The sequence below is a fragment of the Zonotrichia leucophrys genome, chromosome Z, assembly GCF_028769735.1.
Source record: "Zonotrichia leucophrys gambelii isolate GWCS_2022_RI chromosome Z, RI_Zleu_2.0, whole genome shotgun sequence".
NCBI classification, from domain to species: Eukaryota; Metazoa; Chordata; class Aves; order Passeriformes; family Passerellidae; genus Zonotrichia; species Zonotrichia leucophrys.
This window is the reverse complement of record NC_088200.1, coordinates 9459825-9516712: the sequence shown is the minus strand read 5'-3', so window position 1 is coordinate 9516712 and position 56888 is coordinate 9459825. Positions and strand designations below refer to the sequence as shown.

Sequence of the window (56888 nt, the reverse complement as noted above, 5' to 3'; positions counted from 1 at the left end):
GGGCAAACACACCGGGTCTCGGGGACGGCTGGCTCCCCTGGGCATCCCAGCTCTCAAGGTCCAACTCCCCAGGTACCTCCCTGCATCCCAAATCCTCGAGGACATCTCCAACCTCCTACCCTTCCCCCAGGGGAGACACCCACTGCCAAAGCACTGGGAGCCCCCACTAGGGAGGCAGCCAGACACTGGGCAGCCCCTCCTCAGATTCCTCCTTTATCCGACAGCTTAAGACCTCCCAAAAATCCTTTGTAAGGACACTCACACTCAGGATATTTCCTCCCCTTCCAGCTGACTGTATCCCAGAGCCATGCATCCCTTCACATCCTCACATCCCTCCCCAGAGTACCCCTTTCCCCCATCATGCACATGCCCCGCATCTCACTGACTTCCCCAAACCCTGGGGATCCCCAGCCTGAGACATCCCCTCCCCAGTCCGTAGTCATTGGGGTACCCTAGAACCTGGATGCTCTCTCACTGCAGCTCCCGAAGTCAGGTACCTCTTTCTCAGCCTCCCACCCAGTGGGGACACTCCAAACCCTAATGCTCCCTCCCTGATTCCCCTCACTGACCCTAGATCCCACGTACCCCCTGTTCAATCCCTGGCCACTGGGAGCCGCCGGCTTTGGGGACTTCCCTCCCTTAATCTGCCGATGGGACCCCCGAGCCCGTCCCCAACCCCTCCACCAGAAGCCGAGCATCCCAGTCCCCTGCCCTCTGCTCCGATTGCCCCTCACTGCACCTCACCAGAACCAAAGCACACCTCCCTCGCTCCTCCACCCACTGGGGACACCCCGAGCGCGGATGCCCCTCCCTACCACCCCTCTCGGACCCCCTAAAACACGGCCCCCCCCCCCCCTCAGTCTCTGCCATCCAGGGGCCGCCGGACCCAGGCACCGCGGTCTCTGACCCCCCCCGGGGATCTTCGCCAGCCTGGAAGGCAGAGACGCCGAACCCCCGTCATCCCCCCACCCCCCCGACCAGCGCCCCGCTCCCCGCTAGCCCCACCCCTGCCCCCCCCTCTCCGGGGACACCGCCCCCCGCCCCGGCGCGGTGCCGCCCATCCCCGTGCCCGGCCGGCCGGGCGGGGACCGGCGGCGCCGCCCCCCCGGGGGAGGGCGGTCGGTGGCGGTCGGCGGGGCGAGGGCGCGGTGGGGGCGCCGGAGCGGCGGGCGGCGGCCGGGGCGGAGGAGCCAGCGCGGCCCATGGCTCCGCCGCTGCCGCTGCCGCTGCTGGCGCTGCTGCTGCCGCTGCTGCCGGTACCGACCGGCGCGGGGCGGCGGGCGGCGACCCCCGACGGGGCGCCCGCCAACTTGACGGTGGCGGTGGTGCTGCCGGAGCGCAACGTGAGCTACGCGTGGGCTTGGCCGCGCGTGGGTCCGGCGCTCAGCCTGGCTCTGGAAGCGCTGGAGCGGGGCGAGCCGCCTTTGCTGCCGCGGCCCTTCTCGGTGCGCGTCGAGTTCATGAGCTCGGAGCTGGAGGGCGCCTGCTCCGAGTACGTGGCACCGCTCAACGCCGTGGACCTGAAGCTCTACCACGACCCCGACGTGCTGTTCGGGCCGGGCTGCGTGTACCCCGCCGCGTCCGTGGGGCGCTTCGCCTCTCACTGGCGGCTGCCCCTCATCACCGGCGGGGCGGTGGCCGCGGGTTTCAGCCGCAAACGGGAGCACTACAGCACGACGGTGCGCACCGGACCCTCGGCACCCAAACTGGGCGCCTTCGTCTCCCACCTCCACGCGCACTTCAACTGGAGCGCCCGCGCCGTGCTCCTCTACGTGGACCGCAAGACCGACGACCGACCCTACTACTTTACCGTCGAGGGTGTCTACCAGGAGCTGCAGGATGGCAACAACCTCACCGTCACCGTCCACATCTACTCCCCCGAGGAGGGCGGCCCCGACACCGCCGTCCACTTCATCAAAGCCAACGGGCGCGGTGCGTGGGGTGGCGCGGCGTGGGGTGCGGGGGGGACACCGTGAGCACGGGCGGGATCGGGCTGAGCGCCCGCGGAGCGGGGGCAGCGGAGTGGGAGTGGGAGGAGGAAGGGAGAGCGGAGGGGGCTCCCCTCGGGAGATCTGCGTAGGGCTTGGAGGGGGGAGGCAGAATCCTCCGCGGGGCACAGCGAGGGGCTGAGGGTGAGATGGGATCTGTGGGGGCACAGTGCGGGGCATTGGACCCGTCTGGGGCACTTCAGGGGGAAGGATGGGGTGCAGCAAGGGCACTGGGGTACTGTGGATGACATGTAGGGTACAGCAAGGGGTTAAGGGAGCAGCAGGACACATCTGGGGCACAGAGAGGGGATGGGGATACAGCAGGACCGCTGCAGAACACAGCAAAGGGCTGGGAATACAGTGGGATGCATGTGTGGCACAAAAAGGGACCGGGGTGGCAGTGGGACCTGTTTGGGACACAATAAGGGGCTGGAGGGCAATGGAGATCCACACAGGGCACAGCAGTGTCTGAGAGGGCAGTGAGACACATGTGGGGCACAGCAAGGGGATGGGAACAGAGTGTGATCGTGTGGGGGTGCAGCAACAGTGCAAGGAGGCAGTGGCACCTTTGTGGGGCACCATGAGGGTTTGAGGACACAGTGGGACTTGAGAGGGGTGGAGAGAAAAATGGCGCCCGTGTGAGGCACGGCAAGGGAACACGGATCTGGTGGGACTCACATGGGGTGCAGTAGAGAGTTGGCAGAGTGACACCTGTGGTAGGGCATGGCAAGGGGCCAGAGGAAGAGTGGGACCCCTGTGGAGCACAAGGAGGGGCTGGAGGCACAGTGGGACCCATGAGGGGCACAGGGAGGGGTGGGCAAAATGGGCTCTCTGTGGGGTGCAGTGAGGATTGAGCACATTTTGTCACAGTGGGGCTGGAGGAGCAGCAGGACCTGCACAGGAGGTGAGTTCACAGGGGACAAGAGAGAACCTCAGCCTTTCCCGGACCAAACCCTATGTGATTGGAAGGGCCAGGATTCAGCAGGAGGAGGGGGCACAGTATCTCCCTCCTAGGCCCCAGTCCAGCCAACCTTTGCCAGCAATAGCTGAGGCACACCCTCAGCTCTTGGGACACATTCTGTGAGGAGCACCCTGTGGGAGCACCCCACCCTCTGTGTCAGCAGGATCAGGGTGACCCAGGCACGTCCTTAGAGGCTGAAGGTGATGGAGGGGATGTGGCTCTCTGGAGAATGTTCTCTCTGGAGAACATACCCAGAGAACCATGGTGCCAGCATACCTAGGTCGCGGTGCTCAGGCAGAGCCCCCAGAGTGGCACCTGGGCAGCCCAGGCTGTGCCTTGTCCCTGCTGCACCCCCACGACATGGCTGTGATTGCCTCACCCTGCTGATGGAGGGATAAATCAATCTGGTGCCTTGCGAGTGCCCCAGGAGAGCAGCTATATTGGGAGCGGGAGGAAATGGAGGGGCTTACAGAGGCAGCAGGAGAGCAAGGGCAGCCTGATGCTCTTTCATTATTGATGAGCAGGGTGTATCAATCCTGGAGTCAGCCACTCTGCAGTGCTTCTTAATGGATTCTGAGATGCTGTGTCATTAGGAAGGACATCTAGCCCGGATAAGTGGAGCCAGATGGGCCAGCAGGACTTGTGTTCCAGGCTGGGCAGGACCAGGCTGCAGGGGGAGGTGCTTTGGGGTACTGGGCTGGATTCCAGTCAGCATTGAGGCCAGTGAGGCTGAGTCCATGGAGCAAGCATCCCATGGCTGCCCCACTGGGATGGGAGATCTTCCCTGTGCCATTACCAGCCATGGGGTTTGGAACTTGTTATGGGATGAGGGCAAAGGACTCTGCAGGGAGAAGGGCTGAAATCAGTGATTCCCATCAACATTTCCATCTTGGTGCTGTAAATCACTCCAGTGGGAATCAATCCCTTGGGTGCAGGCAGGGGGTTGTGGCTGCTGGGGGAGAAGGCCAGGCAGGGGCAGAGACCTGAGGGCTTTCTAAGCTGGAGTCATAGTATCACAGGACCATGGAAAGGCTTGGGTTGAAAGGGACCTTAAAGGTCATTCAGTTCTGTTCCCCTGGCCTGGGCAGGGATGTTGAGAGGGTCTGGGCCTCTCTGGCCACAGCTCAGAGGTGGTGCCAGAGTATGGGGCTGAGTGCTTGGCCCCACAGGGTTGGGTGCTCAGGGCTGCAGAGATGGGTGTTGCTCCTATCCTAGCTCAGGGGTGTGGGGCAGGGAATGGAGACTTGCCAGGATGTCCCAGGGGTTGGCACTCCTGCATGGAACGGCAGGGAGATAGAAGCAGCGTCCTCAGCTGCATCCATGTCCATGACCTGCAGTAACACCATGTACCTCTTGGCATCACCTTCCTTCTCCGAAGTCATGGGCAGGAGTTTGGTGAATGTTTCCTAGAAAAAGCTGCTTCCCTGCCCCTCTTTGTACCCCTAACACTGCTGGTCTTGACAGTCACAGGTCTAATGAACGGGCACGAGGGGGGATGGGATTGCCCCTCTCACCAGTGCCTGGAAGACGTGCAGGGCCCCACGTCTCTCCTGCCATTTGCAAAAGCACTGATATAATTAGAGCTGTGGTTGAGAGAATTACCGGTGCATCTGCCTGCAAAAAGCCCAGGTGCCCTGCCTGGGGAGATGGCTGGGTGGTGCTGCTGGAGGGGAGTGCATTTGGTCTTCACCCCCACACTCCCCCTGGGCCAGCACCATGGTCTCTGCACTGCAGTGCCCTGTGCTGGTGGAACTGCTCGAAACTGGGACTTTCTGCCTGAACCTGGGATTTGCCCTCATTTCAGGGTTATCTTACATCATGCAGGGGTCAAGCAGTGTTCTGCCACCTCATCTGCATGCTCATGGTCCTGCCCCTTCCCTGGGACCTGGCACTCTGCCGCCTATCCAAGAGACACCCCCTAAATAAATCAGTCAGGGGTCTGGATGCACTCCAGCCTTGCAGAACTTCATTCCCCTTGTCCTGGGTGATGCTGAAGCTGCCTTTGGCCATTTGCCGGCCCCTGGGGGTGCCTGAGCCCCCTAAGGCACTGCTGGCCGTGCAGGAAGCTGCCAGCTGGAGGCAGCTGCCTGCCTAGGGAGAGCCCCAAGCATTGACCCTTCCTTCTGCACAGCTCATGCAGCCTGTCCCCAGGGAGCCATCTAGGCGCCGTCCATCCCCTTGCTTGGTGGCCTTTGACCAGGCAGGCTTTTGCTGCCGCCGCAGGGGCTGGCTGCCTGCGGTGTCCCACCATCTGCCACCAGCTGCTGAGGCTCCCTTGCCCCTGTGGCTCCCTTTTCTTGGTGCCTACAGTGGGGTGGGGAGGGTCCCATCTATGTCTTTAGGGGGAACCCTCAGGCTCTGCGTGTTGGGGAGGTGCTGAGCTGCCTGCCCTGGATGAGAAATCTGGGGACATTTCTTGATGCAGGACTAGCAAAGTGGAGAAGCTAAGAGTGTTTATTTGAAGTATTGCAGCATTCAGAGGGAACCATTTCAAACCCTGAAGCAGGCTGCTGCTCACACACAGCCCACAGTGCTGCGATTTCCCCCTCCCCCGTGCCCAGGAGCAGCTCCCCACATTGCTGTGGATTCCCTGTGCCCAAGGTGGCTGTGCTGAGTCTCTTCTCCCACCTGGGGGATTCCTCACTGCCCCTGTGGGTGATGCTGCCAGCCCTGCTGCCCCCACGCCTGGGTTCCTGCGTGGCTGGGTGCCTTCCAGCAGCAGAGACCCCTTCCCGGTGTGCGGCCCTTCCTCGCTTCCATCGCCGCCTCTCCCCGGGTCCAGCCGGGGCGCTGGGCCCCATGCAGAGGAGCTGTGTGTCGGGGCCAGCGCCCAAGCGTGACATTCCTCCAGCACCCGCTGCCGCCGCCTCCTCCGTTGCTCAATCCCGGGTTCCCAGCCAGACTGGCTGGAGCGGGGGCCCTGGTTTTCCGGGGGGAGGGAGGAGGCAGTGTCAGGATCCTCAGCGAGGGCACGGAGGGCCCCTGCTCGGGGGGTTCGGACGCTTTCAGGCGCCCGTCCTCGCAGCCTGTGATGCCCTGCGCCAGCGGCGTGCCAGCCCCACACCGCCCTTGGGTGGGCATCCCATGGGGGCTGGCCGAGCCCCCAGCAGAGGGTGGGGGCAGGTGGGACGTCCTGACGGGGCCCGGGCACCCCCTTGCCGTGTGGGTCACACCGGCGAGATGCTCTGTTTCCAATTAGCGGCCGCCGAAGGTGCTGGAATCTGGGAACCTGCGCATTCCTGCCGCACAGACAGCCGGCCACGAACCCAAACATGGGTTTGTCCCATTCCACAGCCCGGGTTCCCCAGGGGCCTCCGGCGCAAGGCTGCAGTGTCTCTCCCAGCCCCCCTGATTCCGTGGCTAGGGCTGGCATGGAGCAGCACGGAAACTGGTGCAGGGGAGAGACATCCTCTGGCTGGCTTTTGCTGGATCAGGGTGTGTGGGGTCTGTGCCTGGGGCATCCACCGCATGATTTCCAGCAAGTTTTTCCCTGTTCTCCTGTCCCCCTTCAGTGTGAGGTGATTGACGGGGCAGGAGTGGGTCAGTGCCAGAAGGGGCTGTGGGTCTGGCCATGGGTCGCAGGGAGGCAGTGAGCCAAGCCCTGCCCCATTTGCTTGCTCCATCATAGCCTCCCAGTGCTCCGGGGCTGCTCTGCCCCACCTGCCCCGTCCCTGGCTGTGCGCCTGGGTGTCCCTGCCCCGCTGAAGCCCCTGCCTCTCTCTGGCAGTGGTGTATCTCTGTGGGCCGCCAGAGATGCTGCGGCAGATCATGCAGCTGGCGCAACAGGAGAACCTCACCAATGGCGACTATGTCTTCTTCTACCTGGATGTCTTTGGGGAGAGCCTGCGGGGTGACTCCGCCCGTGACCCCTTCAAGCCCTGGCAGGACAGCCCTGGTCAGGACTCAGGACTGCGTGAGGCTTTCCAGGTGAGCTGTGCCCACCTGCCTGGGGACAGAAACCTCTCCAGCCTGGCCCCAGAGTGTGAACCAGGGTGATGTGCTTGATTGCAGATGGTGCTGGTGATCACCTACTATGAGCCCCAAAACCCTGAGTACCAGCAATTCCAAACCCAGCTCATCCTGCGAGCTAAGCAGAAATTTGGGGTGCAGCTCAACTACTCCCTGGTGAGTGAGTTCCCCTGTGTGCTGGGGTGAGTGAGTTCCCCTGTGTGCTGGGGTGGTGGGGTCCCTTCACACTTCACCAGAATGCAGAGGGTGGAACACAGCCACAGACAGTGCAAGAGGGATCATCCCTGGAGGGAACAGCCACAGGCACTGTCATCCCTGCAGGGGGCATGCTGGCCCCAGAGTGGTGATGGGGTGGTGGGTGGGTGCGTGGTGCTGCTGTGAAGATTCTGGGATGCTCCTGCGTGTGTGGCTGTGGGCGTGCTCAGATTCCCCCGGCAGATGAACCTGGTGGCGGGGTGTTTCTATGATGGGATGCTGCTGTACGCCATGGTGCTGAATGAGACTCTGCGTGAGGGCGGCTCCAAGAAAAACGCCACCCACATCATCGAGAAGATGCGGGACCGCAAGTTCCAGGGTAACACTGGGATGGGAACAGCGGGGCTGGGGGTGCCGTGGGGGTGGTGGAACTCAGTCCCCATCCCACCTGCATCTTAATTTTCCTGCAGGCGTCACAGGGCTTGTGAGCATGGACAGCAACAATGACCGAGACACTGACTTCAACCTATGGGCCATGAGTGACCCCAAGACCGGGCAGTATGAGGTGGGGAGAGGTTCCCCCTGGCTGGGGTTGGGATGGTGGGGTGTGGGATGGCCTCATCTCTCTCTGCCTGTCTTAGGTGGTGGGACACTACTCGGGTGTGGAGAAGCAAATCCACTGGCTGGGACGACCCATCCCCTGGGTGAAGGGGGCTCCCCCCTTGGACAACCCTCCCTGTGTCTTTGATGTGGATGACCCCTCCTGTGATAAAAGTGGGTGTCCTGGGTCCCCTCATCCCTTGGACCCCAGCAAGCTTCCATATGCATGCATGTCAGTCTGGCTGTCAGCTGGGCCACCCTGACATATCCTCTCCTGCCTGCAGCCCCCCTCTCTATGCTGGCCATCGTGGCTTTGGGCACTGGCCTCACCTTTGTCATGTTTGGCATCTCCAGCTTCCTCATCTTCAGGTCAGCACTGGGGGAACCTCTGTCTAATGGGTGGGCAGGCAGGGCAGAGGGGATGGGGGCCTGACCCCTATGTGTCCCCCCAGGAAGCTGATGCTGGAGAAGGAGCTTGCCAGCATGCTCTGGAGGATCCGCTGGGATGAGCTGCAGTTTGGAAGTCCTGAGCGGTACCACAAGGCAGCAGGCAGCCGGCTCACCTTGTCCCTGGTGAGAGGAGCCATCCCTGAGGCACCACCGTGCCCCTGTGCTGCCCTGTCATCCTTATATAGCTCTCCATTCCCTATAGAGACTTCCATCCATCCCTGCCATGACTTTCCATTTCCTTCAGAGCCACAGTAGATCCTTCCTCTACACAGCCCTGAATCCTCTGCGTAGCACCAAACTTCATCAAGTCCCTGTGTTGCCCTCCATCCCCTACAGACATACCTTGTCCATGTCCTACATTCTGTGCAGTGCCTCATCCTGGAGACTTCTCTTTTCCCACAGAGCATGCAGAGCTTGTCCTAACCCTTAGAGCCCATCCTGCACCATCCCCTGCACACCTTGGATGTCCCTGCCCTGCTCCATTGGTGCAGGTCATCCCTCCATCCCAGGGTTCCTCTCCCTAATCCCCTCCTTCCCACAGCGTGGCTCCAGCTATGGCTCCCTGATGACCACCCATGGCAAGTACCAGATCTTCGCCAACACCGGCCACTTCAAGGTCAGTGCAGCAGGCAGGGAGCTGAGCCCTCCCCCTGAAATGCCCCAGCTCTGCTGTGCTCCCTCCTGGCTACACCTCCATCCCGCAGGGGCTTTCGTCCCCTTTGCAAATTCATCCAGTGGACATTGACCTTTTCCCCTTCCCAAACACCCCAGGGCAATGTTGTGGCCATTAAGCACATCAACAAGAAGCGCATCGAGCTGACGCGGCAGGTGCTCTTCGAGCTAAAGCATGTAGGTCTGGGGTCTGGGCTAGGGCAGGCAACCTGTCTGGGAGTACAGGGATTGATCCTGGGCATGTGGGAGGCAGCAGGAACAATAGCTCAGGACTGTCTTGGGTCCACTTCCACCTGCAGATGCGAGACATCCAGTTCAACCACCTGACCCGCTTCATCGGGGCGTGCATCGACCCCCCCAACATCTGCATCATCACTGAGTACTGCCCACGGGGCAGCTTGCAGGTAGCAGGGCTTGGGGACACTGCAGGTGACACTGAGACATTTCATTTCTAGTGACCCAGCTGGGCTGCGTGTTGTGGATGGGGCTGTGGATGCTGGTGGCCACCTGAGCCCTCCCAATAATGCTCACAGCTGAGCTGTCCAAGCAGTTGTCAGAGGCCAGTGGAGGGGAGGGGGTGGGTGCTGCAGACCCCCGAACTGGGCACTTGGTGAGGCTTCCATCACCATGACCTGGGTGCCTGGTGGGGTCCACTCAATGTGCTACCGCAGGATGTCCTGGAGAATGAGAGCATCAACTTGGACTGGATGTTCCGCTACTCCCTCATTAATGACATTGTCAAGGTATCCAGCTGAGGGGTGTGAGGGGATGGGGAGAGGTGCCTGAGGGATATGAGCTTCACTGTGTCCATCTGTCCCAGGGAATGGCCTTCCTGCACAACAGCATCATTGGCCATCACGGCAGCCTCAAGTCATCCAACTGCGTGGTGGACAGCCGCTTTGTGCTGAAGATCACTGACTACGGCCTGGCCAGCTTCCGCTCGCCCAGCGACAATGAGGACACACATGCACTCTATGCCAGTGAGTGCCTGCCTGGGAGGACCAGGAGGATGGGGTGGCCCTGTCTCACTGCTCCATTGCTTTGTCCCACCAGAGAAGCTGTGGACAGCCCCAGAGCTGCTGCAGAAGGGACACCTGCCCACCCCGGGCATGCAGAAAGCTGATGTCTACAGCTTTGGCATCATCGTGCAGGAGGTTGCTTTGCGCAACGGCCCCTTCTACATCGAGGGCATGGACCTGAGCCCTAAAGGTGAGGATGGAGAGCACGTGTGTGGAGCTCCTGCCCCACCATGGAAGCCTGGTGCTTACTGTTGGCCACGCCCTGGCAGAGATCGTGCAGAAGGTGCGTAACAGCCAGAAGCCCTTCTTCCGGCCCTCCATCGACATCGGAGTGCACAGCGAGGAGCTGGCCGTGCTGATGGAACGCTGCTGGGCGCAGGAGCCGGCCGAGCGCCCTGACTTCAGTCAGATCAAGATCTTCATCCGTAGATTCAACAAGTGGGTGGTTAGCATATGGGGGTGGTGGCCCTGGGTGGAAGTGGGGACAGCCATGGGGGTGGTGGTTGGGGGGCAACTCTTCCTGCAGTGCCAACCGACTGCACCCTGCCAGGGAGGGAAGCACCAGCATCCTGGACAACCTGCTGTCGCGCATGGAACAGTATGCCAATAACCTCGAGAAGCTGGTGGAAGAGAGGACACAGGCCTACCTGGAGGAGAAGCGCAAGGCAGAGAACCTCCTCTACCAGATTCTGCCCCAGTGAGAGGGGGACACAAGGGGGTGTGTGGGTCTGAGGGTTGGTGTGGGTTCAGCATGCACCTGCTGCTGTGCAAGTATGGAGTCCCTTGCCAGCTCTCCGTGCTGGTGTGAGGCAAGGGTTGCAGGGGGAACAGTGGGTTTGGGGTGGAGCTCACCACTATCCTTGCCAGTTCTGTGGCAGAGCAGCTGAAGCGTGGAGAGACAGTGCGGGCTGAGGCTTTCGACAGTGTCACCATCTACTTCAGTGACATCGTGGGCTTCACCGCCCTCTCAGCAGAGAGCACTCCCATGCAGGTGAGAGCAGGACTTGGGGGGCAGCACCTCTGTGGGGCTGGTGGAAGTCTCACACCCTGGCAGTGCCATCCCTGGGGCTGGGGGGACATGTCCTCTCCCAAATGCACACACACCCTTGTTCCATATAGGTCGTGATGCTGCTGAACGATCTCTATACTTGCTTTGATGCCATTATCGACAACTTTGACGTCTACAAGGTGAGTGGTGTGGTGAGCAAGCACAGCCGCCCAGAGTGAGGCAGGCAGCAAGGAGCCCAGGTTGTACCTGCCCCCCTTGCCCCCACAGGTGGAGACCATAGGGGATGCCTACATGGTGGTCTCGGGGCTGCCGGTGCGCAATGGGAAGCTGCATGCCCGTGAGATTGTCCGTATGGCCCTGGCCCTGCTCGAGGCTGTCAAAACCTTCAAGATCCGTCACCGTCCCAATGACCAGCTCCACCTGCGCATTGGCATACACACTGGTGAGCCCCCATGCCGGCCAGCTGGGGGGTGCCTGCCCACGCGCCTGCCCGCCCTGCAGCATCCCCAAGTGCCTCTGTACCTGCAGGTCCCGTCTGCGCCGGGGTGGTGGGCCTCAAGATGCCAAGGTACTGCCTCTTCGGGGACACGGTGAACACCGCATCCCGCATGGAATCCAACGGCCAGGGTAAGCTAGGGCAGCTGAATCCAGAGCCACGGGGTGTGTCCTGTTCCCATGGCACCCAGCCATGTCTCTCTTGCTCCTCTGTACTACTCAGCCCTGAAGATCCATGTCTCATCTGCCACCAAAGAAGTCCTGGATGAGTTCGGCTGCTTTGATCTGGAGCTACGTGGCGATGTAGAAATGAAGGTGAGGGCTCAGCGATGCCATTGGGGTGCCAGCCCTTCCAACCATAGGGAAATGTGATGGGGAGGTGGGTTGGGGCTGGGACCCCTTGTTGCTCTCAGTGCTGGGGATGACACCCAAGGAGCAGCTCCAGGGGCAGGCAGGATCTAACTTGCTCACCTCTGCCTCCAGGGCAAGGGAAAGATGCGGACATACTGGCTGCTGGGTGAGAGGAAAGACCCTTAAGTCATTTGAGCCCAGTGGCTGTGGCAGAGCCCCCAGCTCAATGGGGCCACCAGTGCTTTCCGGTGCCCCAGGATGCACCGGCACCCCCCCATCCACCTGACACTGCATCCACCTGACTCTGCAGCCCCCCTGCTTCAGCAGGGCCGGGGCAAGGTGGGGCAGCGGCCACAGCACCGTCTGCTCCCCTCCATCAGCACCAGCAAAGCCCACCTTCCCCACAGCCTCTGCTGGAGTGGGGTAACCAGCCCCCATCCAGCCCGAGACCTTGTATTCCCTCCCACTCTGAGGTCTGCCACCCCTGCCCTCTCCCCTGTGGCTCAGCTGGCTCTGAGCTTCTCCGGGGCCTGGCTGCCCTGCAGGGCACTTTGCCCTCTCTTTTCAGTACCTTGCCCCCAGCAGAAGTTGTGCCCATGTCAACCCCTCCCTGGGGTGGGGGGAAATGGGGATTCCTGCCAAGACTGACTCCTTGGCCAGGTCAGGCTTCAATGCCGCAGCTCCCCCCCTCCCCAGTCTCCCTTTCCCCTGTATATAACCCCACCGGGTCATGTAAATACCCATCCCTCCTCCAGGTGTAAATATAGGACTTGCTGCAACTATTTTGTTGAAATACAAACTTCCCCAGATCAATCTGTCCTGTGGCCTCTACTTCGCTCTGCCCCAGCATGCCAAGTGGGGAAGGAGGCCGGGGAAATGCCAATATGGAACTCAGCCTGGGCTGGCGACAGCTGCCTGAAACATCCCAAGAGATTGTATCCTGGGGGTCTGTCTGCGGTGCAGGGCAGGAGTGTGGGCATGGGGAGCCACTGCTGGGCGGTCGCAGAGCGGCTGTTGAGGGCTTGGGCGGTGCTGGGAAGGCAGGGCTGCCGTGGGTTTGCTTTGGCGTGAGGGCTGCAGTGCGTTCCTCTGAGCTCATGCTCTGGCCGCCCCGCTGCCGCCTCTTACTGGAACACACCTGTGCCTGGGGACTGGAACAACGGCTGCCTGTCACCCACTGCCTGCGTGCGCCGGGAGGGGACGTGTCCCAGGGGATGGGGCTGTGCCAGGGCTCTGCCTCCATGCCTAAGGAGGAAATATTGGGACCACAGGGTGTTTTTGGTCAACAGTGACTTGCAACAGGGCTGAAGGGTTTTCCATTTTGCTTCATGCTCTCAGGGGATTTGAGAATTCCAGGGACAGAGTGCTCCCCCTCCAAACATCCAGCTTGAAACAGCCTTGGAGTAGGCAAGGGTGCTGGGACTACCTGTGTCCCCTTGTTTTTTATTACTTGTGGGGCTGGAGCTGTCTGCTCGGGGGGTCATAGGGGTCATAGAGGTTGAAGGGCTCAGGATGCCCTAAGTACATGGTAATGGGAGTGGAGAAGTCTGCATTCCTCTTGAAGGGAATGTTTGTGCCGAAGAGGGCAGTGACACCCTGGAGAGGAGAGAATTGGAGAGATCTCTGTCAGCAGCTGAGAGTCCCGGGGTACTGGCAGTACAGGGTGGTGGGAGCCTTACCGGCCGTCCACGGGCTTGCTCCATCCAGAAGCTGCTTGGCTGCTCCGTTAAGTAATCGTGACGCTGCAGTGGAAGCAAAATGTGAGCCGGAGGGGATGGCATGCTCAGCAGGACAAGAGCCTTGCCGCCTCCCTGGAGGCTGCTGCAAGCTGCTGGGGGGGATATCTACTGACTGTACCTGGGTGATGGGCTGGGGTGTGGACTGGAAGCCCATGGCACGGTAGTCATCATGCGTGGTGGAGATAGATTCCATGCGCTTTGGGCGGGGCCGAATCTCCTCCTCCGTCTCCTTGCTGCAGTCAGAGCAGACCCCACACCTCTCAGCTCTGGGATCCCCACCTCCCCAGGTCCCCTACTCCGGGGCACAGCCCCAAGGGAGGGTCTTATGCGGGTGTGCAGGCTTGCCTGTATTTCTTGTAGAGCATGGATGCCAATGCGGCCTTCCGCTGCCCTGCAGAGGGGAAGGTGCCGTCAGCCTCTTAGCTAAGATTCCCCTGCCGCCTTTTCAGGGTGCACATGGCTTGTGGGGGCCAGCCTCACCTTGCCCCAGCAGCACGGCCCTGAGGGTTGGGCAGTCCTTCAGGGGGGAGCTGTCAGTGACTGAGGAGAGAAATTGGTGGATTGGTAGTCCATCGTAGCCACGCTGTAAGTCCTCACTGCCCAAATCCTTCCTTGGCCGAGAGTCCAGGGGATCCACGACTACCTAGGGATGGTCAGTGGGGGCTGTGGAAGGAGGCAGGAGCCAATGCTGCATTTCCCCATGTCTGCTCCTGGCTTTTATGCTTTTGATAGCCCTAGAGGCATAAGCTGTAAAGAGGTGTTATCTTTCTGGCTAGAAGCCTGGGAAAGCTGGAGCAGGGACACAGCTTGGGCAGGGCTGACCTGTGCTGCCTGGTGGAGGACAGCCAGCTTTGTATGGCAGTCCCAAGCACCTGGGTGCCCAGACTGTCCCTGGGCGAGCGCTCTTACGGCACTTGAACAACCCATGGAGTCCCCAGGCTATGGCACAGTTTGGTCTATCAGGTGCCCCCCAGCTTGTCTTGCCCAAGCAGGCATTCCCACATCACTGTGATGAGCCATGACACACAGCTCCTGCTTCCCAGCAGTGAGATCCCAGCTCCCCTCCTGCCTTACTGTTACTCCCCACGTGCTGCCTGTGCCTTTTGTGCTATTGAGTTTCATCCCTTTTCTATCCTGCTGGACTCAAGGTCATCCGGGTGGCTATTTAAAGAGATGTGTCTGGGCAGGAGCAGGGAGCTTCACAAGATCAGCATGTGGGACACGATGGGGCATTTTCCCTTATGGAGTTACCTCCTTCTGCCAGTCATGGGTCACACGGCTCCGCTGGGGCACCGCCTGGCTGGGCTTCTCTGCTGGCGTGGATGGGGTGGGCGGCAGCGCCGGCAGTGTGGCGGGGGACTTCTCCTCGGAGCCAGTCCCCCACTTTCCAAGCCAGGGAGGCAGCTTGATCTCAGAGGGATTCCTCCTAATCTCTCGGGATGGCACCTTGCTGGGCACGGCTGATAGGGGCACAGTGGGCAGCTCATCTGTGTCTGCTATCTCCTGGGGCGGCTCGGCTATCTCTGACATCTCCCAGGGCGGCTCGGCTATCTCTGACATCTCCCGGAGCCTCTTGGTGGTGGTTGCAAGCGTCTCCCCGCTGTACGGGAGCCTCTCTTCAGGCAGGGGCTCCTCACCCTGGACCCAGAGCGGTGGCCTCTCCTCATGGCCTCTGGAACCCACATGGCTGCTCAGAGCGCCCCTGCAGATGGGAACAGACCCTGAAGAAAGGCAGCGCGGCCCATCCGCCATTGCCAACCGCGTCCCCAGCCCCTACCAGCACAGGCCGCGTCCTGACCCCGGGTCCTCTGCAGTGTCACCCCCACACTGGAGCAATGGATTCCACTCCTTTTGGGCGACAGAAGCAGAGCCTGCTGCTGGGCATGTCATTTCGAGGGGTCTCCCCTCCGTAACTCCCTTCTGTCCCCTTGACCTCCATCAGCAACACTCTTCCCACCCCCCTGCCCGGGCTCAGACCCCTCCTGCAGCCGACCTCCCCACAGATTGGGGCCACCATCATGTCACTCCGCCCTGGCCCCCAGCGCTCCAGGCCCTGCCCCGGCTCTCCCCCGGGGTTACCCCATGGGCTCTCGCCGCCTGCAGCCGCCTCTCCCCTCCATTGCGCGTGCGCGCGGCGGGACGCGCCTCTCGCCATGGAGACGGTGCACGGCGGCCCCGCGCCCGGAGGGGGTGGAGCCGCGCGCAAGGGCGCCTCCCATTGGCGGAGAGAACAGGGAGGGGGTGTGGCCATGTCTCAAACTGGGCGGGACAAGAGGATTAGTTAAACGGATCATGGGCGTGGTCTCGAATGAGTGGGCGGGGCGGGGCGTGGTCAGCGTGAGCGGGCGGTGAGAGGGGATGGAGCTGTGTGGGCCAGGGGGCTGTGTGGTGTACGGGGGACGGGGCCGTGTGGGGAACGGGGTGCAGGGACGTGGGGGACGGGGCTGTGTGCGGCAGGGGAGCAGGGACACGGAGGGATGGGGTACAGGGCACGGAGGTGCGGAAGGATGGGAGTATCAGAGATGGGGGCGCAGGGCTGCAGAGACAGAGAGGTGTCCATGCTGCGCTATAGGATCAAGGTTGTCCCCACTTCTGGGGTCCATGTACCATCTTGTGCTGGTGCACTTGGGGCAAAGCTAGTCGCGGGGTCTCTCGGGAGTGCTCAGTACCTGGGCAGAGCCAGCCCAGCCCCACTTTAGCAGCAGGAGGGATGTGCCCAGGGCCCCTGAGGACACACTGCTCCCCACGGCTTGACCCAAGTGACCGCCACACTACTTGGGCCTGGCAGTGGAATATGCCTACTTGCCCCAGGGACTCCCAGCTGCCCTAGGGTGATGGGGCGGGATGTGCCCGGCGCCTGGCTGGGTGCAGCCCGTGCCCGCCGGCTTGGAGCAGCAGCCTCCTCTCACCACCAGCCCTCGATGGGCCCCCGGCCCCATCCCCGCAGAGGCCGAGCAGAAGAAGGGCCCTTTGATAGCGGGCGGCGAGCTCGGGAGCGAGGGCTGTTATTCTAGCGCTTTGCGGTGTGTGCCGACGGGGCACCGTGCGCTCCGCGCTGGGGCCTCTGTTTTTCCTGGCTGGGCATGTGCTCGGTCCTTCTGGCCTCGGCGGGCTGGGGGGGCCCCCGCTGGGGACCGCTCCTCCCTGCGGGCCCTCGGCCCCGTGCCAAGCAGGGGCTCCTCCAAGCCCATCTGCTGCACAGCTGCAGGGAGGAGGAAGAAATGGAAGACATGTCCCAAGCTCATCTCATGGCTTCCTCATGCTGGGGCCACATAAGCCCTGCTTCCCCTGGTGAGAGGTTGGTGCCAGGGTGCCCCCAGGGCTGGCAGCTCACTGTGAGGGTTCTGGGTTCCATGCTGCTGGTTGTGACCCCCACAGGCTCTGTGGTGGTCCCTGAGGTGCTCCCCTATGCCAGCTCACACTGAAGGGGTGGCAGCTTGGGGATCCTGTCCCAGCTTGCATCCCTTCGTGGTCTTCCTAGGAGCATCCTCAGATTCCTCACCAAACACCCCTGGGCTCACCCGTGGCTAGGCAGCACGGGTACCTGAGGGATACTGAAGGGATACCAACAGCACCAAAGTACACCGTGGGACAGGGAGCCTGGCGATGCCACCCCGGGTATGCGCGCCCACTGGGGGGCAAATCACCCTGGCATGGTCTATGGGGCATCACTGTGGGGCTGTGCTCTGGTAGCATCCGCTCGGGGCAGCAGCCCTGGAGCTGCTGTAGCACATCTGGCTGCCTCTCGCCGCCGGCTGACACATCCCTCGCAGCCCCCCCGCCCGGCTCTTTTGGGAACTTGCGTCATTTGTGATCCTCTCCGGCTGAGGAACCAAAACAGCCGTTGGGCCCCGTTCCCCCCCCCGCCTCGGCCCCATGGGGCTGTGCCCACTGTCCTGCTCTGCCGCTGCTCGGGGACTGACAAAATAAACCTGGCACAGGAAGAAACACGATGGCAGGCGACTGGCCCTGACCTCGCGTGCCAGCCCATGCCTTGTGCCCAGTACAGCACTCCCTGTGGGACTGCTCTGGGTGAGCCCTGGGGGATGATGTCCTGGGGATCCCTGGCCCCTCTTCAGCGTCCCCATCTCGCCAGGGACACCCAACCCTCTCTGGGGTACATATCCCAAAGGCTGAACTCGGGGCTGCCCTCAGTTCAGGAGCGGCCCCAGCCCGCGCTGAGCCTTAGAGGCAGGAAGCAGCAGTATCAACAATTTTAAGGCTCATTTACACCCCGAAAACATTCCCCATACTATACTGGGTGTGTATGTGTGGAAAGTGACTGGGGTCTGCCACAGCCCCACACAGCTCCCGGGGGCCCCCCGCCGCCAGCGCCACCGAGCCGGGGGATGAACAGAGCCGCCATTCTCCCCGGCGGGCTGCGGTCCCCTGCGCGCCGGCTGGCGGGGGCCCAGGCGGTCCCGACGGCGGTGCCAGGTGGGCCGTGCACCGCGCCAGCACCGGCCCCTGCCACTAAATATAGCCCCGGCAGGCGGCCACGGAGCAGCGGGCGCGGGAGGCACGCGGCAGGGAGCGGCGGCCGCATGCGCCGAGCCCCGCGTGTGCTCCCCTCACGGGGCCGGCGCCGACACGTGCGGGCCCAGCCCCGGTCAAGACCTGTAAACAGCGCTGTGCGTACTCGGAGCGGCGGGGCTTTGTGTGCAGAGGGCTCTGGGGTGTGCAGTTTCCATCGGTGATTCACGGTTGTGGGGTCTGCAGCGAAGGGTACATTGTGTTTTCCTCGGTGTGCGCTTGGGGGGGGGGTCTGGGGTGAGCAGTGCATTGAGTTTCCCTAGGAGGTGGGTAGCTGGGGAGTCTGGGGTGAGCAGTGCATTTGGGTTTTGCATGGCAGGGCACACTCAAGCAGTACAGTGGGGGAGTACACGGGTATGTGTACACAGAGGGGGCAGCTGGTCCACCCACCACACAGCTTGTCCTGCCCTGTGCTCTGCTCAGGGTTATGATACTCCTGGGAGCTCCCAGAGAGGCCCGTCTGGGGTGGACAAGAAGTACACATGCAGTCAACAAGCCTGCTCTGAGGGCATTCAGATCAATCTAGTGCAATTAACTGGTTTTGAAAAGCAGGGAAACATCAGTGTTCAGTGCAGGGGGCAACCTGCGGCAGAGCAGGGGCATTCAGGGATGCTGGGGCTGCGTGGTGGCAATGGGGCTGGCTGGGCAGCCCTGGACGTGGCGCACTACTGACACCCCTAGGATGTTCTCCACCTTGGGGACAACCTTGTGGCACGCAGCCTGCTCTCCCAGCCCAGCACCAAAATGAGTCTTTTGCCTGTGAGCAGCCTCACAAAACCCTTCTGCTTCAACTGTGGGGCTGGTACATGGGGAGCCCAGACCCTCTGCAAAAAGCAGAGTACCAGCTCTACTGCTGTAACAATGGAGGCCAGCCCTGCCCTACTCAGGCCAGCCACCTCCACCCCCAATAAAGCCACCCCAACGCAGAGCCACTGAAGTTACCATCAAGGAGATGTTTTATTGGAGAGCAAGTGGGTAGTGGGCATTAGCCAGGGGGCCAGCCCATCTGCCGCCCCCCCAACACATGGAGGTGCAGGTGGTAGACAGACTGTGCGCCATGTTTCCCATCGTTGATTACTGTCAGGAGAGGTACAAGGGTCAGGCCACCTCCTTTGTCCCCAGCCCCCCAGGAGCACCAGTGAGGGTCATGCCCCACAGCACGGTAGGGGATATTAACTCACCAAGGCGGTAGCCATCAGCCAGCCCCTCTGCCTGTGCCGTGCGTGCTGCCACCACCATCAGATGCCCCAGCAGCTGAAGGAGGGGGAGTGGCAGGGTCAGCACTGTATGATGCCCACCACCAATGTCTCAGGGCCCTCTCCAGACTCACCTCAGTGTCCTGGGGACCCACGCGGCTGATCCGGGGGATGGGACGCTTGGGGATCACCAGGAAGTGCACGGGGGCTTGTGGGGCCACATCACGGAAGACGAGGCACTACCAGGGGGAGCAGGGTAAGCCTCACACCCGTGGGTTCTGCCCCCCTGCCCCGGTGGGGACACAGCTCCTGCTGTCCCAGCTACCTTGTCATCCTCATAGAGAATGGTGGCAGGGATGGTGCGGTCGATGATCTTGCTGAAGATGGTGGGCTGCCCTCCTGCCTCCTCGCCAGCTGCTGCTGCCTGCTGTGCCTTGCCCACCTCCCCGTCCCGCCTGCTGGGTGCCGACAAGCACCGCTGGGGCTGCGGGGCACACCTAGCTTACAGCCTGTGCCCACAGAGACAAGGACAAGGACACAGCCCTGGGGGTGGGTGACGGAGGGGAGCACATGGGGGTAATAGTGGGATGCAAGTGGGGGTGGCAGGGGACATGTGGGGGGATGCACAGGAGGCTGATGTCCAGTGCACGCTGGAATAATGGCAAGGGATGCACGTGGGGGTGATCGGACTAATGCATGAGGTGATGGTGAATGTGATAGGGCATGCATGTGGAAAGTGGTGGGATTCATACAGGGGTCCTGGGGGGCTGCATACAGGGGTGATGGTGGGGTGCACACGGGAGTGATGCTTGGCTCTGACAGGGGGTATCACATGGGGCAACAGGGAGGTGCACACGGGGGTAACAGTGATAGGGGTAAGAGGGGCAGATGCCCAGGGGGCTGGTCGCGGGCTGTGCTGACGGGGTGACAGGGGACTGTCCACAGCCTGGACAGTGGGCTGTGCTCACTAGGCTAACAGGGGGCTGTCTACGGGCCTGACAGAGATCTGTGCCCTGGGGGTGCGGCTGAGCCCAAGGGGGCGCAGGCTGGGCTGGGGGTGGATACCCACGGGTGCTCCGAGGCCGCGGGCCGCGGCCTAGGGGTGCACGGACCGGCGCTCATGCCCGCCGCGGACTTTGCCCGAAGGTGTAAGCAATGGCGAGGATGGTGCGGACCCGCTCCGGTGCCCCTGTTACCCCGCACACCCCGGTGTGCCCCCCTTACCCCGGGATTCCCCCATCCCCGCGTCTCCCCGCGCCCACCTGCGCCGGGCGCAGCGCGCCCCGCACCAGTCCCCGCGCCAGCACCGCCGCCATGGCCGCCGCTCCCGCCCCCGGCACTGCACCCGCCCCCTTAAAGCGCCACCACGCCGGGCATGCGGGCAACCTTCGCGTTGGAACATCCAGGCGGGGGCCCTCCGACCGCGGAAGATGGTCACTCCCGCTCCGAGGGGAGTCGCAACCCCGGGCGTCCCGCCCCGACCTCCCCAGCCCCTAAGGGTGTGTGCCTTGATCAAACAATGGAGGACCCCGGGAGGAAGGCTGTGCCAAGCAGGTTTATTTGCACTCAGAAGCCCATTCGTGGGCGCTTGCGGCGGGGCTGCGAGGCGGAGGACACCTGGCTCTGTGAAGAAGGGAAGCACAGCTGGCTGGCCTGGCTGCCAGGGAGCTCTGGGGGCTCGGGGGGCCCCTCGGCCCACACGGACAAGTAGTCCCGCAACGTTTTCCGCCGCTCCTTGGGGATGCCGCGGCAGCGCAGGCTCTGTGAAGACAGCAGGGCTTCGTCGGGCGCTGGTGAGGGCGGGCGGCTGCGAACTGGGGGGCTGCCTGCTGGTGGTGAGCCCTCCTGGGAGAGACTGGGAGGGCGGCCGGGGGAGAGCAGCGAGGGGCCCACATCACTCAGCTCGGACAGCTCAGACTGGTAGGTGAGGGAGGAGGTGAAGCTGGCCGAAAGGCTGCGGTGGCCCTGAGCTCGCTTCTGCCGCCGCCGCCGCTCCCGCAGCGCCCGCTGTCTCTGTGCCACACTGAAGCTCGTCCTCTCCTCCCACCACTGGTCCCAGTCCCCAGCCCAAGCTGATGTCAGGCGGTTACTCAGGGGGTCCGGACCCCCTGCCAGCTCCAGGGTCTGTGGCAGGGGAGTGGGCTGGAGGGCCAAAGGCTCCCAGCGCTGGATGCGGCCCCCTTCATGCATGGTTTGGCGCAGCCGCTGGCGCATCTGCTTCTGCAGGCTGCTGGGGCCTGCTGGCCCCTCCAGATCTCTGCGGGTGAAGAGGCGCCTCTGGCTGAGGCTGGGGGGCCAGGTGTGCCGGGGAGGCTCCCTCCAGGCCCTGGAAAGGGCCCTCAGCCAGCGGCGGTACCGCAGGGCTGCAGCTGGGCTGGGCACTGCTGGTGAGGGCTGGGGGCTGGCACAGGGCTCCTGCAGTAGTTCAGCTTCCTCCAGGGGTTCTGGTGTGCCCACGTCCTCCTCCTCCTCGTGGATAATCACCTCCAGGTTAGGCAAGTAGAATGTTTGCTCTTCCTCCTCTTCTCCCTCACTGCCCAAGCCATGTGGGCTGCTGGCTGGAGCCTCGAAGAGGGGGGAAGAGCCAGGGGCTGTTGTGGCCTCATCCCTCGATGGGGGTGCAGGAGGCTGTGCTGCCTTGTGGATCAGCCTCTGGCAGAAGACATCCCCAGCCTCAGAGAGCTGGAAAATCAACATGGACTTGCGTGGTCCATCCTCCTGCAGCGTAGCAGCCAGTCCTGCAGGAACAGGAAAGGCATTGTCACCAGGGTTCTACTCCTAGGAATATTTCAGGGGCCTGGCCAGCAGTGGGGACTGCCTCCACCCTTCAGTGGTCACCCTCAATGCTGGCTCCTGCCATGTACATTCTTTTCTATGTCATTAATTGCTTCCACAGCATTGTTCAGGGCTTTGCTCTTGCTTTTTCACCCACCCTCCAGCCAGGCCAAGACAAAGGCTACACTTCCACTCCATTCCACCTTCTCCTCCATGAAGACCTGCAGGCTGGGGCACTGTGGGACACCCACCTGCTGCAGGGGCTGAGAGGCGCTGCTGGAGCAGGTGGTGGCGGTGTGGGAGCTGGGTGGGCAGGTGCTGCAGGCACTCTGCGATGCTGTGCAGCTTCTGTGGAGTCCCCGACAGCTGACAGGCCGACTGGCTGCCCCCTGTGGAAACACCCCAAAAACTGTCTGGTGAGCACAGATGCCAGAGCAGCAGCTGATCCCAGCAGCAAAGAGGCAGGGATGTGGGCACAGAAGAGCCCTGGCTCTGCAGCACCCCTGGAGCTTGATCTCTTACCCCAGTATTGCAGAAGCAGCAGCTCCTGTGTGCGGGATGCACCAAGCAGCACCTTGTGGCTCCTCCCAGGTTTCCCTGGCATCAGGTGAGCAAAGAGCGGAGGGGCCTTCATCATGTGTGCCCACTTCAGAACAGGCACCAGTGGCAACCGCTCGTCCAGCACATACATGGAGAACTAGGACAGAAGTCTTGGCTCAGACAGGACACACCTCAACACACCACGGCAGCTCCCCTCAGACGGAAGATCCTCATGCCCCGTAGGCACTGGGAGACAGCTGTGAGGCGTGTCTTCCCCAGCTCCCAGCTGTGGTGGGACTCACCTGGGTGGTGACAAGGTACTGTGAGGGGTGAGCCCTGCCCAGGTACATGGGCAGCACCACACGCTCGCCCTGCTGGCAGCCAGCTTCCTCGCCCACCTTGAACAAGTCAAAGTGGCATCTCTTGGGGGCCTGCAGCAGTGGAACAGGGCACAGTCAGCACTTTGGGCTGTGAAACCCTCTTACCTGCTTGCCCCAAGCCCCATGCCCACCCTCCCAAGCTTACCCGGGCATCCAGGCACTGCAGGCCTGTGCGGTCAGCACAGCTGAGCACCCGTGGATGGGCAGTGAAGTCACTCCAGCGCCAGGGTGAATGGTCCCGAAAAAACATGGTCTGGGGGTCATGGCGCAGCTGCTGCAGCCTGTGGGGAGACAGTAGTATTGGTATGGGGGAGGCTGCCCCAGTCACTTGGCCTCCCACTCCCTGGGACTCCACCATCTGAAGGAGTCCCTAGACAGCCCTGAGTGCCTTCTCTCACCCAGTCTCAATGCTCCAAAGGTAGACGGTCCCGCTCTGGGTGCAAACAGACAGCTCCCCGGGAAGGTGAGGGCTGCAGGACAGGGAGCACAGCATCACCCTGGGGCGACAGAACCCGCCACACAGAGCAGGGCTGCGCCAGCAGAGCTCCCTCCTTGCAATAACCCTTCCTCCAGCACCTACCTGACAGTGAGGCTGGAGGCAGGCACATCAGTGCGGATCACCTTCAGCGGGGCAGGAGCTGCTCCTGTCTTGCCTGGCACCCTCCAAACACCACAGTGGTAGTCTGAGCGAACCCCAACAAAATCTGTCGTAGGGAAGGAGGTGGCATGTGACCAGCAGCATCCCAGGGGGCCCCTGCTGCCCCTCCTCCCTCCATCCTGTCTGCCTCAAGATGTGGATCCTGGGCATGTCTCACCTTGCCCATCCACACGGGCTGCAGCCACTTGCCGGATGCGCCCGCTGAGTTCAAACTGCGCTGGGGAGCCCTGGGCGTGGGGCAGCTCCTCCAGCACCACATCCTGGAAATCTGAGGTGCTGACTAAGGGCAGTGCAACACAATCCCCACTTCCCGCCCCAGGAACACCTCATGGGGAAGGATACAGAGGTGGTTCATGGCCTGCCCTCCAGGGTGCACCAGGCGGCCCACAGGTGTCTTCCCATCTTCAGAGGGCAACCAGGCCAGTGCCCCCCCAGTGAGGCTGTCATCAAAGAGCAGGTTGGACCACTGCTGCCCCAGCTCCTCGTGCAGGCAGTCTGCCAGCAGCCCCAGCGGCACCTCGAAGAGCCAGTCACGACAGAGGTGGGAGAACCAGCGCAGGCGGGAGGCCAAGTGCTGCCGGGGGCAGCCGCTGCAGGGCATGGACAGCATCAGGTGGGGGGACAGAGCAGGAGCTCCCCAGACCTCTGCAGGGCAGGGGACAGAGGGACACTCACCGTCGGGCCTCCAGGCGGTTGATGTCCTCCACCAGGGCCGTCATCCGGATGGTGCTGTTCCGGGCTGGTCTCTACAGGAGTAGGGGCAGAGTCTGAGAGTTGCAGTCCCCTGGCAAGGGGAAGGGTGGGGAACAGTACTGTTAATCCCTAGACAGACAATGACCTTCAACTTGGCATTCCCCAGGTAGAAGTTCTTGTGCAGCAGACGCCCCAGGGAGCCAAAAGCATCTTCTGGGTGATCCACAAAAAAATGACCCAGCTGTGTGGGAGGGAAGGGAAAGGGTCAGTGCGTGCAAAGGTCCCATGCTGCCCCCCAGGTCCATGCCAGGATGCAACACCTCAAGTCCCACCTGCTTGGCGAAGTCCAGAGTAGCTCCAGACTTGCCTGCCTGGAGCTTCCTGCACAGGCTGCTGCGGTACAGGATGTCCTGAGGCGCAGGCGAGGGGATCCAGCAGCCTGTGCGGAGAAGGCAGAGCTGCTCGACATCACACGAGCACAGTGACGCCGCTCAGCACCGCGGGGCAGCGGCAGCGACAGAGACGGAAGGCACGTTCCCCCCAGCCCCCGAGCTCCTCCCGTTCCCGCTATTCTCACCCTCGCTGGGCAGCAGCACCGGCACGGCCGCAGCCTCGGCGGCTTCCCACCTTTCGCCCGTCGCGCCGCGGCGGGGCACGAACGCCGGCTGCGCCTGTGGGGAGCGAAGGGGGAGAGTCAGAGCGGCCCCTGAGCGTCCTGCCCGTTCCCTCGGCCAGCCCCGCGGCAGGGTCTCACCTGGCGGCTTCCGGGGCCAGCCTCCAGCACCTGCCCGTGCTCTCCCCAGCCGGCGACCGGCGCGGGGCCGCCCTCTTCCCGCGGCGGGCCGGCGGTGAAGTATGAGGGGAAGAGCGCGGCCGGGAACTCCATGGGCGCGGCACCGGGCACGGGGCAGCACGCGGCCGGGCCGGCGCTCCCGCTACCCACGGGGACGGACCGGCCACCGAGAATGGCGTCACCGTCGCGCTGCTGCCACCGCCACCAATCAGCGCCCGGGAACAGTGCGGGACAGAGCGCCGCTGGCGGCACGGCCACGCGGGGCGCTACCGCCCCCTGGCGGCCGGAGGGTAAAAGAGCACGGCCGGCAGGGGGAGAGGGACGGGGACGGGAACGGGAACAGGATGGGAACTGGAACCGGATGGGAACGGGACGGGAACGGGAACGGGTGAGGGAAGGGGTGGGACCAGGACGGGAACGGCAACGGGAAGGGGAATGGGAATAGGAACGGGAATGGGCAAGGGAAGCGGTGGAAGTGGGATGGGAATGGGAACAGGCAGGGGAAGTGGTGGGACCGGGATGGGAATGGGAACAGGCAGGGGAAGTGGTGAAACCGGGATGGGAACGGGCCGGGACAGGCAGGAGAGGTGGTGGAACTAGGAGAGGATTGGGCACAGAGAACAGCGGGATAGGGCCGGACTAGGACCGGCACTGAGGAATCATCAGGACAGGACCCCGCCGGGGCACGGGGAGGAGGACGGGCGTTGTTTCCTTCCCTCTGCTCCCCTTGAAAGCGGTGAAAGCCCCTGTGCGTCCTGCCAAGGGCACACCTGGTTTTCCGTGGCCCCAGTTGTGCCCCCATGGGGCACCCCACACTCCAATGGGGTGTGTGGGTCCATGGGATAGTCTGAAATATCTGAGGCTTGTGGAGTTGAAGTGCAGCTCATGGAAGGTTGAGGGTGTGCCAATCCCCAGTCCCAGCCTGCCTTTCCTCACCCCTGCCTGGCCTCAGTGAACCCACTCTCATCCTGGCTCTATGCTCCTTCCTCCCCACAGAGTCATTGCTGCCTCCCCTTGAGGGACCCACCTGGCCCCCATGGGAACCCACACAGAGTTCAGGTTAGTCCCACGGGGCTCTGATGGGACCCTGGAGCTTTGGGGAATATCTGGAAGGGGGACAAGCTCCCTTGTCCATTTCCCAAGGAGAGCATGACCAGCTCTCTCCTCAATGGTCCTTGTACATCCCTATGCCAGAGGCCACTGGCCCCAGAGCTGTGATCTGCACTGGTGATGGAACCCCCAGCCATGCCTAGAGAGGGGCTGTGCTCTGGGGAGGTTTGCTGGGCAGTCAGGCTGGGGTGGTTGCTCCTGCTGCAGCTCCCAGGGTGCCCCGTGGGGAGCACGGGATGAGAGAGGAGCATTCCCATGAGCAGTAGCATTCCCTTCAGCCTCCACTGTGGCCCAGGAGGATGGTGATGTCAGGAGAGTCTGGGGATGATGTCAGGGGAGTTTGGGAAAGTGTGATGAGATCGTTTCCAGTCAAGATGCCCTCATCCCTGCAGGCGATTACAATTACAATTTGCTTTAAGAAGGTGGTAGCCACTGGTAGAAAACCACCTGACACGCTTACACAGCCCTGTGGGGTAGGTAGCCCCATTACCTCCAGCTCTATGGGCAGCCCTCATTGCCTCCCACCCCTTTCCCTAATTCCAGGGCATGCCAACAGCTCCATGTCCCTCTCCATTATATATTTCTGTACCCAGGGCATATGCCTGTCTCCAGGCCCGTGTCCCTATCCCCCAGACCCACATCACTGTCCCCTGTCATTGCTTCTGTCCCAGCCCCATGTCCCTCTCTCCCAACCTATGTCCGTGTCTGCAGCCCCATGTTCCTGTCCCTCAGCGCCATATCTCTGTTCTCAGCCCATATCCTTGTCCCCAGCACCATGTCCCTGCCCCCAGCCCTGTGACCCCATTACTAGCCCGTATCCCAGTTCCAGCACCACATTCCTGCCCTCGGCGCCTTGTTCCCGGCCTCAGCCCGTGTCCCTGCCCCAGACGGTGTCTCCGTGCCCTGTACCCCCGTTCCCGCTCTGTTCCAGCCCCATGCCCGCGTCCCCAGCGCCGTGTCCCTGTCCCCAGCCCTATGCCCCAGTTCCCAGCCCATATCTCGGGTTCCAGCCTGGTGTCCCTTTCCCGCAGCTTCCCATCTCCATTCCCGCCCGTGTCGCTGTCCCCCCGTGCCCCGGTCAGCGCCGGGTCCATCCCGGGGGGAACGGGGGGGGGGGAATTGTTTCTCGGGGCGGGCGGGGCGTGGCGCCGCCGCCGCTGATTGACGTGCCAGATGGCCAATGGCTGAGCGGGAGGCGGGCCCGGTGGGCGGGGCGGGTGACGTCAGGGCCGCCGGTGCGCGGCGGGGCGGCCGGAGGCGCGCGCCCCACGGCAGCCGCGGCGGCGGCGGCGGCGGCGATGGCCTGGCGGGGCGGCGGGGGCGGCGGGCAGCGCCTCCCGCTGCCGCTGCTGCTCCTGCCGCTCCTGCTCCTGCCGCCGCCCGCCGCCGGTGAGCGCCGCCGGGAGACCGGGGCGGGGGGCGCGGGTGTGGGGTGGCGGGGCGGGCACGGGACGGGGCGCGGGAGCGCACGCCGTGGGTGCCGGCGCGGCGGGGGCTCGGCGGTACCACGGGGGACGCGTGTGCGGCGGGTGGGAGAGGCGGCGGAGCGGAGAGCGGGGCTCCCTCCGTGCGGCGGGACGCGAGGGATGAGCTCGGGATGGGTGCGAGGCGCGGGAGCCGTGGGGTGTGGGGTGCGCGCAGTGGGGCGGAGGACGGCTGCGGACGGAACGCGGGGCTGTGTGCGCTGGGCAAGAGCTGTGAGGCGCGGGGTGCGTGCGGCGGGACGCAGGGCATGAACTTGGAATGGGTGTGAGGTACGGGAGCCGTGGGATGTGGGGTGTGCGCGCAGTGCGGGGGTGGGATTGGAGCGCCGGGATGTGCGCGGTGGGCAGGGGGATGCAGGCACGGGGCGCAGGGTCCGTGCGGCGGAGCACAGGACAGCGCGCCGTGGGGCAGCGGGATGAGCGGGTAGCGGGCGTGAGGCAGACGGGCAATGGGATGTGGGGTGTGCACGCAGACGGGCAATGGGATGTGGGGCTGGGGCCAGGTGGGAATGGAGCACGGGGGTGTGCGCGGTGGGCAGGAGGCCTGGAAGTGTGAGTCACGGGGCAGAGGGATGAGCTTGGGATGGGTGTGAAGTACACTAACAATGGGATGCGGGGTGTGCGTGCGGTGGGGCAGGGAGTGGGTGAGATGGGGTGGGCAGAAGGGCTGCAGGTGTGGGGTGCGGGGCGCCATGTGGTGGGGGTCAGGGGATGCGCTTGGAATGCGTAGCTTGGGATGAGCTACACGAGCAATGGGGTGTGAGGTTTGCATGCAGTGGGGCAGGGTGTGGGTGAGAATGGAGCGCAAGGGTGCAGCTGTGGGGGATGCCGTCCTGGGATGTGGGGTGCACCTGTGATGGGACACGGTGAGTGTGGCACAAGGGATGGGGCAGCGTGCAGTGCGGTTTGGGGCAGATATGCTGCAGAGTACAGAGGTGTCCCCAGCTGGGTGTGGGGTGTCATGGGACACAGGGTACACCCACACTGGGTCATGAGGTGGGTGCGATGGGCAGAGATGCGTGTGCAGGGAGCTGTTTGCATAATGGGACACAGGGATGCCTGTGCACAGGGTACTGGATGTCTGTGGAATGGGATGCGTGGATGTGCCTGCAGTGGGGCACGGTGTACCCATGCAGTGGGGCATGGAGACTTGCCTTGGAGATGAGCAGTGGGGCACATAGTTGTGTGTGCGAGGAGGACGCAGGCAGTGCACAGGCTGTGGAACGCCCTGGGACGGAGGCGTGTGCGTCGGCAGAGAGTGGGCCCGGGGAGTTGCAGATGCAGGGCAGGAGGCTGTGTGCGCGCAGGGGGCAGCGGAGATGGACAGCCTGCAGAAGCGGGGGTGTGTGTCCAGCGGGGCGTCAGCATGTGCGGGGGATACATCAGCGACAGTATGAGACCAGGAGCAGGCTGTGGGGCAGGGAGCTGGCTTAGTGACCGAGATGCGGAAGGATACCTGGGGGCTTCGAGGGGGCATCCCCCGGGAAGGAGGGAAGCTGGCCGGGGCTGCCGATTCCCGGTGCCGCGGCGGGGCGGCAGCAGGAGCTGCGCGCGGTGCTGACCGCCGGCGCGGAGCTGTCCGCGGTGCTGACCGCCGGCCGCGACCCGAGGCTGCAGCAGCGGGGCTGGGGTCCTGCGGCTCAGGCTGCTGGCCGGCCTGAAGCAGAGGGGCTTTGGCTTTTCTCCTTCCATCCACTGCGCTTCCATGGGTAGTAATCCCGGTCCATCCTCCAGCACACCTTTCCCCTGCTCTGGCTGCATTGCCATGCCACCTCAGACTGACCCTTTCCGTGCAACCACATCCCTCACCTTGCCCTGGGTGAGAGAGCGTATGGGGGCTGTGCTGGCACTGGGTAGCTCCGGGTCCTTCCCCCAGTTCCCCTTCTGAAGTTATGTTCAAGACCCTCCCTGGGGTCCCCTGCCAGGTCACTGTCCCCACGTGGGGCTGTGGAGTGACCAGGTGGTACCTGGTGGAGAAATTGGGATCGGATGCTCTTGCATTGAGGAGACAGGTGTTTCATGCCTGGCTTGTGCCGGCTGGGAGTGAAGGGGAGGGGGAGCTGCCTTTGTTCCAGACAAGGGAGCAGATGCATGTCAGTGTACAGCCTGCTGGGGCTGCACACACGCAGCACAAACACACGTGCACACAAGCACATGCGCACACTCCCAGCCAAGAGCATGTAGTGCAAAGCAGACCCTCTCCTCAGCTATCCCATTTCATGCTGGACGAGTCCTCCTGGGCACAGACCTGCTCCCAGCCCACCCTCTGTTGGCCTCCCCCTTTCCAGTAGCTTGTGAAGAGGGGTATTTCATTCTTGCTGTGTCTCTAGAGAAAAATGGATGGGTCTCCCAGGCTGGCACTGGTGTAGCGTGGTAATGGTAGGTGAAGTTATGGCTCCTGTCTCGAGTCCTGCTCTCCCTTGTGACAAAGAAGTGGCTGTCTCACTGCTGCTGGGGCTCCTGGAAATCCCTGAAAATCGACCTGTCAGGCAGCTTGTCAGGGGGAGGTGGCCCCCACCTGTGCCGTGGGCTTGCAGGAAGCATCTTTCAGACATGGGGCTGTGCACAGGCACACACCCCCTTGGGCGTGGGCTTGCACGCCTCCACTCTGCCGTGCACGCAGATAGCACCCACGTGTGCATATGTGCACACATATGTGCACCGTTCCTCCTCCACAAACCATGGGAGAGCTGGGAGGCTGTGCAGGAAGTGCTCTGCCTGCTCCTTCTTCTTGTGGCTCAAGGATGAACGTCTGCACTTTATGATGGGATCGGTGCTGAGCTTCCCCAGCAGGCAGATGAGGGGGAAGGAGTGTTCCTGTGGGAGCTGACCTGCTAGGGCATAGCTGAAGCCATGAAGAATGTCCCTTTGCTATTACAGGTAAAATGCAGGGAGCAGAGCATGAGCAGCCAGGACCGTGGGCTCCTCAGGCTACTGCAAATCAGTACCCGCAGTTCAGTGAACTGGACTTGGGGCTGTGCTGAAGCAGGAATGATGCAGACTGTGCCAGGGCTGGGTGACACAGCTGGGGACAGCTGACATCAGCCCTGGGCATTCGCTGAAATGGCACTGTCCCAGCCCCTCCTGCCTCAGGCTGCTGGATGCTTGTGACACAATCAGAGCCTGGGTGGTGGGCCTGCTCTGGGGGGGTGCTCCACAACCCCCTCCCCAACCCTTTGCCCCACTGAGAGCCGCTTGGGTGTCCTTTGCAGACGGGCTCTTTGTGACCGACTACTTCACCCGCACACCACGCAAGCTCAGCCCCTTCCGCTCCTTTGCCAGCATTGAGCTCTTCCACTTCCACATTCCCGAGGACACAGTCATTGCTGTCTGGAACCTCATCACCTTCAAGGAGCAAGGTGGCACCTTTGGGGATCAATGCCCAGACCGCAGCATCACCGTGTGAGTAAGCAGCCTAGCCTGCCTGTATCCTTCCTGCCTGCCTCTGCTGCTCCTGCCTGGATTTGCCCCTCAGCCCCCTCAGCTTGCCTGCTCTTGCCTGCTTCTTTGCTTTCACAAGCATGTGTACCTATAGAGTCAAAGAATCAGAACCACAGAATCCTTTGGGTTGGAAAGGACATTAAAGATCATCTCATTCCAACCTGCTACCATGGGACATGTTCCACTAGAGCAGGTTGCCAACTGAGTACCATGAAGCTGCTCGCTCACCCACCCCCTGCTCCCCCAGTGGGGAGGAGAACATCATGGAAAAAAAGTAAAACTCGTGGGTTGAGATAAAAACAGTTAACTAATCAAAATAAATATGCCAATATCACTAATTATAAAACAGCTACAAAAATAATAATAATAACAACAGTAACAAAAAGGAGAGAGAGAAATAAAACCCAAGAAAGATGAGTGATTCATCACACAATTGCTCACCACATGCTGACTGATGCCCAACCTGCCCCCCCAGCAGTGGTTGGTGGCTCCATGCCAACTCTCCCAAGTTTATACACTGGGCAGGAGCTCTATATGGAGCAGAATATGTTCTGTATGGTATGGAACATTACTTTGGTCAGTTTGGGTCAGCTTTCCAGGCTATGCTCCCTTCTAACATCTTGTGCACCCGTTTCTGGTGGAGCATGAGACACTGAAAAGGGCTTTAGGGTAAGCGCTGCTGAGCAACAGCTGAAACGTCAGTGTGTTATCAACATTGTTCTCATACTAAATCCAAAACACAGCACTGTACCAGCCACTCAGAAGAAAATGAACCCTATCCCAGCCAAAACCCAGACAACGTGTACGCTCTCTCCCCATGATTCATCTTCCCAGGACCAATGCAGGCTCCACTCTTCTGTGCCTGTCACAGATGAACTGTTTTGCTTGAACACCCACTCAGGAAGGCTCAGTCTCCAGAAAGGTCCCAGCTTCCCAGATGTCTTTAAGCACACAGGAAGACACCCACATGTAGGACACACTGGCCAGCCTACACCCTGCTGACTGCCGTCTCTCCTGCAGGTATTTCCGCTCAGGGGCTCCCTCTGTCATTAACCCGCTGCACACGCACTTCCCCAGGGACACGGCCGTCCCTGGCTCCTTTGCACTGACCCTCACCTGGACCCTGCCCAACCGCACCACCGGCGTCTTCAATGTCACCAGCCCACTGCCCGGGGACTGGTTCCTGGCTGCCCACCTACCCAAGGATGAGGGCAAGATCTCCGTTAAGGTGAAAGGCCTGGAGGGATCATGGTGGGGCAGGGCTGGGGTCTGGCTGCTCTGCGCTGGCAGTGCCCAGGGCAGGTGTCCCAAGTGGGGGCAGTGCCCTGTGCCCCCTGCCCTGGGCTGACTCTCCTCTGCTGCAGGGGCTCTACGAGGAGTGCCAGTATCTCTTCCAGCCACAGCTCATCGTGCAGCGCCTGGTGAACATCGCGGTGCTGTACCCCGGTCATGTCACCGAGCAGAGCATGGCCCCCCACAACCGCTCCTGCCTCTACAAGTGAGTGTGAGAAAGTCACCTACGGAGGGGGCATTCTCGGGGGGGGAGATGGGGGTGTCCCATCCCTCTGCTTCCCTCCCCAGCCCTGTTAGTCCATAGTGATGGTCACAGCCTGGCACTGCTGTCCCGCAGGGTCTTTGTGCCCAGCTACACATCGCGAGTGCTCGTGGAGGTGCTGCGGTGCCGTGGGGCCGAGGGCTGCCCACTCTCTCTGCGTGTGCGGGCCAAGGCTCCTCCCCTGCACAACTCCACAGCCCTGGACTGCCGGGAACACACTCCCTGCCAGCTGGCACAGGACCTGCCCTTCTGGCAGCACTGGTACTACGTGCTGGTGGAGAAACACCCTGGGGTGCCAGGCACTGTCTCCTTCCAGGTCACCGTGCAGCTCACAGGTGAGGGTGCGTGTGGAAGTGTGGGTGGAGGCATGGTCTTGGCTCTGCTTTGGTGTCGGGGCTAAAGGATGCCCTCAGGATCTGTCTGCAGCTGGGCACAGGGTTATATCCAGCTCTGCAGAGATGGGAATGCTGTGAGTTGTTGGGGCTGGGTTGCAAATGGGGATGAATGGTGGGCAAGAAGGAAAGGTGGGAATTAAGAGTGAGCTGGGGCTGTGTGGTGCCGATGCTGATGGCTCTGTCCCTCCAGACTGTTCCCGACCCAGCCTGGCCCGGCCGCCCTTCCTGCCCTCCAGCGCCTCCATGAACATGCCCCACTCCTTTGGCTCGGCAGGCGGGCTGGCGCTGGGGGACAGCCCTCCGCCCACCAGCCCCAACGACACCAAGCACCCGCTCCCCATCCCTGTCACCTTGCACACGGAGGAGCGGTGCTGGCCCGTCCGGCCCACGCTGCGCAACGAGCTGGACACCTTCTCTGTCCACTTCTACATCTTCTTTGGGCCCAACGTGTCAGTGCCGCCCGACCGCCCCGCTGTCTTCGTCATCAACCTCCTGCCAGTGCTGGACAGTGGTGGGGTGCTCAACCTGGAGCTGCGGCTCAACGTGGTGAGGTGGCCACATATACCCTGGGGAGTCATGGTGGCTTGGGATGGGGAGCAGGATGGAAGATGGGTGATGTCAAGGCTGCAGCAGGGCAGAGAACAATATTTGGGGTCACAGGCAGGGGTTGTGAAGTTTTTGGGTGATGGAGAATGGATTAGGGTGCTCCAAGGCCCAGGTTTGGGGTGTTCTTGGGTGAAGGGCAATGGGTTAGGGCACTGCTAGTTGGTGTGCTGGGATCCAAGTGCTGTCAGAGCAGGGGACAGCCATGGCACTGGTTTAAGGCCATCTCCTCTGCCGTCAGAGCTCCTTGTGTGGTGAGAATGTGACAGTGTTTGGGTGTCTGAACCATGGAGTCCCACTGACATCTGGTGACAACACCTCGGTCACCTGTGAGACAGGTAGGCTGGGCTGTGCAAGTCCATCATGCCATGTCCATGGGGTCACAGCCCCTGTGTCTGGCACGAGGCTGGCTGGGGGGAGGCTGCAGAGACCATGGGGGCATGTGGCCCTGGAGCCTGGCACAGGGTACTCTGTCCCTACTCCAGCTCTGTCCAGGGCAGGGGGCTGCACCTTGCTCTGCTCACCCCGAGCTCTTCTGGCCCGCAGAGTCTCTGGCAGGCTTCCTGCTCTCCGTTAATGCCACAGCCAGCCTCAGCCGCCTGCGGATCCCCTACCCACAGACCGGCAGCTGGTACCTGAGCCTGCGCTCGCTCTGTGCCACGGAGCACGGGTAAGAGCCCCAGAGCAGCTCATCTCCTCCCTGTGCCCGAGGGGGGTGTCCTCACCGTGACCCGTGCTTGCCGTGGATCTGTGGTTGCCATGTGCCCTGCGCTGCTGTCTCTGCTCATTGTGTGCACGTGGCTTTGTGGGCCGTGTGTCACCGCGTGTCACCGCATGTCACCGTGTGAGCGCTGCGTGGGCACGGATGGCTCCGGCTCGCGTCTGCCTGGCCATCTGCGGGTCCCCGCGGCTCTTCCCTCTGTCTCGCGGTTAGGAAGCGCCTGTCAGCCCGCGAACGCCGGGCATCTGTCAGCGCCTCTCTCTCCGCCCCCGTCCGCGGCACGGCCCATCTGTACCCGTGCCTGGGAGGGGACCGGGCTGTCGCTGGGAGGACAGGGCTCTGCTCTGCCAGTGAGGGACCATCTCTGGTCTGGCTGGGGCTCTGCTCAGCTTCTCCAGGGACTGCTGTGGCTCTGTTCCTGGTCTCTGTGTCTGCCTGCAGCCTTGTGGAAGAGTGAGGCTGGCCTGTGTGTGTTTCTGTACGTGCAAGGATGCATGAGTGCGGATGGTGCTGCATGCATGTTTGGGTGCATATGTGCAGCCAGCTCTGTGTGCATGTTCCGGTTTGCACAAGCAGTCAGGGCTTTGCTGAGTCAGGGCTGTGTGTGTTCTGCACTCACACATGTGCTGATTAGACTGTGTGAGGACACAGTCAGTGGACAGCAGACCCACGTGCAGCTGGCAGTGTGCATACCTGTGCGTGTTAGGGTGCCTGTGTGTGCCCAGCCAGCAGCTGGTACATGCTGTCAGCCTGTGGGGCTGCCTGTGCTCGGGGTGTGCTGGAGCTGAGGAGTGCTGGCAGTGCCCAGAGTCTGGTGCAGGGGCAGCCCAGGGCAGTGGGGTTGGTGTGCCTGCTCTGACTCTGCTGCATTTCTAGTTCACACTGAGTTGCCAGCCACAGTCAGTCCTTCCCTGATGGGCTCACAAATGGCCATTGCAGGGTGGGGCATAGTATTTGCACAGCAAAAGCCAAATGAAATAGGAACCAGCTGAGTGTGCTTCTAAAGGCAGAAGGGCTTTAAGCATGGCCACGTTCCTCCTGCTCACTCAGGCTGGCACAAGCAATTGAAGCACTCAGGATCCTTGGGGACCAGGTCTCAGCTACCCACGCAGCACCAAAGAATCTCATTCTCAAGCTTGCCCAGTCCCTCGGTCTCCCATCACCTGCCAAGTCTGGGTGAGACAGGTGGCTCTGGTAGAGGCAGGAACTCTTCAAGGGCACAGGGTGAGGGCTGATCCCTTTCTCCCACCCCGCAGGTTTGAGCCGTGCACCAATGTGACAGCTGAGGTGTACCTGCGTGCCTACCTCTCACCCTGCATCAATGACTGCGGCATCTACGGCCAGTGCAAGCTGCTGCGCACCAACAACTACCTGTATGCTGCCTGCGAGTGCAAGGCTGGTGAGAGCTGAGCCCGGCACCCACGGACCCTGCGTCCTTCCCTTCCCTTCCCTTCCCTTCCCTTCCCTTCCCTTCCCTTCCCTTCCCTTCCCTTCCCTTCCCTTCCCTTCCCTTCCCTTCCCTTCCCTTCCCTTCCTTCCCTTCCCTTCCCTTCCCTTCCCTTCCCTTCCCTTCCTTCCCTTCCCTTCCCTTCCCTTCCCTTCCCTTCCCTTCCCTTCCCTTCCCTTCCCTTCCCTTCCCTTCCCTTCCCTTCCCTTCCCTTCCCTTCCCTTCCCTTCCCTTCCCTTCCCTTCCCTTCCCTTCCCTTCCCTTCCCTTCCCAGCAGTCCATTCATGCCAGCTCTCTGCAGGATGCTGGAAAGGGGGTTCCCTGCTCACCCCCCCAACCCTGCGAGTGCTGCAGTGGTGATGGCAGCTCTCTCTCCCTGGTCACAGGCTGGAACGGCTGGGGCTGCACGGACAACGCTGAGGCTTTCTCCTACGGCTTCCAGCTCCTCTCCACGCTGCTGCTGTGCCTCAGCAATGTCATGTTTGTGCCTCCCGTGGCCATTGCTGTCCGCAGCCACTACCTCCTAGAAGCTGCTGTCTACATCTTCACCATGTTCTTCTCCACTGTGAGTGTGTGGGGGGCAGCTGAGGGGCAGGCGAAGGGCTGGGGCTGTGCAGGGCAGCTCTCACAGCCTTTCCCTGCTACCCCAGTTTTACCATGCCTGCGACCAGCCGGGCATTGTGGTGTTCTGCATCATGGAGTATGATGTGCTGCAGTTTTGTGACTTCTTGGGCTCTCTCATGTCTGTCTGGGTCACTGTGATCGCCATGGCCCGGCTCCAGCCCATAGTCAAGCAGGCAAGTGTGGGGAGGGAGCATGCAGGGCAGGCGTGGGAGAGATTTATCCTGATGGGTGCCCCACTGCCCCACAGGTCCTGTACCTGCTGGGGGCCATGCTCCTGTCCATGGCTCTGCAGATGGACCGTCACGGGCTCTGGAACCTTCTGGGGCCCAGCCTTTTCGCTTTGGGGATAATGGCCGTCGCCTGGGTAAGATGATGTCCCTTACGTTCCCATCCTGGCTGCGCTCAGCATCTCCCCTCTTCTGCCCTCACCCTTCCCCATGAACCCTGGCTCCTGAGGGGTGTGTCACCATGGCACAGAGGCCGTGCCTGTCCCTGCTGTGTGTCCTGTTCCAGCCTGTCCTCTCCCTACCACAGACGGCTCGCACCATCCGTCGCCGCCACTGCTACCCTCCCACCTGGAAGCGCTGGGCTTTCTACCTGTGCCCGGGCGCGCTGATCGCGGCGGCGGCCGTGCTGCTCTACGCCTTCGTGGAGACAGAGGAGAACTACTTCTACATCCACAGCATCTGGCACCTGCTCATCGCCGGCAGTGTCGGCTTCCTGCTGCCGCCCCGTGCCAAGCCCAGCCGGCGCTTGGGGCCTCTGCCCCGGCGCAAGGGCTGTGGGTACCAGCTCTGCATCAACGAGCAGGAGGAGCTAGGCCTCGTCGACCCCGCTGTGGCCTCCATCAACAGTATTTGTACCAGCTGATGGCACCAGCTCAGACTCCTCTGTCCTGGAGAGCAGCCCTGTGGGGCTCGGCACCCACTCTCTTTGCTGGCCACCCCTCTCTGGGGTGCCAGGACTCCTCTGGACAGGCACACAGCCACTTGTGCCAACCTGTTCTTCCAATTACAGCCTGATTGAACTTGTCTCCAGGGGTTGCTGTGGCTCAGTCTGGGGCAGAGCTGTGGGGTCTCAAGGCTGAGCTAGGTCATATTCCTCTCTTTGCCAGGCCATGGAGTTGCTGAGGGAATATGGTTTGGTGTGGAGGGGAGGAATGGCAACAGTCTCTGGCTCTCAGTCAGAGCTGCCACTTTGTGGTGGCTGCTCTAGAGCTGATGCAGCTCCAACAGAGCAAAGTGGCTGGCAGGAAGTGGGGAGCAGAGACTATAGTGTTTTGGCTCCTGCCATGACAGGTTGCAAGGCTGGGATGTCGTTGTTGGGACACTGTGCCCTCACAGATGGCTGTAATGCCTGACCTGGGAGCAGCTGTGCTGTACCAGAGCATCCAGGATCCTCTCCAAGCCTGCAGGACTGTGGCGAGCCCATAGCTGTAGGGGGGTAGGTGCCACTGGGTGCTGCTGCTGCCTGCCATGGCAGTGCAGAGCTCTGAGAGGCCTCTGCCTTCAAAGGCCCATCCCCAGGAGCCCACAGCCTGTTAGTGTCACCCCAGTGCTGGGACAGCCTGCCTCAGCACCCCACATGTCACTGTCACCCAGACCAGTGACCCTGTGTCCCTGCTGTTGCCCCTAGCGCTGTCTCTGCAGGGCACTGGGCTCCAGCGGGAGGGCTCTGTGTGGGCTGCACCCTGTGACCAGGCTGGGACAGCCCTTTCTCAGCACCTGCTCCTTGTCTGGCTCATAGGCAGACCTGCGGGCTCAGCACCCACTGCAGCCGGTGGTGACCGTGGTGTGGTGACACACTCTTGGGCTGTGTGTGCACCCCAAGGACAGGGGGGTTTCAGTCTGCATCAGCAGCTCAGAGGGGTCCAGGGAGGACAGGGAAAGTTTCACTGACAATTCTCAGCCCTCTGGGGACTTCCCCAATCTCCTGAGAATTTCTCAGCCCTGCAGGGGTCTTCATGGTGGAATCCTGAGGCAAAGCTTGCATCCTCCCAGCCACATCCTGGCTGAGCAGAGCCCACCCACCAGCAGCCCCCCTCTCTGTACCCCTGGGGACAGAGCCCGGCACAGGGAGATTTACTGGATGCTTAACAGGATTAGCAACTGCAGGCAGGCAGGCAGCTATGTAATAGGATTGCAATCTAATTAAAACTGCTTCTTGGGAGCTGGGCCCCAGCTGGCCAGAGCAGGGTGGGCTTAGGCGTTTGTGGGGACTGTGGGGATGGGATTGGCAGAGCAGGAGGAGGGATGAGCTGGTGAGGACCATGGCAGTGCTGGTGAGTTCAGGGGTTTGCTGCCTCTGTCTCTGGGCCTTGGTGGGGGCTATGCCCATGGAGAGCCAGCCTGGAGTGGAAGTAAGCTGGGCAGCCTGGGCAGGAACACCAGTCTTTGTACATGGACTGGGGAACCTCCATCTGCCACTTTCCTTCCCCCTGAGCTCACCCTGCAGCTCTCTCTCTACCATACAGAATGTCCTGTCTGGCCAGGTGACAGATTAAGGATTAATTTTTTAATTAAGTCCACTGCACCCCACTGGTAGTAGCAGCCCCCAGAGGATAAGGAGCTCAGCTTTAGCTTTCACATCAGCAAGAGGTGGAGTGGAACGCACACTGGGCACAAGCTTGTCCTACACCAGTGCATCCCAGTTTCATGGAGGTGTCAGGGCTGCATGGAGCACCCTTACCCATCCCTCATCTCCTGTCTCATTGCTGCAGGGCTGAAGTGAAAACCTGCTGCTTATCAAATTTGTGAAGACTCTACAAGAACTGAGCCAGTGGTGGGATGAGCTATCCCTGTGCAAGAAGCTGCACAGCCCCTGCCTGCCCCACAGCAGACACCATGGGGTGACACAAATGGGACTGGACCCTTGAGGGGTCCTGGAAGAGATGGGCAAGGGTTTTAGCCAGGAGAGCTGCCCAGGGGAGCCTGAAGGAGCCACACACCAGCTCAGCTAGACTCTGCTTTTCTGGGCAGCTGGTGCAGCTCAGAGCTCCCTCTCCTTTTAATTAAACCAGCAACTGCATTTTTCATCTCAAGGACAGGCCACGTATCTGACCGCACTGCCCAGGAGGGAGCTCAGCCAAGCAGCACTGGAGGGAATCCAGGCACTCTCTGCCAGCCCAGCTCGTCCCTGGGGGCCCGTGGGCTGCCTGCTGAGAGCTGGGAATCCCCATCCTCACTTCATCTCCCAATCCCAGGGTGGGCAGAACCCCATTCCCCTGCCTAGCTCGGGGTGCAGCTCAGTGCAAGTGCAGAACACACAGTACTGCAGGACAGGAAGGGTTTTTGCTCCCTGCTCCAAGCATGGAGAAGCAGGTCTCTCCTGTGGGACACCCAGCACAGGGGCTGTGTGTGCCTCTCCCACCTCTCCCTGGGACACACCACGGGGGACTCCCATTCCCATCAGTCACCTCCCCTTTGTGGCAAGGTCAGGAGCACCAGTGTGTCCATCCCTCTGGGTCTAGTGAGCTTTTCTGTCACGGTTCCCCAAAGCCTCCAGCCCCTGCCCCTTGAGGATGCACTTGGGGTGAAGGCTGGACTCTCCCACCTTCCCCTCCTGCTCAGAGAGTTGGAGTCTCTGTGAGTCCTACCCTCCCAGTGTAAACAGCTTTCCCGATGTTCCATCCCTGCCTCTGCCAGGCACAGCAACCACATAACCATGGCAACAGTATCCCTATAACAGCCAGGTACATCTGACATCCCCATGGCAACCAACTCCCGGAACAGCCGATGAGGAGCTTTGCTTCCTCAGTGCTGGAAAGGGATGGGGGGGATTCGAGCCATTCCAGGTCAGGTGGTGGCAGGGACCTGAGGACAGACACAGCTGGGTAGAGTTTTTGTCTCGTGTGTGGGGCAGCATAAGTCTCTGCAGCCTCTGTCCTGACAGGTGGGATGCAGTGGGCACAGGGGATGCACCAGAAGGCGATAGCCCCAGGAGCAGTATCCCCCTGATTGCTGCATCCCTGCTCCATCCTGCCTGCGCTGTCAGTGCCATCGGGCCAGCGCTCCCTGCTCCAACACAAGTTTCTTGGAAACGTCCATCCCAAACAGTGGCGTTGTGCTTCCTGCCACATCCTCCTCCCACGCCAGTCCCCGCTGAAGAGCTGCTCCGCCTGCTGACCTCACCTTGCCCTCCTCGGGGGCTGCCGGACCCTCCCACGCTGCCCGCCCAGCGCCTCCTGTCCGCGCTCATCTCCCAGCAGCCCTGACGCAGTCTGTCGTTGCAGATGGCAATTGCATGCCATGCAACTTTAATGTGTCAGGCCTGAATTATTGAGCCCTGCAGCAGACTGCGCGCACGCAGGCAGCACCCGGCATCCCTCCTCCTCCTCCTCCTCTCCCTGCCTCCGTGTGCCTGGCCAGGAAGCAGCGGGAGGAGGCTGGTGAGAGGTCCAAGGGTTTGGGGTCTGTCTGGGTGCACAGGGGTGCTGTGCCCCTTGCTAAGCGCCGTGGCTGGGAGGTGCGGGTGGAAGGGTGGCTGAGGCTGTCACCAGATCGGTCACTGGGGGTTGGTGAGTCCCCAGGCAGGTGTGTAGGGAGGGATGTGTAACCCTCCTGTCCCTGCCTCAGCATTTTCTCCCTGTGTCCTCATGAAACCCCGGGTCAAGAGCCACAGATCATCCCCTGGAGCTGAGCTGGGAGTGCTCAGCCCTCCTGCTTACTGTGCTGCCAGACCCAGGGAGGCAAAGCCTTTCCGCCCCCATCAATGTAAATCCCATGGTGGATACAGACAGAGCTTGCTCCCTGGCCGGACACGGCTGTCATTGTGCTGCTCCGGGGATGATGAAGGGCTCAGAGTATGCCCTGGCTGCTCTCGTATTTTTGCAGTTTGCCTGAAGCACCCTGCAGCCACTCGATGATTTTCTCATCAGAGTAGCAAGGCTTGACTGCCCTCCCCACACAGCCCCATCCATCACCCTCGGCTGGCACCACCGCGCAGCTCACAGGCACTGGCCCTGCCCTGCTCGGTCCCTGGCTGTCCCTCAGCCCTGCAGGCAGTGCCTGCGCCATAGCCAGCCTGGGGGCGCAGCTCTGTGCATGCAAAGGGATCCTGTTTTCCCTGGGGAAGCCCATGCACAGCCTGCTTTCTCACCCCTCCTCCTGCCCCGTGCCCCAGCTCCAGGTCTCATCCTCCCTGCTGCCATCCCCACCTTCCGGAGAGGGGATCAGGGACCCCTCAGAGCTTCACCCCGGTCTGCTGCACACTGGGTGAGGAGCAGCTGGCAGCCAGGCACTCACAAGTGGGAGATACACTGGGAGAAAGCCCAGTTCCAGTGCCGTGGGGCAGCCCTCCATGGCCCTGTTCCTGGGAAACACCCTGCCATGGGTACCTGTGCCACAGAACTGAGACAGAGCCGAGCATGACAAAATCAGCCCAGAGCTGACAAGGGGGTGTTGGGGAGCTCAGGGCACTGAGAGCCAGCATTGTCCCAGCAGCACATCATGTCACAACACCTGGAGGAGTGGGGAAACAAAAAAGTGGCAGGGCACGCCCAGTTTGGCATCAAGGTAGGGGCGCAGGGGCCATGGGTATGAGGGACAAGGCTTGACTGTACCCACAGGGACCAGAGCATTGCAGGGGCAGTGTGTCAAGGGACAAACAGCAGCTGCCATGGTCACATGGCTGGAAGGGAGCAGCAGGCAGGAAAGGGGGACACTGAGACATGGGAAATCAGGAAAAATGTGCTGGTGATACAAAGCATCAAGATTTTCAGCTGCTGCTAGTTGAGTTTCTTGGAGAGGTTGGTGGGGAAACCTGCGGGGGGCTGGACTCAGGACTTTATCCCTGGCAATTTAGAAGAGGGCTGTTGAAGACCTGCTCTGTCAAGCGGAAAAACCACTTGAGTCGTGCTTAACTTCATCAAGGGAACTGCATAGAAATCAGGGAGCTTGCTAAGAGAAATTAATAGAGCAGCCAGGGGGGCAGGCTGCCTGCAGACAGCATGAGATCTGCTCAGATCCGCATGCTGGAGACTTCCAGTAAATGAACACGTCCTTTAACAAGATTTGCAAGGCCAGCAGGGCCAAGGAGCGGAGTGAGTAAATGGGTGGGAAAGGTCATCCCTCAAGGAAGGGAGCTGTGCCAAAATGAAGAGCACATGAAAGGAGGGAAGGTTACATGAAAAACAAGAGCAAAACAACCCGCAGAGAGCCTTTGAGGAAGATCTTGGCAACAGTTTAAAATTGCAAATAATTTTGCAGTGCTAAATTTGCTAAATTGTTGCCATAGCAATGAGAGTTTGGGGATGTCCGTGGTGCATCAGAGTGCTGCAGCTTAGATTTACCCCTTTGGATGAATCTTGGGGTAGGATCTGTGAGTCCTGACAGCTCTTTCAGTTAGGACAAGGAAGCCAAGTGTTTCTATCCCTGAAGCACACATCTACGGCCCACAGAGGTGTGATGCTGAAAGAGCAGCCTTGGCACATCCTGGCTGGTGAGCAGAGGAAGGGCTGGGATTGCAAGGACAAAGTCTACGAGTACAAAATGCAGCTGCACTTGCTGTCAACTGGTAGGAAATTAAGGCAGTCGCTCTTGTGAGAAATCAGCCTTGCACCAAAAGAAATCAAGCTGTTACACCAAATGCAATCCTGGATAAATTTATCTTAAGAAGCAAGCCTGCAGAGGATGATAAAATCAAGTTAGCAGAGGCTGAGAACACTGTCCATAGACGAAAAGCTACTGTTCCCTTTATGGCTTGCAGATTAAAGTTTTCCCTTAAAAATCATTTCCCCCCACTCAAACACTACCACTAAAATTTCCCTTGAGCCCCAAGCGCTAGGCAATATGTTGTTATGTGTGAACAGAGCTCTCAATGGAGCCTGCATTAGAGAAATCATATTGAAACTTCCTGTTGGGCTGAGAGAGGTGTCTACAATGGGAGGAATATTACAGATTATTCTTACTTTACATAAATATGCTTCATCACCTCCACAGCTAAAACACAAAGCTCTGCATTTTGAAGAGGAATGTTTTTGGCTAAAATTAAATGGGCTTGGAACAAGTGCAATCCAGAGGCTCCTGGCTCAGCAGGAAGGAGGGAGGTAAGTCCCTAAGGGCTCCGTGTGCCAAGTCCTCCTGAGCAGCTTTGCCCCAGGGCTTGCCTGCAGTCAGCAAATCTCCTGCCAGCACAACTACAAATCCCAAATGAGCCCATGAGGATTGTTGTTCTAATTAACTAATGAAGCCGTCGCCTGTTGGGAAGATGGATAATCTGAGCTGGAGGCTTCCTCCCCGTGGTGGGGGAGGACCTGGAGCAACACCTACCTCCTTCCAAGGGACCTCATAAATGTTTGTGCACCCCGGGGCTGTGGGTGCTGCAGGGAGGTGCCAAGTGCTCCCAGGCACAGCATCTCCCTGCACCCTGCCCTCAACCTGCCTTCAAAAATCTGACTCTGTCCTCTGTCTCACCCTGCCTTCAACCTGCCTTCAAAAATCCGTCTGACCCCTTCCTCTGTCTGGCAGGTCCAAAGGCAGCTCGGCTGCTCTCATCCCTGAGTTTTCACTTTGGTCTCACAGTTTTCAGGCAAATCACAAGAGAAAAGTTAACATTTGAGGAGGGTGAAGTCTGTGCAGGATCTCCCCGAGCTGCAGCCATGCACAGCACAGGAGGATCCACTTCAAAGTGAGGAGCAACTTCATTAAAAAAGAGAACTAGGGCTGTTGATATCAAGATAAACATCCTGATACACATCAAAGCAGCTTCCTCTCCTTGTCCTCAGACACCCTCTCCTGCTTCACTTAAGTTATGGATTTTGGAATTATACCTCTGCCTAATCCATGCTGTGCTGCATCTCATCTGGATGGCTGTTTGGTGGGGGAGATTCTGGGTGCTGTTTTGTGGTGTGTGAGACCTTCAGGTCATGTCCATGAACCTAAACACTCTGTCATTGCCTTCTGTTCCACACACGAAGAACTAAGAGGTGCTGGTGAAAGTGATTCCTGTTCCATTGAAAAACATCATGTTTTTAAAAGAAAGTGCAGTAGGGAAGGGGCCAGAGGCCAGCGGGGTTGCCTGAGAACCCAGAGACATCCATCTCTTTGGACACCCACCTTGAATGGATGCAGGCCCATCCTTGGGCTCCCAACAGCCTGGGAGAGAGGACTGAGGTGAGGATGCAGGGGTGGTGTGTGCACAGGGTGCTGGGGGAGTCACACCCACCTTGCTACACCTCTCCTTCAATATTGGGAGATTACGAGAAGGATTTCATAAGGCTCAAGAGCCTTGTCCGGTTCCTAATGCCAACACCTTGTGCTTTTGCTGTGGCCAGGGGCTTTCTCAGGGTGGCCATTGGAGCTGGGCTGCAGATGAGCTGTGGCCAGGAGTTCTGTGTACCCCTCACCAGGTCACCCCAGGCCTTGGGGCAGCCTTTGGGACAGGAAAGAGAAGAGAAGTGGCTGATGCGGTGTGGAATACACAGGACTGAGCCTCCAGCTATTGGCAGGCAACTATAGACACAGCCCAAAGCTGCTCTCAGGGCAGCCATTTGGGTCACATTGGCTGTACCCCAGATTTGTGAGATGGGGCTGGGTCGGGTGGGCAGAGAGCATCACCTCCAGGTTACTGTGTACTGGCTGGAGCGAGGCACAGGGGCAAAGAACTTGCTGCCACTGGCAGGTAACAGCGTTATTATTTCAATTCTTCTAGACGTTTAACATAGGCTCTGGACATGGGGCAGGCCATGCAGGAGGGAGAAGATCAGGAGAGTAGTACAGCTTTGACTTGCTTGAATGGGTTAAAAACAAGGAAAAATCCTCCCCCCAAGCCTCCACTACCCCAGACATCCATTCTAGCTGCCCTGGGTGTTTTGTTTCAGCTGCCCTGTCCAAGCTGCTGTGTGTGACAGAGGCAGAAGGACTTGTATGCCCAGGCTGCCCAGCGCAGTATCCTCCAGGCCCCATGGCCACTAAACAGCAACACTGAAATCCTGTTGAGGCACACTGGTGCTTTCACTTGTGTTTCTAGCCCGGAGAAGATCTTGCATGCCCCAAAAGGAGCCCACCCTTTCCCCCTGTGCTCTCCTGGCTGTCATTCCAGCCCTCAAGCACAGACACATTGCATGTGCCTGGAGAGGGGGTCTCACCAGGCAGGGCTTGTGATGGAGACCCCAGGAAAGGCGAGGCACACCAGCATCCCCCTGTGCCAGCCCCATACGCCTGCTGGAGACTGCACTGCACCCCAGCACTCGGGGCTCGCTGGGGAGAGACAGGCGCAGCCCTGCCCCGCTGCCCCGGCACCGCCCCGAGCCCCAGCCGGAGGGAGCAGGGCCGCGGGAAGCCGGGGCCACGGGATGTGTGCAGGCGGAGGTTGGAGCACAGGGAGCCGTGGGGCGCCCCAGCCTGGCCCGGCAGGACAGCCCTGCTGCCCACGGCCTGCGGGTGGCGCTGGGGCAGCCCCCCGGCACGGGGACACCGCGGCGGCGGCGATGCCCCAGCCCGGCCGGGCGGGCTCCGGGCCCGTGACGTCATGGAGCCCCGCCCCCTCCCCCTCCCTCGCGCCGCTGTGCGTCTCCTCGGCCCCGCTCAGCACCCCCGGCAGCCCTCACTGCGCCCCTGCACCTCACTGTTCCTCCCACCGCCCCCTTCAATGCACCCCTCACTGCACCGCTTATTGTGCCCCCGGCACATCTCACTGCACCCCACCACTCCGGGGAAATCCCGGTCCCCAGTGTCCCACATCGCTGTGTCCCACTGGTACCTCTGCTGCTATCCCCTGCGCCCTGACCTGCAGCCCCCAGGACACCACACATCCCCCAACACCACCCTCCTCAGCTGCTAGCCCCCTGCTGCAGCCCCATCTCAGAGCACCCCTCACCCCCTTCACCTCCTGAACGCAGGGGGAACAGCCCACCCCACTGCCCCAGCACCCCAGAGCTGAAGGATTGGTGCTGTAGTGCCTCAGGGATGGAAGGAGTGGGTGTAGACCCAAGTGAGGAGCATGGCAGAATGGCAGGGAGCAGGCCAGGGTGTTGGGGAGCGTGGTGGGATCATGGGGATCCCAGCAGGCTGACTGGGAGCACGACAGGACAACCAGTGGAATGATGGGGAACACAGCAAGGTCAGTGTGGAGCATGGACAACCACAGCCCAGCCATCAGAGCTTCCCCAGTGCAAGCAGCAGGGCTCAGGAAGGGAGATCCCACCTTTCTCTCCTCTGCCCGCCCGATAGGTCCCAGGAAGAGAAATCCGGGGCAGAGACGTTTGCAGGCCCCATCACTGTGAGGCCTGGGGCCAGAGCTGCTGGCGGCCAGCAGCCAGGTAGTTTCTGCTCCTGCTTGGGAGCACAGAGGATGTTTTGTATGCAGTGGTGGGAGCACCGTGCCCACCAGGGGTGGCCCTGCTGCCAGCAGCCCCACCTGGACACTAAAGGACCATGGCTTCTGCACACACTGCCTCCCCAGCACAGCATCACCCACCCCAGCCTCCTTCCCTGCAGAAGGATGCAGCCTGGGCTTCCTGGCCTCCACTCCTGGCACTGGCCCTGCTCTGCGCCACAGGCAGCAGCACATCTCCCAGGAACATCTGATGCCCACCCCAGGTACTGCTTGCTGTAAAGGGTGAATAAATTACATCTGCCCCATGCTGTGTGGGCTGGGAGTTTCTGAGTCTGTAAATAGCTGAGTTCCCCTCATGCTCATCTTGAAAGTGAGAATGGGAACATTCCCCAGAGAGGGGGAAAGAATTGGTCAGTTGCCATCACTGGTAGAAAAGCTATTTTTAATTTTATTAACATCTCTCTAGTATAAACTCTAAAAATATCTGGAACCTCTGATATAAAGATATGTGCCATGGCTCTGTAGCAAAGCTGTTGCTCCTAGGGCCAGCGATGGTGGCACTCAGGCGGGGGCGCACCTGCCATCAGAGGACAGCTGAGGGTTCTCTTTGGGATCCGAGGAAGTCTGAAGAGCACCGGGGCAGCAGGGCACTCCAGACTCACCCTTAGAAAGGAGCACGTGGGGGACACAGTGGTCACAGACACATCCAGCCACAGGATGGGTCTGTCGCTGGAGCAGGAGCTGGTGCAGGGTCGTCTCACTCACCTGCCCGAGGTTGTGGAAGACGTTCTCCAGAAATGCCTTCTGCTGCTGACAGAATGTGTACAGGACATGCACCACTTGACGCTGGAGACACAGGACCAAGCCTTTCACGCGAGGATCTGCAGTGTGAGAGGGGTCAGTGGCACCTCACCATGGCTCCGAGAGCTCCCTGTGAGGCTGTCGTGGAGCTGCAGGGAGCACCCACCATGCAGGCTTGTGTCTGATGCATCTTCACCTGCTGCTGGCTGCTCACTTGTGGCTGCTGTCTCGTGGGAGCCTGTGGCTGCAGCAGCCAGTGGCAGCACTTGGTTTCCTCTTCCCATCCCCAGGGACGTCTCACCAGGAAAACCTGTCATGAAAGTCTGGCATGGAGCGAACAGCAAGAGTGATGGAGACACCCAAATTTAGCCTGACTATGACACAGAGCCCTGGGAAGGCATTGCCTCTGGGAGCCCGTGCCCTTCTCACTGGCAGGACAGGATGGAGCAGTGTCCTGGAGCATGAGGATTCACTCAAAGCTGGAGACACTTACTGGCCTTTCCCTTAGCTCCTTTCTGCATCAGGTCAGTGTGACAGCTTGGAAGGAGAGCAGACCCAGCCTGTGAGCTGCAGCCACCTCTTGCGCCAGGGCACACAAGCATGGTAGCTGGGGCATGGTACTCACCCAGGAGGGAGAGGGAAGAGACGCAGCAACAGGTGTCTGCAATGAGAACTATATCAGACCCTGCTTGGGGCTGACCCCCTGTGGGGCTGAGGGGATTTACTGGGCTGAGCAGGGCAAGGAAAGCCTTACGTGGCATGGCACGGGCTGTGGGTGGCGCTCCAGCAACGTGTTTCCCACCAGCTGCTGGGAGAAAGCAGAGAGGAGACATATGCCTTCTGAAGGGACTTGCTGGTGTATCACCACCAGCCTGGGGTCTGCCTGGCTTGCTCCGGCCAGCCCCTCAACCTGACGTGCCCTAGCCACAGCTCCAGAGCGCCCTGCAGGGCCCCAAAGCACTTCAGAGCGAGGTACAAAAGCAGGAGTCACTCACCCACCACTGCAATGCAGCCACCTCTGGGCTGGAAGGCAGCAGTGGCAGAGCAGTGCACAGCAACACTAACACACTAGGACTGGAAGAGAAGGAGAATCCCACATCCACTTGAAACTGCAGGGGGAATTTGGGCAGACAGAAGGTAGTTACCCAGTGTGGACCGGGGTGCCCACGCAAACCAGACTCAGGGATGTATCCTGCATCACCTCAGGGCCAAATTCCCAGGAGTGTGAGCAGTGAGGGACCTACAGGTTATGCACATGGGTGGGCTGATGGGCAGGGGAGCTGCACACAGCTCTGGCCCTCAAACACAGCCCAAACTCGCCTGAAGCTTTATGATGTTACTGGGCCAGTGAAGAGCCAGGAACTGCTGAAGGGAAGGGAGTCACATGCCCTGCAATGCCACCAACCACGAGACCCCTGCGCAGTATCAGGGCCACTGCCCCTTCCAGATCTCTCGCCTCATGATCTCCCTGAGGGAGACCACAGCCTTGCCATGCCCTCAGGCTGGTGCTCCCTCCTGCCCTATCCCAGCCATCCCCATCCCCACATGCTCTGGGGCTGGTCTGGAGCCAAAGCCTGTGGAGACGGAAATCCAAACACACCCATCGTTGACTATCCCTGCTGAGGGACATGTGATGGATCCCCTGGTCCTCTCAGCCTCCCATTCCCACCATGCTGGCATGGGCTTGGCTGGAGCCATGGCTGGAGCCACGCAGCTCAGCACAGCAGGGCATCTCAGTACTTACAGCTCTCTGGCTCGTCATTGGCATGCTGCAGCATCGGTGACGGCAGCATGCTGGGGGTGTCGCTGCCAACGTCGTGCTCTGCAGGGGTGCAGAAAAGAGCTTCAATAACTGGGGGAACAGAGGTGTCCACCACCTCGCAGCCAGGACAAGCTGCCTGAGCCCACGGCTACCTGGTGGCTCTGGTGAGGAAGGAGGGCGTGGGGCAGGAGCTGACCTTCGCCTTCTGGACGACAGCCTCCTCACGACTAGCGGAAAAAGAAGACCATCAACAGACCCTGGGTGTCCACATAGCACCAGAGCTCTACCAGCCCCCCACGTCCAGCCACGCTGCTGAGCCCACACGCCTGTCCCCGGCACCCACCTGGCATCCACAAGGCACCCACCTGGCATCCTCCGTTTGCCAGACACGGGCTGCCCCGCCGCCTTCCAGATGCTCCTCATGGCTCGGAAGTGTGGCGGCAGCAGAGCCGAGCGCAGTTCTGCCCGACGGCGCCTCTCCCGCTCCGAGTGGAAAGCCTGCTTGAGCGCCTTCCACTTGGAGCGGCACTGCGCCACGGTGCGCTCGTAGCCGGCGGCCGCTAGCCTCCGGCAGAGCTCCCGCCACAGCTCCTCGTTGGGTCGCGACCTGGAGGCCATGAGGGTCGCAGCCTCCCCCGAATCCCTCACCAGCGACAGCAGGCAGCTGATCTCCGCCTGTCTTCAAGACGGCCCGCGGGACATGCTGGCGGCCCGGGCCGGCGCGCCGGGGGGCGCGCCGGGCAGCGCCGCACTGGGAACAGCACCGGGAGCGGCACCGGGACCGGCACCTGCCGTGCGCCGCGCCGGGCGCCGCGCCGGGAGCTGCCGGGAGGGGCGGGGCGCCTCACGGAGCATGTGCAGCCCCGGGAGGAGCCGCTGGGAAACGTAGTCCTGGACGGGACATCCTCCGGCAGCGAAAGGCGCAGCTCGGAGCGGGATCCCTGCGTGCCCGCCGGCTGCCCGGGGTGCGGGGGGGCTCTGCCGCTGCCCCTAATGAGGGCACGGCACGGGGGCCGTCACGGCAGCCCTGGGGGCTGAGGCGGGGGAAGGAGCACCACAACGACCCCCCATTTTCCAGGGCTGAGATGCAGCTGCAGCCCCATGCAAAAAACGGGGCTTGTAAGGAAACACCCCGTGGCCTTACTGTCCATGCCCCATCCCTGGAAGTGTCCAAAGTCAGGTTGGAAGGGGCTCTGAACAACCTGGTCTAGTGGAGGTTGGCTGGGGACTTGGCAGGGGGCTTGGAAGGACATGACTTTAATGTCCTTTACAACTCCCTGGCGTGTCTGCCTAGCCCAGCCCTGGCTGCATGTTTGAGCCAGCAGCCATTCCCACTGCTGGCTGCCCCCAGCAGCGAGTGCGCCTGCCCTTCTGCTGGGCAGCCCTCAGCCTGGGTCTCCTCTCCCTGACACTCCTGCTGGCACAGATCATCCTTGTCAGCCTGAGTTTCCAGTGTAAGTACCAGCCACGCGGTACCCAGATCTCTGCAGAGGGGGCCCTGGGGTCGAGGCTGGCACCACAGCCCTTGTGTCCCAGCAGGATGAGCTGTGGCTTCCCCATGGAGCTGGGTGCTTCTGATTGGGGCTGAGGGCATCATTGTGGGCTCTGGGGCAAGCTGGAGAACTGGTGAGACAAGACACCACCTACGTGGCTGGAAAAGGAAGCTGGGGCGACAGCATGGGCTTGGGGAAAGCCACTCCATCAGGTAGCAATGAGAGGTGGGAGGGAGGGCACTGATACTGAAAGAGAGCAGCACTTTCCCCGAAGGCCTGCTGTGTGCAGGGCTCCCAGGCACAGCAAAATCTGCAAGGACCTTAGCTTGGTGTAGCTAAATCAGGGGACATCTCACCCACAGCCACGAGGCTGTCCTGTGGGGCAGGACACTGGGTGCTGCTGGCAGCAGGAGCCCAGAGGTGCTAGGACACAGAGGTGCTCTTCTGCTGCAGATTTAGTGCAACAACAGACAAGCTGCACAGACGGTCTCTGGAGAATGGAGGAGAGCCCCAGCTATGGGAAACAGACACTGGGAGGTAAGAGAGCCTGGTGGGCTCCTGGGTAAGGTTTGGAGAGGGCCTTACTGCTGCTATCAAGCAACCGAATCTGTCCCTGCTCGAGGATGTTTCCCTGAGCTCTCTCCTTACATATTCCTTCAACTTTACTGCGCAATCCTCAGCTTGTGGTGTGCAGCCTGCTCCAGCACTGCTGAACAGGCTGAACTGCTGAGGCCCGTTTAGAAGAGATGACCCCAGACAGCTCAGTGTTACCTGGACACAACACCAGCACCAGCCCATGGATGCCACCAACATCCCTGTGCCTGATGACATCAGCTTCTGGTGCAGCTGAAACCTTATCTGAGCCCCCAGCACTTTGTAAACTGTGTTTGTATCACTTCCCTAACCTGCAGCTCCCTGCTCAATTCCAGCATGATCCTGTAGCTAGCCCCTCTTCCCAGGGCTCTGGGGCTGGAAAGCTGGAGCTGGGCTCACAAACGAGGGCAAATGCAGAGTGGCGTCCGTGGGGCAGACATGTGGACAGGATGGGTTGGTCGGTGCCCTGACTGCCCACTGTCACTCTCCTGGTCCTTGGGGCTGGTGACAGCAGTCCTGGCCAGCTGTCCCACCCCGTCTGGGTGTTTCTGGTGTGCAGGGCAGTGCCAGTTTTGCCCGGTTGGCTGGCTCTGGGATGCGGGGCAGTGCTACTACTTCTCCTCTGCCAGAAAGAGCTGGGAGCAGAGCAGAGAGGACTGCTGCTCCTGAGGGGCACAGCTGGTCACCATCCAAGCCAACAGCACCCTGGTGAGTGCACCCTGCCAGCTCCCTGTGAGCACTGGGCTGTCTTGGTGGCCACCTCACGGTCCCTCCGCAGGCACAGCGTTATCTCAGCTTCCCAGCCCATGTGCCCAAAGCCTGGCACAGCCTCCAGGCAGGGCGCTGGAAATGCTCACACAGCACAGCCCCATCTCTGACCTGTGGCTGGGCTGGGTGTCCCCCAGGGCTCACGTGGGTCCTCTCCTGTGCTAGGCGTTCCTGGTGCGCACAGCTAACATGGACGCCTTCCACGTGGGGCTGAAGCAGGATGGCTTCAGGTCTGACTGGAAGTGGCTGGATGGCACCACGCTGGAATGGTGAGGCTATCAGCTTGTTCCCAGCCAGGTGTGCCGAAGGTCCATCAGCAGGTCTCAGGGTGGTGGTGGGGACAGGCATGCAGGGATGTAATCCAGATTTTGGCCACCTCTTTTCTTCCCAGGACTGCATTGGGGAATTTTAGTGAAGGGGCGTTTTTAGCAGGGGCCTGACCCTGGTGCCCACACTCTGCCTGGGTCTGCAGGGGATTCTGCAAGAGCAGGGTCCCAGTTTGGTCAGTGCTCAGCCCTGCTAGGACTGACCTGGGGGTACTTTGTGAGAGATGGGGCTGGGGGCATCAGGGCATGTGGCCTAATTGGGAAGAGGCTGGTGGGAGACTGTGCCCCTTGGGGAGGGTGAACTTTGCTCCCACAGCATCCCTGTGCTATGTCTGGTCCCTGGCTGTGGGAGCTGCTGATGGGACTGCCTTGGTTCCTCCTGCCCATCCTATCTCAGCCCACTCTCTCCCTTGCAGGATCTTCCCAGTCCAGCGCTACACTAGGTCCTTCCAGGCTTGTGGCAGGGTGTCAGGCTTGGGACTTTTTAGGTGGTGCCTGCACAGACGCCCTCAGATGGGTCTGCAAGCAGAGTGCAGCCACCGTGCAGTGGCTCCAGTCCTCGCCTCCTGCCTTCTTCTGGGGAAACACCACCTACAGCTGCGTGAGGCCCTGATGGCCAGGGTGACCCCCAGCCTGTGCCACCACCCCGTTCCCTGCCTGATCCCAGGGCATGGGCATTCCCAGGCTCCGCTGCTTCCCGGCACAGACTTCTTTACCCTCCAGAACTCTGCACTTTGCCAATAAACTCTGCCGATAACTGCAGCTGGCTTTGGGGTGTGTGTGTGGGAGGATGGAGGTGCATCCTCCAGCTCTCAGACTCGGTGGCATCACTCACAAGTGGGAAATTGTGTCCTGTGGCCAGGAGCCAGCATTGAGCCAGCAGGAATCCAAGCATTCCCATTCCCAGCGTCCAGCAGCAGCTCCCGTGCAGGCTGGCACAGGTCCCATGAAGGCTCTGGGCTTTCTGATCCTGCTGGTTTCTGGGGCTTTTGCTTCCTGGGTCATGCTGCTGAGAGGTGACGCTTTGCCTCTGCATCCCAAGGAGGACTCGGGCTGGGCAGCACTTGTTTGCTGGGGCCTGCCCAGTCTGAAGAGGTTTCAGAGGGCCTGAAAGACCTGCTAGGGCTTGATTTGGAGTTGTTTGGTCCTAGAGGCTGTTCTGGTTTTGGTGTAGACCACTGGGTTTTTCCAGCAGCCTGAAGTTCTGGGACAGACCTTGCTGGGACTCTCTCCCAGCACATGCAAAATACCAAACCCACAGCCAGGGCAGCCTGAGCAGCACTGGGAGGTGCATGGGGAAGGGTAGCTCTGTACCTAGGGGCTTGGGCCCTTCACAACACAGAGCAAGCTGAGCAGGAGGGAGGTCATTCACTCCCCAACCCCTAAAATGAGAATATATGGAGGAAAAAAAAGACTTTTTTGCAAATAAAGCAACTACTTCTGCTTTTGTGGATATGAAGATGTATCTGTACGCAGTATGGTCTCAGCCACACTCTGTCCCCTGACCACAATGGAGAAGGACAGGGGTGGGTTCCTTCCTGGGCTGCTGCTGCTGAGCTGTCTGCATGGCCCAGAGTGGGACCCACACTGACCTGCAGTGTGCTGAGGCTCTGCTCCTGCCCCCTGTGCCCTGCACACCCCAGTGAGGTGCCAGTGACATTCACTGCAAGATCCTGCTGCTGGGCTGGTGCTGACCGTGGCCAGGCTGGGTGGAACCCAGCTGTGCTCACTGCCACAGGGATGTCCCAGCACAGGGTGGGCACTGGGTGATGGTAGTGGGATCGTGGGGTGTGCCCATTGCCCATGGGCACTCAGCTTGTCACAGGCTTCCCATGGAAGAGTCTCAGATGTCTCGTTCCACAAAGCCATTTATTCACAGCACAGTAACACAGAAACAGCTCAAAATGGTTCCTCTGAGGAGGGGTACCCAACAAAGGAACACCTGGGCTTTTATCCCCTCAATGTCTGCTTGTGCTCAAGCCTTGCTCCTCTTCCTCTCTTCTCCTGCCCCCTCTCTGTGTCTATCCACCTTGCTTTCATCATCCTGCTCCTTCATTATGCAAAAGGTCAGCAGTTCCTGCCTCCTGCAGTGTCTCTCAGTGTCCGTGTATCCGTCTGGCACCTCTCGTCCTCCTGCCCTTTGCTATCCCCAGGCTGGCAGCTCACAGCCTCTTGCCTCGGGCTCCCACCTGAGCTCAGTCTGCTTTTCCATCTGCATCTCTGCCTGTGCCTTGCAGGCCCAGCTGCCTGGAGCAGAGGTGTTCCTCAACGAGGGACATCTGTACCAGCCTTCCAGCCCACTCTGCTGCCTTCCACGGCGGGGGGGGCTTGGTGAAGGTCGGTAAGATGCTGCCACTGAGTCCCTTTGAGGACTCTGTTAGTTTTCCTGGCTGCCCTTTGCCTCTGTCACTATTTGCTGCTGGCTCCTGCCTTGCCCTTTCTTATCCCTACATCTCCTGTCCTGGGCTGAGCTTTGTTGTCCTGCCTCCATGCCAGGAAGGAGATGCAGCACAGCTCCTGGGCATGTGACCATCCAGTGTGGATGGGGAATCCAGGCAGGATTTACCAACGGCAGGCAATGCCTGTGTGAACCTGCCTGCTGCTGTGGCAGCAATGGGCTGTGCATAAGAGGAGAGCAATGGGAGACATTTATCATGAACCTTTCAGGTCTGGCACTTGGTCTCCCATGGTCTCCTCACTGGCAAAGTGGGGATATATGAGGGCAGGAGTAGAGGAGAAGAGCTTGGGTGGAAAACCTGAACGGTGTGAGGGCTGCAGGGGATGTCAGAAACATCCCTGTTCCCCTGAATGCAGTTGCTGAAGGGTTGATCCTGGGGTTTGTGCTCCTTGGAGCCTTCATCAGTGCACTGGATGGAGGGTAGGGGGTAGCTCAGGCAGCTGGGGGGCAATACCACACCAGTAATGTGGGCAGGAGGGCAGGACTGGGTACAGAGAGGCCTGGGGAAATGGTTTTGTGGGAGCCTGCTGATACTGGAGTGCGTAAAAGTGCAAATCCTGCAGCTGGGAAGAAAGGTGAAGCCACATTTCAAGATGAGCAAGTAAGCAGCCGTGCTGAACCAGGCCAGGGAAAGCATGGACCAGAGGAAAGGATGGGGGCTGCAGTGTGTCCTTGGAGTGGGCAGTGGGGGCTGGAACTCAGGGCTTTGGGAGCAGGGAGGATATCTGGACTCTGCAGGACAAGCCAGACACAACAATCTTTGTTTTGCATGATAGCTGAGACTGTAGGGGACCTGCAGTCCTGTCCCAGCCTTGCCATGCCATTGGGCTGGCTCCACCAGCCTCCTTCTGTGGAAGCTCTCCTAGGAACTGCCCTCTCAGTCTGAAGCCATTTCCCCTTGTGCTCTTGCTAAAAGCCCTTGTGTAAAGTCTCTCTCCAGATTTCTTGTAGCCATTTTTGGTAGTGGAAGGCCACAGTAAGTTTTCCCTGAAGCCTTTTCTTCTCCAGGCTGAACAATCCCAATTCTCCTCACAGCAGAGCTGCTCCATCCCCCTGATCACCTTGGTGGCTCCTCTGTGCTGGCTCCAGCAGGTCCCTGTGGTTCCTGTGCTGGGAGCCCAGGGCTGGATGCAGTGCTCCAGGTGGGTCTCAGCAGAGCAGAGCAGAGGGGCAGAATCCCCTCCCTGCCCTGCTGCCCACGGGGCTCTGGGTGCAGCCCAGGACACGTTTGGCTCTCTGGGCTGGGAGTGCCATGGCTGGGCCATGTGCAGCCTCTCACCCACAGCACCCCCAAGCCCTTCTGGGCACAGCTGCTCTGGGGCTGCTCATGCCCAGCCTGGGCTGGTACCAGGGGCTGTCCCAGCCCAGGGGCAGCACCAGCACTTGGCCTTGTTAAACCCCATGGTGTTCCCATGGGCCACTCCTTGAGCTTGTCCGGGTCCCTCTGGATGGCATCCTGCCCTTCAGGTGTGTCAAACACCTCAGCTTGGTGTCATCTGCAAACTTGGTGAGGGTGCAGTTGATCCCACTGTTCACATTGTTGACAAAAGTACCGAATAACATTGGTCCCAAGGTGAATCCCTGAGGACCATCATCATCACCAGTGTCCAGTGAGGACATGGAGCCATTGAGCACTATCTTCTGGATGAAGCTGTCCAACCTCTTCCACTGCACAGTTCACCCATTGAATCCATTTATTTCAAATTTAGAGGAGGACTGTGTTGGAGGCTTTACAGAAGTCAGACAGATGCCACGTGCAGCCCTTCCCTTGTTCACTGGTGCAATCACTCCATTATAGAAGGGCACTGGGTTGGTTGGGCAGGACTTGTGGTGAAGCTGTGCCAGCTGTCGCAGGTCTAGCTTAGCAAAATGGTTGCCAACACATTCCCCTGTCTGCAGAAACCCTGGCTGAGGCGGGGGGGGTCACCCTGGGTCCTGGACTGGGGTCTCTCATCACCCTCCTTTGGCAGATAAGGTCCAGCCACATTCTTAGGGATCTTTCCCCCTTGGTGGGA

At 60.8% G+C, this 56888-nt stretch overlaps 7 protein-coding genes across 15 annotated transcripts; 3 read left to right on the top strand and 4 right to left on the bottom strand.

Annotated features, from left to right (window-relative positions):
* The first annotated feature begins 1202 nt into the window (after positions 1-1202).
* On the top strand, positions 1203-12516 carry NPR2 (natriuretic peptide receptor 2). The gene is made up of 22 exons (XM_064735474.1): positions 1203-1932; positions 6677-6876; positions 6961-7074; positions 7357-7492; positions 7584-7678; positions 7755-7887; positions 7998-8082; positions 8166-8286; positions 8705-8779; positions 8935-9012; positions 9135-9239; positions 9507-9578; positions 9656-9815; positions 9889-10044; positions 10124-10292; positions 10405-10551; positions 10722-10845; positions 10974-11042; positions 11131-11305; positions 11392-11490; positions 11582-11673; positions 11842-12516. The coding sequence occupies exons 1-22, from the start codon at positions 1203-1205 to the stop codon at positions 11893-11895; spliced, it is 3189 nt and encodes a 1062-aa protein (XP_064591544.1). The 3' UTR covers positions 11896-12516.
* Positions 12517-12522: 6 nt separating this feature from the next.
* Positions 12523-15606, bottom strand: SPAG8 (sperm associated antigen 8). The gene is made up of 7 exons (XM_064735475.1): positions 15528-15606; positions 14700-15150; positions 13929-14091; positions 13794-13839; positions 13567-13681; positions 13389-13451; positions 12523-13305 (listed from the first exon to the last, which is right to left on the bottom strand). The coding sequence occupies exons 1-7, from the start codon at positions 15566-15568 to the stop codon at positions 13156-13158; spliced, it is 1029 nt and encodes a 342-aa protein (XP_064591545.1). The 5' UTR covers positions 15569-15606; the 3' UTR covers positions 12523-13155.
* Positions 15607-18914: 3308 nt separating this feature from the next.
* Positions 18915-20514, bottom strand: HINT2 (histidine triad nucleotide binding protein 2). Its single transcript, XM_064735802.1, has 5 exons — positions 20440-20514; positions 19503-19661; positions 19312-19416; positions 19163-19235; positions 18915-19058 (listed from the first exon to the last, which is right to left on the bottom strand). The coding sequence occupies exons 1-5, from the start codon at positions 20491-20493 to the stop codon at positions 18967-18969; spliced, it is 483 nt and encodes a 160-aa protein (XP_064591872.1). The 5' UTR covers positions 20494-20514; the 3' UTR covers positions 18915-18966.
* A 200-nt stretch (positions 20515-20714) lies between these two features.
* Positions 20715-25197, bottom strand: TAF1C (TATA-box binding protein associated factor, RNA polymerase I subunit C). The gene is made up of 14 exons (XM_064735595.1): positions 24978-25197; positions 24801-24894; positions 24556-24662; positions 24369-24464; positions 24206-24276; positions 23873-24120; positions 23688-23798; positions 23453-23576; positions 23271-23342; positions 23018-23153; positions 22795-22923; positions 22475-22649; positions 22204-22341; positions 20715-21915 (listed from the first exon to the last, which is right to left on the bottom strand). Exons 1-14 carry the CDS (start codon positions 25107-25109, stop codon positions 20744-20746), a joined length of 2805 nt encoding a protein of 934 aa, XP_064591665.1. The 5' UTR covers positions 25110-25197; the 3' UTR covers positions 20715-20743.
* Positions 25198-27384: 2187 nt separating this feature from the next.
* On the top strand, positions 27385-37428 carry TMEM8B (transmembrane protein 8B). Its single transcript, XM_064736001.1, has 13 exons — positions 27385-27515; positions 30823-31012; positions 32072-32279; positions 32416-32549; positions 32682-32941; positions 33192-33547; positions 33846-33942; positions 34151-34274; positions 35582-35724; positions 36159-36337; positions 36423-36569; positions 36644-36760; positions 36931-37428. The coding sequence occupies exons 1-13, from the start codon at positions 27425-27427 to the stop codon at positions 37264-37266; spliced, it is 2382 nt and encodes a 793-aa protein (XP_064592071.1). The 5' UTR covers positions 27385-27424; the 3' UTR covers positions 37267-37428.
* Positions 37429-47096: 9668 nt separating this feature from the next.
* Positions 47097-50029, bottom strand: LOC135459485 (uncharacterized). 9 transcript variants are annotated; one of them, XM_064735589.1, is made up of 8 exons: positions 49600-50029; positions 49387-49461; positions 49217-49294; positions 48227-48280; positions 48098-48133; positions 47669-47782; positions 47437-47552; positions 47097-47334 (listed from the first exon to the last, which is right to left on the bottom strand). In XM_064735589.1, the coding sequence occupies exons 1-8, from the start codon at positions 49850-49852 to the stop codon at positions 47233-47235; spliced, it is 828 nt and encodes a 275-aa protein (XP_064591659.1). In that variant the 5' UTR covers positions 49853-50029; the 3' UTR covers positions 47097-47232. The 9 variants fall into 9 exon arrangements, with proteins under 9 accessions (XP_064591659.1, XP_064591654.1, XP_064591656.1 ...); XM_064735584.1 differs by having other exon boundaries at positions 47639-47782; positions 47966-48133; positions 49600-50024; XM_064735586.1 differs by having other exon boundaries at positions 47966-48133; positions 49600-50024.
* Positions 50030-50543: 514 nt separating this feature from the next.
* Positions 50544-53146, top strand: LOC135459709 (killer cell lectin-like receptor subfamily G member 1). Its single transcript, XM_064735997.1, is given in 6 exon segments — positions 50544-50688; positions 51181-51264; positions 51881-52029; positions 52255-52358; positions 52832-52898; positions 52900-53146. Coding segments are annotated over 6 exon segments (678 nt in total). The 3' UTR covers positions 53029-53146.
* The last annotated feature ends 3742 nt before the right edge of the window (positions 53147-56888 follow it).

Bases quoted from the DNA above. Each gene is read 5' to 3' on its own strand.
- NPR2 (XM_064735474.1), top strand. From the start codon at position 1,203: ATGGCTCCGCCGCTGCCGCTGCCGCTGCTGGCGCTGCTGCTGCCGCTG. The intron at 9,240-9,506 runs GTAGCAGGGCTT...GTGCTACCGCAG, and splicing joins GCCCACGGGGCAGCTTGCAG to GATGTCCTGGAGAATGAGAG. The intron at 10,846-10,973 runs GTGAGAGCAGGA...TGTTCCATATAG, and splicing joins CAGAGAGCACTCCCATGCAG to GTCGTGATGCTGCTGAACGA.
- SPAG8 (XM_064735475.1), bottom strand. From the start codon at position 15,568: ATGGAGGGGAGAGGCGGCTGCAGGCGGCGAGAGCCCATGGG. The intron at 15,151-15,527 runs GTAACCCCGGGG...TCCCATCTGCAG, and splicing joins AGGCGGCGAGAGCCCATGGG to GGGCGCTCTGAGCAGCCATG. The intron at 14,092-14,699 runs GTAACTCCATAA...GACCATCCCTAG, and splicing joins CCCATGACTGGCAGAAGGAG to GTAGTCGTGGATCCCCTGGA.
- HINT2 (XM_064735802.1), bottom strand. From the start codon at position 20,493: ATGGCGGCGGTGCTGGCGCGGGGACTGGTGCGGGGCGCGCTGCGCCCG. The intron at 19,417-19,502 runs GTAGCTGGGACA...TCCCCCTGGTAG, and splicing joins TTCTCTATGAGGATGACAAG to TGCCTCGTCTTCCGTGATGT. The intron at 19,236-19,311 runs GTGAGTCTGGAG...CCCCTCCTTCAG, and splicing joins TGGGTCCCCAGGACACTGAG to CTGCTGGGGCATCTGATGGT.
- TAF1C (XM_064735595.1), bottom strand. From the start codon at position 25,109: ATGGAGTTCCCGGCCGCGCTCTTCCCCTCATACTTCACCGCCGGCCCG. The intron at 23,343-23,452 runs GTAGGTGCTGGA...CCTGTCCTGCAG, and splicing joins GCCTCCAGCCTCACTGTCAG to CCCTCACCTTCCCGGGGAGC. The intron at 22,342-22,474 runs GTAAGAGATCAA...GTGTTTCCACAG, and splicing joins GCTGCTTCTGCAATACTGGG to GGGGCAGCCAGTCGGCCTGT.
- TMEM8B (XM_064736001.1), top strand. From the start codon at position 27,425: ATGGCCTGGCGGGGCGGCGGGGGCGGCGGGCAGCGCCTCCCGCTGCCG. The intron at 27,516-30,822 runs GTGAGCGCCGCC...TGTCCTTTGCAG, and splicing joins CCTGCCGCCGCCCGCCGCCG to ACGGGCTCTTTGTGACCGAC. The intron at 34,275-35,581 runs GTAAGAGCCCCA...CCCACCCCGCAG, and splicing joins CTCTGTGCCACGGAGCACGG to GTTTGAGCCGTGCACCAATG.
- LOC135459485 (XM_064735584.1), bottom strand. From the start codon at position 49,852: ATGGCCTCCAGGTCGCGACCCAACGAGGAGCTGTGGCGGGAGCTCTGC. The intron at 49,295-49,386 runs GTAGCCGTGGGC...GCACCCCTGCAG, and splicing joins TTCCTCACCAGAGCCACCAG to AGCACGACGTTGGCAGCGAC. The intron at 47,553-47,638 runs GTGGGTGCTCCC...CTCACACTGCAG, and splicing joins ATCAGACACAAGCCTGCATG to ATCCTCGCGTGAAAGGCTTG.